Consider the following 72,089-nt stretch of genomic DNA (forward strand, 5'->3'; position numbering starts at 1 on the left):
AGATCCAAGAATTGGACTCTGACAGAAACATTGTTTGATGTCCCATTGGTGGAGTCTGTTTCATGGATTTTTCAAGGATTTTCCTCCTGTGAAATGTGACACCTAGAGTACGCATGCGCATAAAAAACGCATGCACGTTTTTCTTGCGTTTTTACTTGCGCTCGATGTGCTGCGCACAGATGCAAATGTGAAACTAGCCTTAGAGACCAAGCGCCCAAACTGCAACCCAAAACCCACTTGTTTATCGCACAGTGCCACCATGGCAAATTAACCTAAATATTCAAGCTTTTAGAAGAAACAACTAATACAGAGAGCAGGCTGGGGCAACAGAGAGCAGCCACAGACAGGAGAAAAGGGTACCAGACTGCAGATACTGTATAATAGTAAGGCCGGGGTTACACTTGCGAGTGCAATGTGAAAAACTCAAGCGAGTCTCTCGCATCAATACCCGGCACTGCCGCCGGCACTCGGGACCGGTGTGTGTGGCTACATGTATTTCTATGCAGCTGAACGCTCCGGTTCCGAGTGCTGGCGGCAGCGCCGGGTATTGATGCGCAAGTCTCTCACATTGCAGTTGCAAGTGTGACCCCGGCTTAATAAGTAATATGCTTCTTATCCTGGTATATGCTCTCCCCATCCTAGCAAGTGCACCCCCATCCTGGAATATGCTCCCACTGCCATCCTGGTATATGTTCCATCAATCCATGTATATGCCCCCATCCTAGTATATACTCTCCCAATCTATGTATATGACCCCCACCCATGTATATGTTACCCCAATTCATGTATATGCCACACATACATGTATATGCTCCCCCAATCCATGTATATGCACCATTCTTGTATATGCTCACCGATTTTTGTATAAGTCCCCAGTCCTGGTGTATGCCCTCATTCTTGCCATTCTTGTATATGCCCCCACCCTAGTATATGCCCCCCAATCCTTGTATATGCCCCCATCTTGGTGTGAGGGGAGCCAGGGAAGTAGTCGTGGCTGACATAGATTGCTCAAAGGCGCCCTGGTCTCCCGCCACATACTTACAATGTCCCCTTTGCAGCGTACCTTTTGTAACGCCTTCTGTATCATCCAGGTCCCATCTGGTCTGCTGTGGGTTCACTCCTACTGGTTTCACACAAAGAGAGTCAGAGTTCAGTTTCAACTTGTAACAGACAACTTGTATTCTTTCGCAGTACATCCAGTTCAGTTACAGCAACTTCACAGGGAACATCACAGTACACATCCTTGTCTATTCCTGTGCTTTTCCTTATTTCTTCTAGAATGCTCCCGGGTCGTACCGTTTCATCCGGTACTGCAGCATTCCTTCTGTCCAGGTTTACCACCTTCAGGAGTTCCCCTGTCCGTTTCACCCCAGACATAAGGACATCTGCCCACATAGTAAGCTGCCACATCTTGGTGCTGCCCTGCATTCTACTGTTGCTGTGTCCTTTAGTTCCCAAGCCCTGGACGACTGGGCTCCTAGCTTCAGACGTTAAGAGGTCCACTGCGTTGCCCTGGGATATAAAGCCCTACAGGACTGTCTGGGCTCCCTGGCCCTACTCACTATATTCAGGAAAAATACTCCTGTCTTACCCACAGTAGGCCCCTCCTATGTTAACTAGTTGTTGAACTAAACCCCTATTCCTATCCTACTAGTGGCTAACCCTATAACTGCACTTTTCCTATTTACGCAATATATATATATATATACACATACACATAGCAGCATCAGGTACATTATATATACAATGATACGAACAAGGTAATATCAACATGAGGAAAGGGAGTGGAGCATCACGTGGTCCCAGTATAACCCTTACATTGGTATATGCTTCCTCATCCTTGTATATGCCCTTCATCCTGGTATATATGCCCCCATCCTTGTAAATGTCAGTCCATCATTGTATAGGTCCCCATCCTGGAATATGTCCCCAATCATGGCATATGCTCCCCCATCCTTATATATGCTCTTAATCCTGGTATATGCTCCCACATCCTGTAAATGTCATCCCATCCTGTTATACATCCTCCATCATTGTATATGCACCCCGCCATCCTGCCAGCGTCGCTACTCAATGCATCAAAAGAAAAAAAAACACTGCTGCTCACCTTCCTTCCTCTCTCTTCCCCGCAACGTCGTCTTCTGAAGCCGGCTTACATATCAAAATGAGGAAATGGTTGCACTCAATTGCATTAAGGCATGTCAATGTGAAATACATGAAGTGTGAATAGTGTAATGGCTTTTGAAATTTAGGAAAAACACATGAGATGCTTAGCACAAAATTTGGCCAAAAAATGTGCGCCCATTCACCCACATCAAGGTGATCTCATCGAATGGGTCCCTAACCTAAATTTCAAAAGCCATTACGCTATTCACACTTCATGTATTTCACATTGACATGCCTTAATGCAACTGAGTGCAACCATTTCCTCATTTTGATATGTAAGCTGTTTTTTGGTATGCACTTATTCAGACTAGTTCTTGATGTGCTGTCAGTTTTCTGAAGTCGGCTGTCCCGGAGTGACTGACCAGTGTGACACGACCCAATGGTTGGTCGGTCACCAAACGGCACAACAACACAACGCCAATGGAATAGGGGAGAGAAAGGCCCTGACAATAGGGAATCAGAGACTGTCACCTACTGAGCCTGTGCCTGTTCTCACCTAACACCCTAAGCAGGTCCTTCCCCCTGCTGACATCAGGATACCTCGTCCCTATTTGTCACCTAGATCTGCCTTGACTAGTGCACTGGCCAGCAAAGAGCTCTAGCCTCACCTCTGCAGATAAAACACGCAGGGGGAAGTGTTATGAATGGTTCACTGAGGAGGAGCGCGCAATAGGCTATGCCACCAAGACACCAGAGAGGTTGGTCGCTCAGCGGATTGCAGACCCCTGATCTTAACAACACAACTAGCAGTAGCTGTGGAGCGTTCCTACGTTGCCCTAGACGCCTCGTCACAGCTGGAGGACTAACTAAGCCTAAAGACATAAAGCTGAAATCTAAACTGCCCCGGAGCAGATCCCCAAAGGAATAGACAGCCCCCAAACATATATTGTCGGTGAGACAAGATGAAGCACAAGCACAGACAGAAAATAGACTGAGCAAATGATGGGGTCCACACTGACTAGATAGGACAGGACAGAAAAGGCACTGTCTGCAATCACGCAAAAACCCTAATAATTCCAACACGACTGATGTACAAAAATACTGAGGTTTGAACAACCTCGCCCCCACTATATCAGCACTCAGGTGTGAACTGGTGGCTAGCAACACACTAATACAGCAGGGGAATGAGCAAACAAACACAAGATACAAAAACACAGGGCAGGAGCCAGCAGCCCCAGGGGGAGCAAGCTGACCCCTGACAGCAAGGCAAAAACAGATGCAAAGGGTTTAACAAATGACACTTAGCTGAAAAAATGCAGGATCAGGCAGCAGACAGAAATCTTCAGTAAGCAAAGAAAGGTGTATCACCGTCAGTCACTGAGAGAAGTCTGCTCGCTTATGTAGTCCCAGTCATTACCACCACTCCTCCAATTATCTTCTGCAGTTGTTGGGTTAACATCATGTTGACCAGCACCACTACCAGCAGTATCCACCAGAGGGAGCCTTGCCTCAAAAGTCAGATCAAGAGAGCTCACAACAGGGAAGTGACAGACACAAAAGGGACAAGGTAACAAAAATACAACACTTAGCTTGTGCGCACCGCTGCTTAACTCCACACCACAGATAGCAGAGCAACAGGACTCCAAACACCAGACTTGGCTGACACCAGTGAGCTGTTTCTGTAAAGGTTGGTCTCCAAAGAGGAACTGTATCACCAACAGTCATCTGATGCATCAGGTGACCTTTCAAAGGATGTGGGAGTGGTCACCAGCAACATCAGCTGACCCAGCAGCACTGCAGCAACACCAGCTAGCCAGCGGGGAAAAACTGCATTTAACCCCCGCTGGACTGAAAGGAAATAAGTTTTAATATGAGTGGAACCAGAGCTGCCACAAATCCAAAAATGGATCGTGACACCGGCAGCTGATTCCAGCGTCCCAGCAACGGGGGGCACATGATGCCACTGTCATGCGCCTAGTCGCATGCCGGTGTCGGCTGCTGACTTCTGAGTGGTGGTGCCCGGACCTTGTAAGTTCATGTACCGCAATACACTTCAGCTGGATGTGTGTCTGAGAACGCATGACAGCAAAATCACTAAAAGAGGACTGAAAATGCTCCAAAAATTCAAAAAAGACCAGAAAGAAGGTAGCGATGTTTACCTGCCCAGGCCTCCAGACATATGCACTATCAGGATGCAGCAGACCCATATAGTTAAGATGCCGGTAACACAGGTGCTGAAATACTGATGAGACAACCACTCACGGCCTACCAATCCCATGGAGGGGGTGGTTGCTTAGTATGTTATTGCGCAATAGAATCTTGTATGGGGTGCTGTTCACATACAGGTGATGCACAGCATCCAGGTTAACAGCCAATGACCGGGGTGACACTTGAGAGCGCAATGCGAGAAACTCGAGCCGCAATACCCATCACTGCCGCCAGTACTCAGGACAGGAGTGTGCGGCTGCATGCATTTCTATGCAGCTGAACGCTCCGGTCTGAGTGCCGGCGTCAGTGCTGGGTATTAAGGCGAGAGACTCACGCTGCACTCGCAATTGTGACCCCAGCCTATTAGTGACGCCCATACTATTCTTGGTCTTGTAAACTGTGGTGTCTGTTCACATGGGATGCATTTGGATAGCGCTGGGCAGCCCGCTTGATCAAATAGTATGGGGGTCACTAATAAGCTTTTAACCTGGATGCTGTGCATCACCTGTATGTGAACAGCGCCCCATGCAAGCCTCTATTGTGCAATAATATACCAAGCAACCATCCCCTCCATGGATTGGTAGGCCGTGAGTGGTTGTCTCATCGGTATTTTTGCACCTGTGTTACCGCCATCTTAACTACATGGATCTGCTGCATTCTAATAGTGCATAGGCCTGGGCAGGTAAACATCGCTGCCTTCTTTCTGCTGTTTTCTGAGGATGTGTGCCACAGGTTCGCCACCGCTGTCCTAGACTGATCTTTCACTCTCGATTCATGGATAAAATCTGTATTCAGTGAAGACGGATTTCACCATTACTGAGATAGATGGCAGTTGGTGCTTTTAAAATTCAATGGAGAAGGGGAAGCTATAGGCACACACAAATAAGTTCCCAGGATATGGCAGTTACATTTTTCCATAGAACTTTATGAGCATCAACTGCCATCTCCTATATCAGGAATGGGAAAATCTGTTTTCACTGAAGACAAATTTTACCTGTGAAAGATAAATTGGGATCATACAACTTGTCTTGAGGAACAAGACCACTGGGTAGAACTTGACAGAGGAGGACAAGAAGGATTTACATATTTTGTATTTATAGGGGAAAAGCTGTTTAAGGTCTAGAGTGAATGTGGCAAAGCCTTCACCTCTAGATTCCCATACTACAATCGTATCTCTATTGCGGCCAGCACCATACGAGTTCTGCAGCTTTGTTGGGAAACAGCAGGACCGGTCTGTCCACTTTGGCTATGGTTTGCCTCTTTCCTGCTGCAGGGATGAAGGAACTTAAACCTGTTGAACGAGTTTGTCAAAAAGAAAGGAAGAAAAAAAAAAAGAAAAAAAGACAAATTTATTTTATTTGTGTGTTTGGTGTCTGTGCGGTCGGACTGCTGGCTGATATCAGGCTGCGGAGACGCTTCCAAATTTACCAAATTTGAAGTCGGTGGACGCCAAGCCCTGGGGGACTGGAGGTGTCTGCAAGGGATATGTAAGTGACACGTGTGTTGTGCATTTACGGTTATGGTAGGCAGATATAGTGTGGCTGTAATGTAAGATACAGACGGCGGCAGGACTGCAGAGTATGGGAGGAACAGACCTGAGTGGTGGTCAGCCATCACTCATATCAGTCTGTGAGGGTCCTAGAGGAAGAGGAACATGTGGTCAGGGGTGCATGGTGTGACCTTCAAAATGATGCAAGAGCATGGTGGCTATCATTGATTTTGGTGGCCCAATGTATGCAGAGGAGTATATAGAATATATATGTATTATAACACTATACATTTTAAATATATATAATTTATATATAAATAATTAATAGCTATGAATATAGCTGCATTATATATTGATCAGGAATATATTAAAAAATGTATATTTCCAGAAACAGCACCACCCTTGTTTATTGGTTTATATCGGCTATTGCATGCTAGTGTCATTGAAGTGAATGAGTTTGAATGCAATACCACACAAAACCTGTAGACGGAGGTGGCGCTGTTTCAAAATTCTTAATATTATTATTATTATTATTATTATTATTATTATTATTATTATTATAATAATATGGTCAACCCTTTAATAAAGGCCCAATGTCTATCACTGCTGGTGCGGTGATGTATACTCATAGCACTATATGTAAGCAAGCTGGACAGAGCTGTCCATACATATCAGTGACCACGTGTATATAGATTTTACATTACATTGATATAGTGTCATGTGACACAATTATATAAAGATTATGTACTCGGACACAGGACATCCAACTAGACCTGATTTTAAGATAAAATGTATTTTATTTGCAATGGAAAAAATAGTCTCCCATGACAGAGGAGGGCATTTTAATCCAAGATTTAAAAAAAAAATAAATAAAACATAGCCGCTTTCTTCCAAAAACAGCAACACGCCTATCCAGAGGTTGTATTGGTATTCAAGGGAGCTGGCTGCAGTACCAGACACAACCCATAGATAGGTGTGGCACTATTTCTCATCCTTTATGTATAAAGGGTTAACAGTTAATGGCTGTAGAAGGCACATGACTCTACCGACTCTTGAGGTTGGCAGTGACTTCGCCAGTGTTACCCCACAGGAATGCAGGAGTAGAGGCCGCCACATAAGAGACGCTTTGTGCTCGCACACTAAACAGGTGGAATGTCTCTGAAGGAATGGCAGAGCCCTGCCGCCCCAGCAGCCAGAGAATAAACAGTCTTTGTCTGCAGGTCATTAAATATAATCAAAGAGACCTGACGAAATACTCCAGGAGCTAAAAAGAGCCCAAGACTCTGTCAGCCCGCCGTCCAGCGGACCAGTCATCTGTCATAGCCGCCCTTTAAGATGACCATAGATCCGTAACGATCAGGCCCATCCAATCGCAATCGGCTCCATTATGTTGGTCATTTACTGTACAGTTTCGCCAAGAGTTTTGGGCAACGTATAACGTTGTTGACTTCTACAATTTTTTTTCAATTAAAAAAAAAAAAGGGCCCGAAATGATAAAAATTTAAGAAAAAAATATTCGCTGATTTTCGATCGATTTTAGGCCGGGGACGGGGTCACACTTGTGAGAAACTTGCACGAGTCTCGCATCTCAATGCCCTGGCACTCGGGACCAGAGTGTGCGGCTGCATGTATTTCCATGCTGCTGAGCGCTCCGGTCCCGAGTGCCGGCTGCAGTGCCGGGTATTGAGACACAAGACTCTTGCGAGTTTCTCGCAAGTATGACCCCGGCCTTATTTTGAGGCCGAGCTCACACATGTGAGGAATACATCTGAGTCTCGCATGTTGGGTTGTTCAGGGTAATGCTGTAGATATAGAATATCTTCACTTCAGCAAAGCATTTGACAAAGTATCTCACACAATCCTTATTGAAAAAATGGCTAAGTATGGAATGGACAAGGCAACTGTTAGGTGGATTCATAACTGGCTTAGTGATCGGACCCAAAGAGTGGTCGTAAATGGCTGCACATGGAGATGGAGGATTGTCTCAAGTGAGGTACCACAGGGCTCTGTCCTGGGCCCTGTATTGTTCAACATCTTTATCAACGATAAACTGATTAAATTTGCTGATGACGCAAAGCTTGGAGGGATAGCTAATACAAGAGAAGAGAGAGAGAGGATCCAAAAAGATATAAATAAACTGGAGCAGTGGGCAGCAACTAACAGAATGGTTTTTAACAGGGAAAAATGCAAAGTACTACATCTGGGCAATAAAAATGAAAAAAGCATATACAGAATGGGAGGAATAGGGCTAAGCAACAGCACATGTGAAAAAGACTTGGGTATACTAATAGATCACAGACTGAATATGAGTCAACAGTGTGATGCAGCAGCAAAAAAGGCAAATGCAATTCTAGGATGTATTAACAGAAGCATACAGTCTAGATCACGTGAAGTCAGTTTTGGGTGCCACATTTTAAAAAAGACATCAACAAACTGGAGCAAGTTCAGAAAAGAGCAACCAGAATGGTGACCGGTCTGCAAACCCTGTCTTATGCGGAAAGGTTGCAGGATTTGGTAATGTTTAGCTTGCAGAAGAGAAGACTGAGAGGAGACTTAATAGCTGTCTACAAATATCTCAAGGGCTGTCACATTGTAGAAGGATCATCGTTATTCTCATTTGCACAAGGAAATACTAGAAGCAATGGGATGAAACTGAATGGGAGGAGACACAGATTAGATATTAGAAAAAAAATTTTGACAGTTAGAGTGATCAATGAGTGGAACAGGCTGCCATGAGAGGTGGTGAGTTCTCCTTCAATAAAAGTCTTCAAACAGAGGCTGGACAGACATCTGACTGGGATGATTTAGCGAATCCTGCTTTGAGCAGGGGGTTGGACCAGATGGCCCAGGAGGTCCCATCCAACTTTACGATTCTATGATTCTATGTTAATAACCGGCAATGCCGCCGGCACTCAGGAGCAGAGCGTGCGGCTGCATAGCAATACATGGAGCCGCACACTCCGCTCCTGAGTGCCGGCGGCAGTGCCGGGTATTAACATGCGAGACTTGGCCATATTCCTTGCATGTGTGATCCCGGCCTGATACTGCTTGATTCCTCCACCTGTTTCTACTTCTGCCTGCTGCAACAACTCTTCAACACAGACACAAGTAAACTGTGCAGCCAATAACTGACATCAGCAGTGATCAGTCTGTTAGTGATTGGCTGCAGCGGTCACATGTCTCTGTGTCGGGTCGTCATCTCTGTGCAAAGTAGAGAATGGCGGGGGTCAACCATCAGGAGTGGAATGATGGAAAGAAATGAGAATTGCTATTTTTATGATAAAATTCGAAATTGAAAAACCCTTTAAATAAATGCTCAGTGTAAAACAAATATATTAAGGTCCTGAGTGGCAAAGCATATCACCAAATTAGCTACAAGAAGTCAGTGAGGGGCTATAAAGAGCGCTTCTCAGCCTGGCAGGCCCAGCATGTCCGTGCATTACACAGAGAGCTGATTGATTTCAATAGGTACCATGTAATACTTCACTTCTCCAGTGGGGGTGCTGGAGGGAAATTGAAAACTTGCTCCTTAGCAAGCATGGCTGCTCTGTATCCAAACACGTACCACTTGTTTGTGGGGTGCTAAATATGATTAAATAGAGCTGAGCTGCAGTACCACACAAAACCACTGGACAAGATTGGCGCTGTATCTGGTAGAAACTAGTTATGTGACTTTAATAGAACCGCTTTAAACCTAGGCTACATTGTGTGGACCAATACATTAAAGTAAAACGTTCACATACCGCAGTACCCCTCATTCTCATAAATCGTTCCAGCGGTGAAAAATAATCCTCCCCCATTCAACAAAGGAAGGATCGTGTGTGCAAGATGGAGATTTTTTTGGGTGACTACAGATCTGCAATCTCCCAGGGTAGATAATAACATTCTGTTGGCCTAGTCACCATTAGGGGGAGTTTAGGAGTTTTTTGCATACAGTATTACTAATGAGTTTAATGTATGAACAGTATGCAGTAAACTCCTTGGCTCCCTCTAGTGGTGGCCAGAATGCCATTATTTATTGTCTCATCAAGGCAACAACTGCGGTCCATATACCCTATATATGAAGAATATATTCAGCTCAGAATGTAGAACCTGACACTATGGAGCCCCTTAAAGAGTTATTCTCATCTTTAAAAGTTATCACCTATCAGTGAGGCTCTGAAGGCTGTGACCCCAAAAGCTGGGACCCACCCAATGTAGAGAATGGGGGTCAAAAATTAACTGCCAAAATAGAGTGGAGGGTGAACAAGCGCACCACTATGGCATAGCCAAACACAGCGATTGGCTCTTTCCAGAAATCCAATAAATAAAACGGTGGTGTGTACAGTCATGGCCAAAAGTTTTGAGAATGACACAAATATTATATTTTCACATGATCTGCTGGCCTCTGGTTTTTATGTGTGTTTGTCAGATGTTTTTATCACATACAGAAATATAATTGCAATCATATTATGAGTAGCAAAAGGTTATATTGACAGTTAGAATGAGTTAATGCAGCAAGTCAATATTTGCAGTGTTGACCCTTCTTCTTCAGGACCTCAGCAATTCTCCCTGGCATGCTCTCAATCAACTTCTGGATCAAATCCTGACTGATAGCAGTCCATTCTTGCAAAATCAATGCTTTTATTTTGTCTGAATTTGAAGGTTTTTGTTTGTCCACCCGTCTCTTGATGATTGACCACAAGTTCTCAATGGGATTAAGATCTGGGGAGTTTCCAGGCCATGGTCCCAAAATCTCTATGTTTTGTTCCCTGAGCCATTTAGTTTCACCTTTGCTTTATGGCAAGGTGCTCCATCATGTTGAAAAAGGCATTGTTGATCGCCAAACTGCTCTTGGACGGTTGGGAGAAGTTGCTCTTGGAGGACATTCTGGTACCATTCTTTATTCATGGCTGTGTTTTTAGGCAAGACTGAGAGAGAGCCCATTCCCTTGGCTGAGAAGCAACCCCACACATGAATGGTTTCAGGATGCTTGACAGTTGGCATGAGACAAGACTGGTGGTAGCGCTCACTTGGTCTTCTCCGAATAAGCCGTTTTCCAGATGTCCCAAACAATCGAAAAGGGGATTCATCAGAGAAAATGACTTTACCCCAGTCCTCAGCAGTCCACTCCCTGTACTTCTTGCAGAATATCAGTCTGTCCATGATGTTTTTCCTGGAGAGAAGTGGCTTCTTTGCTGCCCTCCTTGAGACCAGGCCTTGCTCCAAGAGTCTCCGCCTCACAGTGCGTGCAGATGCACTCACACCTGCCTGCTGCCATTTCTGAGCAAGCTCTGCACTGCTCGTAGCCCGATCCCGCAGCTGAAACACTTTTAAGAGATGGTCCTGGCGCTTGCTGGTCTTTCTTGGGCGCCCTGGAGCCTTTTTGGCAACAAGGGAACCTCTCTCCTTGAAGTTCTTGATGATGCGATAGATTGTTGACTGAGGTGCAATCGTTCTAGCTGCGATACTCTTCCCTGTTAGGCCATTTTTGTGCAGTGCAATGACGACTGCACGTGTTTCTTTAGAGATAACCATGGTTAACAGAAGAGAAACAATGATGCCAAGCACCAGCCTCCTTTTAAAGTGTCCAGTGGTGTCATTCTTACTTAATCATGACAAATTGATCTCCAGCCCTGTCCTCATCAACACCCACACCTGTGTTAATGGAGCAATCACTGAAACGATGTTAGCTGGTCCTTTTAAGGCAGGGCTGCAATGATGTTGAAATGTGTTTTGGGGGATAAAGTTCATTTTCTAGGCAAATATTGACTTTGCAAGTAATTGCTGTTAAGCTGATCACTCTTTATAACATTCTGGAGTATATGCAAATTGCCATTAGAAAAAATGAAGCAGTAGACTTTGTAAAAATTAATATTTGTGTCATTCTCAAAACTTTTGGCCATGACTGTATGCCATGTCTCCACTCAGATGGCCCATTCTCAGGATCGCTGGGTTTCCAGCACAAGGGTATCCTAAATTATAAAACTGGGATTAACTCATTAAGACCCTTTTGCATGGGTCAATAATTGGCTGGACGATCATTCTTCTAAAGATGTTTTGCGTCATTCTGTTCAAATGATCGGGCGCAGAACGACTTGCTCATCTGTCTATGCGGTATGCAGCAGTGGTCAGATCACACCATTGTGGAGCAGTCGGGCACAGCTTGTATACACAACATTTATTCATGGGTTAATCAGGCCTGTTTTGTCAACCAGAATCTGTTTATTTTCTGGGCGGTAATACTGGCAGCTATTACAGGTGTATATGACGGCGAGACGTAGCGTATCAGGTGTAAAGCCAGCCATCCTATGGATGGTGGTGCTGGCTGCTATTACAGGTGTATATGACGGTGTGACATAGCATATCAGGTGTAGAGCCGGCTATCCTATGGATAGTGGTGCTGGCAGCTATTACAGGTGTATATGATGGCGCGACGTAGCGTATCAGATGTAGAGCCGGCCATCCTATGGATGGTGGTGCTGACAGCTATTACAGGTGTATATGACGGCGCGACGTAGCGTATCAGGTGTAGAGCCAGCCATCCTATGGATGGTGGTGCTGGCAGCTATTACAGGTGTATATGATGACATGACATAGCGTATCAGATGTAGAGCCGGCCATCCTATGGATGGTGGTGCTGACAGCTATTACAGGTGTATATGACGGCGCGACGTAGCGTATCAGGTGTAGAGCCAGCCATCCTATGGATGGTGGTGCTGGCAGCTATTACAGGTGTATATGATGACATGACATAGCGTATCAGATGTAGAGCCGGCCATCCTATGGATGGTGGTGCTGGCAGCTATTACTGATATATGATAGACGTCTCTACACCTGATACGCTACGTTGGATGGTCATGTAGGTCTGTAATAGCTGCCAGCACCACCACCCATAGGATGACCAGCTCTACATCTGATACAGATCTACAGGACCGCGCAACGTAGTGTATCAGGTGTAGAGCCGGTCATCATATGGGTGGTGGTGCTGGCAGTACAATGTTATCAGGTTGTACCTCATCAATATTACGGGACGTCTGTAATCATAGATTAATAAAGAAAACTTGGCACTCAACTTCTAGAATTTTTTTTTTTTTTTTTTTAATGCAGCCAAAAAATTATAGATGTTTCGGCCTCACTGGCCTTCATCAGTAACAGACTGCAGTATAGTAGTTAATCGCATTCAGTGTGATAATAGAAGTGACACCATAGTCACTTTAAATGTGCCTGGTCATGCACTAGGCGCTGGGCATGGAGCCTGAGTCAAATAGTACCTGGGTGGGTGGGGGTGTCGGGTGCAGATATCAGCGACACAGTATTCACTGAATGCGATTAACATAGATTGGCCAATGTATATGACCCCATTTGCAATGTCAATGCGTACCTTATAGATGGGTCCCTGTCCTGATAAGACACCTCTCCTGGACTAAAAAGCCTACAGTATATGGGGCAATAAGGAACCAGCTAGTTAAAACCACTTGAATCTGCTGGAATTGGGCGTGGGAGTGCATATGTCACATGTGTTTGCTACAAACAGAAAAGACTGGCCAGCACATCCCTACTAGTGTGAATAGGTGCCAGCTAACATAACAATGCAGTTCCAATTTTCTAGATGTACCACATTCTAAACAATTCAGAGTGCAGCTTTATATTTTCTTAGAATTTTTATGTTAGCTGGCAGCCAGCCTTTGTCCCGCTTTCCCTTTTTCAAAAGTTGGGAGGTATGGCCACGCCTGCACAGCCACCGCTTTATCTCTGACAGTGTGCATCAGGGATAGATGTATTTCCTATCCCTATAAATATCTGATATGGGAACACCCCTTTAATATATCTTTACTCAGATGAGAATTCTGCGGTAAAAGAAAATGTATATGTTATTTTCCATTTTACCACCACCCCAGACAAATTAGCACAGTGATGAAATGTAGTGGACGACTCCTTTAAATGATAATATTCTGATGTGTATATATTCATAAAAAATTAATTTGCCTTTAAGCCTCTACTAACTAACATTCATCACGTGCAGAATTAGAAGTACCAACAGTTCTGTGTCCTTTCCAGTAATACTCTGGTCACTTCTGGTGGCACGGTTCATGGCATTATTTGGGCACCATATGTCACCGATCTCTTAAGTTTTGTTCAGGGGTGTTCATAGGTCTGATAATAGACTGGGTATAAAACACCCCTTCCCTCCTGACCGGAGATGTAGCCTGACGTGGTGCACCGCATATCAGCATAATTTTTGATATATCATAAAAAAAAAATCAATAAATTGGGAGAAATTTTGTTTTAAAATCAATATCAGCCCTATTAGAAGTAAAGGGTTAATCAGAATAATGGCAGGCATTAGTGGGGATGTTGTAGAAAACAAATACTTTTTTTGGGGAGGGGGTCTTATGGTGAATTACAACTTTTTTTGGCATTACTCTAAATAAGAGGAGTGGATAACCTTTATTTCTCACAAGTTAAACCAGACAGTCAACATAAAGTGAAATAACAAGTTCTTCGCTATGTCATCTTTCTTTACAATGGGTCAAATGACACACAGGGTGTACAGGACAAATACTCACCTGCTCCACACAGCTTACAGTCATAACCCAGATAATATTTCAGCACGATAATCGGGAGTTTAGTTTCACTAAAGAAATAGGATTCTCCAAGACGTCTCAAAAATAGTCTCAAAAATAGTCCTTCTAATATCCTTAGTACAATAAATAAAAAAATAAAAAAACAGCTGCCATGAAATGTGTTGTGTTCGAATATGTAGTGTGTGTCTATACTTTACATAGATAAATATAATACTTACTTCAAAATGTCACAAGTAGTCTTTATGATTTACGTAGTACTGTAGAATATGGAGAAGAAAAGCTGGAGTGAAACGCGTTGTGCCCCAATATGTAATGTGTGTTTCTGGTTGATGTGAATCCCGTCCATATTTTTCAAGAATCTTGAACGTCCGTGTCTCCGGTTTGTGTGGTGACAGTTTTCACATGAACCGGAGACACGTACTCAAGCAGACCCACTCAAATGAATGGGTCTATGCACATGTCCGTGTACTTCCACGGACCATGTGTCCATGGGCAAAACACGCTGACATGTCCAATTTTTTCCGTAGCACGGGCGGCAAAACGTCCAGCACACATGCACACGGAGAACACACATTGATGTCCTCCGTGTGACATAATGAAGAAGCGCTACAGTAAGCGCTGTTCCCCGGCGGCTGGTGCTGAAGCCGGCTGTCATTCTCCCCTGCTCTACCAGCAAGCAGAGGAGAATGATGAGCATTATATTAAAGTCCGAATGACAGCAGGTGGTGGCTTTTGGGACTGTTACCCCTATCATCCAACACCTGCTGTCACTAATAACAGTGATAGAAGGTGCGGATGATCGGGGTATTCCACAGCCCCCACCTGCTGTCGTTCGGACTTTAATATAACGCTCATCATTCTCCTCTGCTTGCTGGTAGAGCAGGGGAGAATGATGAGAGCTGGCTTCAGCACCTGCCGCCGAGGAACAGCGCTTACTGTAGCGTTTCTTCCCCGGCGGCTGTCCGTGTGGTACTGATGTGGCACACGGTTGCCACACGTAGTACACACACGGTCACGGATATCTCCAGTACCAGTTTTTCCGGTACCGGGAATAAATGGACGTGTGAAAGAGGGCTTGCAAGCAGTGCTTCTGCTACTCTAAGTATTATAGTCGAAAGAGAGGAAAAACTAGATTGAAACATGTTGGGTTTTAATTTGCTATATGCAGATAACTGCTTGGTGTGAATTTGTACATAAAGAATTGACGTTTGAATATTCAGGGGTTTTTTTTACCATTGAACGTAAGAATAAGGAAGGAGGATGGAAAATGGTGGGAGTGAAACGCGTCGTATATTTATGTATAAAAGGTATGCGAATGCTTAGAGTAAATCCATGAGGCTGTATATTGACGCCATGTGTTGGCACCATCGCCAGCTTGTTCACAGACAAAATGCCTGACAGCACAGCAGGGTCTCCACCGAACGCATCCATTTCTGGACAGGATTGCCTCGAGCCATCGGTGAGTCACTAAACCACAAGGTATCAGGCTCAAAGTGGAGTTTACTAAATGACTGTTGGATTAATTATTTCAAAAGGCGTTAAGTAAGGTGCAAAATACCTAAGAGAATTGGTCACTGGGACAATCGCTCACTGTATGGCCCACCAATATGCTAAGGATAGGGGGCAATAAAGTGGGCCCTGTCTATCTGACCCCTATAAAACAATCTCAGCATGTCCCCCCTCTCCCCTCACAATGCTCTGAGGGAGAGATACTGCAGCTGCATACCCCTCTTACCCTTCACCTATGTCTTCTATTAATAATATATTGGAATGGCAGCAATGGTGTCATGTGTGAGGACATGAATAACATTAATTAATCTCTTTCTATTCTAAGGGCAACATTTAAATGGTTATAATCCAGAATCTGTGAACGAAAAGTGTGGCAATATGGCGAATGAAAGCTTTGCCGAAGCTCTGAACAGACTGAAGGAGATACATGACAAGGATGTAATCGGTGAGGCCAGAGATATATATACAGAACTCTTATCACAGCTCTTTTGTGATGAGCCATACCCCTACTGCATGTGAGCTGCACATACCTTGCATGTCCTACATGTAATCATTAGAGGGAATCGGTCACCAGGTTTTTGCTACCTAATCTGAGAGCAACATGATGTAGGGGCTGATACCTGGGTTCCAGCGACGTGTCACTTACTAGGCTGCTCACTGTTTTATCAGCAGGAGATTATCAATAGAGGACTAGTACACCTGCTGCCAGATAGTCCGGCCATGCCCCCACCACTGATTAACAGCTTTATGCCTATGCACAGTGTACACAGAAAGCTGCCAATCAGTGGTGTGGGTGGGGTTATACAGAACTCAATATTCTGAGAACTGCAATATCTGCAGCAGATACAAATTTTTAATTCAAAACTGCAGCAAGCAGCCCAGTAAGTGACATATTGCTGGAATGAGAGTCTCTGATCATACTTCTTTCACATGGTCTTGCCGTCAAATTTCTCTTCCTAAAATGCCCTCTTTTCTACTCTCCAAAGTAACACATGACGACATTATCATTTATCATGGAGACATACTGGTTTGCATTGTAGCTCTGTATAGACTAGGAGATGTTTTTTCTATTTTTCCTTGATTTTATTTTACATGCAATGTAGCAATAAAAACAATGGTTGCAAAAGTATTCAAATGTTTTAGAGCATATAGGTAGTCCCACATTATAAGATGAAGGATCGTTTATGATTAAGTTGCAGTCCAATCGCAGTGGTGCTCTCAGCAGGAAATTGCAGCCATCTTCTTTTCACTTGAAAAGAGCCATGCTACTGTTACCCTGTACAGTCAGTGGTAGGGCGGGAAAGCCATGCAGAAACTGCACCCACAAAAAAATCTCAGGTGGGAGAATCTGTCCACAGACCAACCATTAGTCTTTACTCCACAAATCTATCTTTATGTAAGAGTGGCAAGAAGAAAGCCAATATTGAAAGCAAGCAGTAAGAAGTCCCATCTGCAGTTTGCAAAAGTCATGTAGGTGTCATAGACAGCGTGTGGAAGATGGTGCTCTGTTCAGATGGGATCAAAGTAGAATTTTTTTACTAAATGCAAAACGCTATGTGGGAGGAAATTAGCATTGCCCATTATCCTGAAAACACCATACCCACCATCAATCATGGTGGCGACAGCAGACATACCCCAAAAGAATTGCAACTGTAATTGCAATGAAAGGTTATACTACAAAGTATTTACTCTGGGGTGCTGAATGCGAATGCACATCACATACATATTTTTAAAATATTTTGAAACTCATATATCATTGCCTTTACACTTCACAAATACTTGCTACTTTGTGTTGGTATATTGCATAAAATATATTTAAATTTTTGGGTGTAGTATGAATATATACTGTATTTTGTCTAAACTTTGTTAGCAGCATCTTCCATTAACCACTTCCACAATCATTTCAACAACAGACAGGATTAATAATTTGTCTTGTCTTTCAAGGACAGGATGAGGCACGTCTGAGAACCTTGAGAAAAATGTTCTGGGGAACACAGCGTGCACTGGGCTGTGTTGGTTAAACGAGTATGGCTGGTGGTGAGACCGCATTGTTTTCCTAGCGTTTAGACAGGTCGGAGGAGAACCGCTCATGAATAGACTTGTCTCACCAAACCCTCCTTTGGCTGTTTGGAGCATGGTGCTTCTGTGGCTTTAAGGGGACTCTCAGCAGCTATGACTGTACATGATAGGTAACCTGGAAAACTATTTAAACATATTTATGCAGATTTTGTTAATATCAGTAGAATCGAGGCAAATCCAGCACACCACTTTGCCAAATCTCCGCTGCTGCACTCCTTAACAGTGAAGTACCGTCGGCTCTACAGAATATTGCAAGCACTCCCCAACCCCTCTCATCTGCTCCTGAATGATGGCTGTATAGGCCCCTGAGTAAATGGGGTACTAGAAATGTAAAAAAAAAATAAATCTGTAATACTTACTGGTACAGACTTTTCCCTGGACTGAGAAGAGACAGGAAGCAGAGATATCACTGTTCAATTTGCTACCGCCAATGACTGGCTGCAGCAGTAAGGCGACTTCCAATGATGAGCTGCTGCTCATGGTTATCTGAGTGCTGCAGCAAATCATTATTTTACTCCAAAAACCCTTTTAGAGTGCAGAACAGAGAGGTTGGGTGCTGCATGACAGCAATTCTCTAACAAGCCGCACAACCCCAAAAATGTGAGCATAAAGCATCAAAATAAATAAATTGGACTTTAACACTAAAGGCTATCCTTCGGATAGGCCATCAATGTCTGATCGGTGGGGATTTGACACCTGGCACCCCCACCAATCAGCTGTTCTTGGTGTCAGCGGCAGACGGATCTGCTCAGTTAGGGCGCTGCTCAGCTCTGCCGGCAGAATAGTGGCAGCGACCGGGTACTGCACATCCACCTCACATTGATTTGAATTAGGGGCAGATGTGCAGTACCCGACCGTGGCCACTATGCGGTCATGAAGGAGCTATGGTGTGCAGCTCCGTAATGGAGCAGTTCTGGTCGACGTTGACACTGGGAACAGCTGATCAGCCGGGGTGCTGGGTGTGACACCCCCCACCAATCAGACATTGATGACTTAAGGATAGGCCATCAAAGTCAAAATCCCAGGCAACCCCTTTAATTAATCGGGAGAGTCTAACGAGTGGTGTGCGCCTCCATGAGCCACACCACAAATCTTACTCCAGTCCCCACAGTCTCCAGATTAAGAGTTCTGGCTTAAGGAAAAACACACGTCCTTATTAATTAGATGAGTTAGCGTGATCATGTCCCACAAAGCTCATCCCCGATGATGGAATAGTGGTCTCGGCCGGGTATTACACATCCACCCCCTCATTGATTCTAATAGGTGTCGGATGTGCAGTACCCTGTCGCGGCCACTATACCAGGATACGGTCATCAATGTTAAAGTCATGGCCAGCCCCTTTAATCAATAGGCAATTTTCTGATTACATTTCTGATTACATTACTTTTTAAATTACCTGATAATCAGTAGGGGCCCATATACAATTTCTTCACAGGGACCAGATACTGTCTATGTCTGCCCCTTAGTTACCGCCAGAAATGTTTGGCAGAGGTTTACTTTGTTCTCTCCGTTGATAACTCATGCATGTTAAGCCAAGCTGATCATATATGTGAAGGATGAGAAAAATAACTGTGGGCAGAACTGGCATGTATATGCAAGAGTTGCGCCAATACCTAGAATAAATCTATCATATTGTGGAAGCTCTGTTATTGAGAAACTAATGTGTAACATCGCAGCCAAATGTCTTTTCCTTATGCAATGATAAATAATAATAAATTAACACAATTGTAAAGGGCTGGTAACCTTATCTTACCAAATGTATTGGGGCCATGATTTTGTGGCACTTACTAATATACAAGTATTACAGGTTCTCCTCCTCCTTCTTCACAGACTGCACAGCTCTCTTGTCCATAGTAGTATGGCCGCTGATGGAGGTACATCTGACCAGACCTGTCCATCAAGATCCTCCAATGGAAAATCACAACACCTGGGAAAACTGGAAAAGCTGTTTTTCAATTTAAGGAGACTGACGGACAGGTCTGGTCAAGTGTTCCTCCATCAGTAGCCGTTGTATGGACGAGAGATCTGAGCAGTGTGTGAGGGAAGAAGTGCAGGAGGAGAACCTGTAAGGCAATACTTGTACATAAGTAAGGAACAGACAATCATGTCCTCAACACATTTGTTAAAATGTGGACAATACCTTTTAAGTAAAAAAAAAAACAAGCAAAAATTCCCATAGGCTTCATATACCAGGGCATACATGGATATGTAGTTTCAGAAGAGAAGGTGAACCACAGGTTGGAGATCATTGATGTAGAAATTTACAACTTTACTACATGTCTTTCTACTTTTGAACCTCCTAGAACATTATGGATCTTCTCAGCTAACACATTTCAGTCCATGTGGATCATCTAAAACTTTATGAATACAATTCCAGTCTAGGACCACAGAAATGTATTCAAGTTCGGTGATATAATTTAATAACTGGTCAATCGATGAGAGGTTGCCATTATGTGGTGGCACTTTCACCCACACGTCCATTTGTACAACCAGGATACCCATCTAGTCGGGCTCCAGACACGTTTATCAGGTCATACCATTCTCTACCGATGGCCGGCGTCCTGATAGACCAGTTTTAACATGACCTTAAGGTTTCTCATGCTACATGCCTGTCTATAGTTTGCTGGATTTGAGGGTAACACTGTCATTTAACCCCTTTTAACCCAATATCATCTGTGATGTTTGACCAGATGTTTCATCACCTCACATCAGATGGAGGTACATGGAATTTATCAAGTGGTTGGGACTTTTTTCAATGTCATATTTTCTTAGAACACTGGCAGAGTGTAAGTTGAAGTGCAAATAGCTGTTGGAGTTGTGTAAAAAGCCAGAAACCTGACAGACAGGTTTGTCACATGTCACGAGTCGTTAAGGGAAAGAATATTTTCTCATTATTGAGCAGATATGTAGCAATGTGTGTGGCAGAGACTCTCAGACAGCAGAGGTATAAAAGCTGTACTGTATAACACACAGCTGCCCTTATTATATACAGGGAAATTCAGTTCATCATTGCAGATGTTGGCAAGCTTTGTGAAGGGAACAGTTCTCTTCCTCAACCCACCCCAGAAACTGCTGTTGGCAAATCCTACAAACTTATTGGAGAACCAAATACAGTATGGAAATAAATGAAGGTCCCCAAACATATTTGACAAAAGTTGGCTAATCTCACTAGTTTTAACGGCATGTATACAGGCACCTTAACACTTCACACCATTGCCAGCCATCTTTCTTAGAAGCCAGTATAACTAAACACAATATGGGTCCCTAAGGTCTAACAGAAGACAACTCTATTTGGAGGCGACAATGGCGACATTCACTTGTCATTAGGGTCTATTCTTTTTAGGATAGTTCACACATAATCTATAAGACCTCAATGAGAACATGTTCATCATAGATGGAGAGTGGTCCTCGGAATAATTTCCCCAAGTTTTCTTATAATTTTCTCTATACAGTAGTAGCCAAAGAAGTCACCGTGAATCTCCATTAAACTATAAGTACATTTAAACTATAAGTACATTTATGACATACAAATATTTAACTTTTTTCTAACTTGTGTAGAATCATACTTAGGGGTACTTCACAGTAAGCAAGATCGCTAGCGAGATCGTTGATGCGTCACCGATTTTGTGACGCATCAGCGATCTCGCCAGCGATCTCGCTGTGTGTGGCACGCATCAGCGACCGGCCCCCCTGATCATGCAAGAATGTCCTGGGCCATTTTTTGATCGTTGGTCTCCCGCTGGCCAGCATGCATCGCTGCGTGTGGCAGCGTGAGACCAACGATCAGCGAGCTCCCAGCACTGTTAGCCACGCACGCTTAGTTACCCGCTGTTTACCCTGGATACCAGCTCCCAGCGCGAGCACGCTGGTATCCAGGGTACACAGCGGGTAACTATGCCATGCACACGCTTAGTTACCCGCTATTTACCTTGGATACCAGCGTGCTCGCTGGTCCTGATTGCTGGTGAGTCTGCCTGTTTGAGAGCTCTCCAGCGATCATGTAGCGACGCACCAGCGATCCTGACCAGGTCATATCGTTGTCGGGATCACTGGTGCGTCGTTTAGTGTAACGGGACCCTTAGTCTCCATTAAGACTTGGCTTACACTAGCTTCATGGCTTCTGTTCATAACAGATGAAGGAACTAGGACAGTTCTGACGGATCATTTTCTAAAAACATCCCAACAATCCTGATGGTTGATTAGCTTGATATGGTGCCCATTGCGGTTCCGGTATTTTTGACAATAAAGCTGCAGACTACATCAGCTTTGATGTCAGCAATATCAGGATCATTAAGACAAAGAGCATAGAACAGTGTGAACAGAGGTTTACTTTGTCTGATAATGTTTATCAAAAATAGTGTAAAGTGGAATTCAATGATCTACGTGTACTGCGTTCTTTAAAGGTTAATAACCTTTCTCACTTTTAGCAACATTTCTGGTACTCTAATTATTAACCACTCCTTTGATAAACAAGCAAGAAAATCTGCTACGGACTTCCGTCACAAAATTGTCTACATACCTGCCATATGATATGGCATCAAAAACAAGTCCTTTCTAGACCGGTCACTTTTGACTACGAAAACCCTAAAATGTTGGAAATTTGAACAATTACACAATTAACAATTTTAAGACTGATCATGGTAACTGCTGAGCATATGATATGACCATCAAAGCAGATGACTGAGGATAATCAAGAAATTGTACTTAAAAAAACTGCAACTAATTATTTGTAGCTATTGTAGTAGGACGTATTATTGTTGCAACCTGTGCAATTGCACAGGGCCTAAGAGGTTAGAGCTTACTTAAACCTCCAAAGCAGCAAGCAGTTTCTGTGACAGAGACATAAAGGGGTACATTATGATGTTAATGGACTGCAAAGAGCCCACATACTTGTCTTCTGTCTATGGCTACCGTTACACCTAGCGATGCACCAGCGATCCCGACTAGCGATATGACGCGGTCAGGATCGCTGGTGCATCGCTAGGTGGTCGCTAGTGAGCTGCCACACAGGCAGATCTCACCAGCGACATCGCTGGGGACGGGGATCGCTACTTACCTGTCAGACGCGGCAATCCTGCGTCCTCCCGCCCAGCTCCACGCGTCGCTCGTCGGTGCCACAGGAAGCCCAGCAGGAAGTGGCTGACGAGGAAAGGTCCAGGAGCTTCTCGCGCGATCAGCGATAACCAGCGGGGGAGCCGGTCGGAGGTAAGTATCACATGCAGCGATATCGCTAGTAATATCGCTGCAACGTCACAAAATCGGTGACTTTACAGCGATATTGCTAGCGATATCGCAGTGTGTAACGGGGGCTTAAGTCTGCCCTTGGGATGTATTATCTCATTACAATGGCACCTGATAAGAAATGTTAGACACCAAATGAACAGTTGGTTCTTGAAGTTAATGTTTTAGAAACAGGATAAATAAGTAAGGGCCCCGTCACACATAGCGACTCACCAGCGATCACGACAACGATATGAACTTGTTAGGATCGCTGGTGTGTCGCTACATGATCGCTGGTGAGCTGCCAAACAGGCAGCTTCACAGCGATCAGCACCAGCAACGGCGGGCGCGCACGTCGCTGTGTACCTTAGATACCAGCGCGCTGGTGCAGGGAGCTGGTAACCAAGGTAAACAGCGTGTTTCTAAGAGCCGCACGGCACTTAGAAACCCACTGTTTACCTTGGTTATCAGCTCCCTGCACCAGCACGCTGGTAACTAAGGTACACAGTGGGTTTCTAAGCGCTGCGCGGCGCTTAGAAACCCGCTGTTTACCTTGGTTACCAGCTCACTGATCGCTGGTCTCCCACCTGCCACACGCAGCGATGCGTGCTGGCCAGCGGGAGACCACCGACCAGAAAAATGTCCAGGGTTTCCACAACGATCAGCGATACCCGGCAGGGGGGGCGGTCGCTGATACCTGTCGCACACAGCGATCTCGCTGGTGAGATCGCTGTTGCGTCACAAAACTTGTGACTCGGCAGTGATCTCACTAGCGAGATAACTGTGTGTGACGGGGGCTTAAGAGTAAAAGGATCTCAGCAAGGGCCAAACTGTGATGTACTGATGACTGGTTCAAAACATCTCTAAAACAACAGGCCTTGTAGGGTTCCCCCAATATTCAGTGGCCAGTACTTACTAAAAGTGGTTCAAGTAAGGATGACCAGTGAATCAGTGGTATTTTTTTTAAGTCAAAATGTGTTATTGTGTTTTAAAAAATAAACACCTTTTGTGCTTTTTTTTACTTTAGCTAGAACAAATGTCTGGACTTTACACTTAGAAGTTAATAACTTGCTTTGTTTCAGGTATGCAAGCAAAACTCACAGAATTAACAATGGAGAAGTGTCGGTGAGTGAGGTTTTATTAGACTAATTTTCTCAGTTTTTATACATCACTGATTAGAGTTCCCACTGATTTTCCTATTTTTTTCACCATTACAATCTAATCAAAATGCATAAGAACAGAGACTCAATGCTGCACTCTTACTCCCTCTACCTGGAGAAAAGAGTATTGCAGGCATCTTTTTTGCTCCCATTACGGTTCCTAAAAGCCCAGTAATTGATACATTGCTGGAATCAGGGTCTCTGACCCTATATCATGCTGCTTTTAGGTGGGCAGCAAAAACAGAAGATTACTTTTTTTTTTTTTTTCCTGATAATGAAAGCCAATTGTTTAGTGTTATAAAAAAGAAAAAAAAAACAGTATTAATTATAAACTGATCTGGTGGGTAAATGCGTTATGTTATGCACAAGCGTGTGTACATATAACAGCACATTTACCCAGCAGCCTAGTTTATCATTAATGTTCCATCTTTTTTTAGAAAAAAAAATATATATATATACATACATACTGTGTGTGTGTGTATGTATGTATATAGGTGTGTGTATATATATTTATATTATAATCTCTACCTACCTGTATTCACTTTTTTCCTAAATTTTAGAGATGCACAAAGGATTGAGGAGTTATTTTCTAAGAACCATGTACTAAGAGAACAGCACAAAGTTCTGAATGAAAATATTAAGGTGCTTGAAAACAGGTGAGTTTGCTATTCATTCACACTCATCAGTTGGGCTTGCTTGCAGTTTAGGTTGCCTCTCCTCTACCCTCTTCGCATATATACCTTTATATAAATAATAAATAAATATACACCAGATTTCACATGTTCGTGTTTGGTTATTCAGACTGAGAGCTGGTTTGTGTGATCGGTGCACAGTGACACAAGAACTAGCAAAGAAGAAGCAACAAGAATACGAAAACTGTCACTTCCACAATCTTCAGCAGATCTCCTCTCTAAGTGAGTATATTGGGCACTGCAACACTTTGCTGGTTTAAAAGTAACGAAACTTTTCTAATTTTTTTGTTTTTTTGTCCAGCAATGAAAGTTATGAAACTTTGCCAATCATTTTATTAGGGGATTTGTCTTCATTCATGTAAAAAATTGCATGCATATGGCCTCCAAACCCCTGCTTTTCCCCCAGTCTATTTGCCTGCATTAATAGCAGAAAGTACTAATTTGGAGTATAGCTGATGGCAGTAAAAAGTGACCCTTTCACTGCCATCATCTGTACTCCAGATGTGTCTGGTAGCAGCTTACTTTGCTTTCCACACACAAAACACTTACATGACCAATGCAGATCTAATACTGCACAAGAAGCCATTGTCTGCATCTACGATGATGTTTCATTTAGTCAAAGGGGTCACGTAGGCTTCAGAGATAAGCATAGTCACTGCTCTCTCCTGTTTTCTTTGTTATAATACCTAGTGTGCATATGTAATATATGGATGTCTGAGGGAGAAAATAGCAGAAGTTCACGTTCAAACCATAGAGCTGAGATCTGCTTAAAATAATATGCATAGTTCTGGGATTAGTGCACTTTCGTGTGAATGTGCAATCACTGGATTTAGATTTAACCTTAACAAAGTCTTTTCCTTTTGCAGCCAATGAAATTAATCTGCTGAAGGAAGAGAACAAGACTCTGCTGGACGAGCTGAGGAAAGCCAAATGTGTGGAAATGAACTCCAGGTATAACATCATCTTACGGAGTGTTCATGGTCACTGTCATTTCAACAAACTGTGCATAAACATTGTACAAACGAATATAAGAAACTTATTAGAGAGAGATGCTTCTTTCTCCACTTATGAGCCACTTCTCCATCTCCAACTTCCTAGCTATTGAACTTCATGATTCACTCTGAAAAAGTGCTTAAATCTGTCAAAACAATACAGACGTCTAGTCTTAATGGGGGATAAGGTTATAGCTACCAATTGAAGTCTACCAAAGAGGCACTGACACATACATCATAGCAGCTGGTCTCCACACACTCGCGCAAGCACAGGTCAAAATAAGAGAGAGAACTTGCACAGGGGAAAACAAAAAAAAAATGCAAAAAATATAATGGCTTGAATTAGTGTTATTCCTCATATATTACATGGGTTTATTTCAAAAAGTCATCTAAATGGCAGGTGAGCTTTAAATGCATGCTCTGTCTGTTGCAAATCAACAATTCCCAGGTGGCGCTGCAAAGTCCAAAAGGACACATTAGCATCAGCTGCAACGGTACATGTCATAGCACTACATTCCTTCTTTTTTTGTTATTTATTCCACTCTATGGACTATCTTTTGTGAATGGGATCTAGGGGCCAATTACTGGACAGGTCGTATTGAAGGGATCAGCGAGTGTCATCTGCTCTGCGCTGCAGTTCTTTACGCATCCGTCTCCACACAACAGCGCTAGCTGCTCTGCACATAGCTCCACCTTTGTGGGAAATTCCCTGGACTACATCCATATGTTAGCATATAATAAGACGCAAGGGTGTGTACTGGTTATGTAGAACAGGTTCCACCAGTCTGTAATGGGTCAATGTTTGTTTCCAGTGTAATCACTTTGTTTTTAGCAACAAATACATTCACTATAATATCTAGGTATATGGTCACCATTTTTTGGTAGGGACTACCCCAATGTCACTATATGTTCAAGTAACTGTCTTTCCACTATAGTTTTTTTTCTATCTGTATAGTTAAATGCATGCCTACAGTACTAACTACTGCCACTAGAGGCTGCTGTAACTAGAGTCTATAAGAGCTGTAATAGAGAACCTATCACGTTCCCCATGCCCTCCAGCCCAGCAGCACTCACCTATGTATGATTAAACTCCCTGCCTAATCAGCCCTGTATAATGTAATTCAGATAAATATTATACTCTCCCCGTCTGCTATGCCAATGAGGGCTTTGACTAGTCAATGGGGCGTTAGTTGCCCCAGATTAGTTCGCCCTCTTTCCATGTTATCACGCCCCTGTGGGCTTATTAACATAATTTGCTCGAGTTGGCGTCATGGCCACTCATGCAAATCTAGCGCATGTGTACCGCTCGTATCGGCATCGTCAAAGCGTCTCTGAAGCCAGGTGTACCCTTCCCAGCTTCAGAGGCGTGCACTGCACATGACTGGAAGCCATCTTCTGAACATGCACAGAGAGTCTCTAAAGTCGGGAAGCGTACACCTGTCTTGGCCCTTTACCTCCCGGAGTTATAAACTCTAGGAGTCCTTTCCTAAGACCCGTCTCAGTTTGATCACTCTGTCCTCCTGTCGGTTTTACTTTTCTCTCTATCCCGGTTCACGCTAAGCACCTTCTTGGTGTCTCCTCACTTCAGGGACACCCACGTCATGCGGTGCTGCTTACTGTCTAGACCTGAGGTCTACTTAACACGCACACTGGGCACTATCTGATATGCTGACAGGAAACAGTCTCTGTCCCTTCATCTTAGCTCTTCCCACTCTGGGCTAATCCCAACCATTAACCCTCCATGCTATCGGGCAGAACATCATACCAACACTATTAACGCTTATCACAGTTCACATTATACAATACAACAACGTGTGTTCTTCAAGGGGGAACGTGGCAAGTATGTCTCTCCTTACAGTAGTTCGCAGCCTCCTTTATACTGTTAGTTCAGTTACAAGATGTCTGTCATCTTGAACACAAGACCCATGTATTACATTTGTGTTGTGGCACACCGTCTTCTGGCCACCTGCATGGGGCTGTAGAAAGTTCTACAATTGATCATCCATTTGAGTGTGAAGTTAACACTAACTGTGCTTAAAATATAACACAACTGCCAAGCCTGTAGTGCCTCTACGTGAAAAATAAAAACTTTTGAAAAGTGTCCGATATACCAATGGGGGTGCCACCTCCTTACAATAAATAATTGGGGTATTACAGTATGGCAGATCCACAGCATATATGTCATGTAGGTGGCGCCCAACTTACCGTAGTCCCTAAGTGTAACCTTGCCCAATATAATATTTGTACAAGCGCACACACACCCCAGCTGTCTGTCATTTATGCTGCTGGTGTCTTTTTATTTGACCTAAGGGACACTGTTTTTTTTTAGGTGCCAGGTGCTACTGCCACCCCTTCACTCTATGTATTTACACCCCCCCACTTGTAGTATATCTTAAGCAAGGGCTCCATGGCGTTGCTGCAAGTTACAGAAATTTTTATAGCAATAACACAACGACAGGATTTACTTATATGGGAGAAAAAGTTGTGAACTATCTTCAAAAGGCTATGAAAATCCAACACAGAGCGGCAACGAAGTCCCAGCTCAGATTATAACGTTTCTGTGATGCCATTATTTGCAATCAACTATAATTTTTGACAATATAACAATGAAACATACAAAATTACAATACAACCTACATAAAATATGTCCTACAAAAAAAAATAATTCAATATTGTATTGTTCTAATATTTCTAGTGACAGGAACAGGTCCAGGAGTCAAACCCCTGAAAAGAGTGTCACCCCCGAGGCCCAGCAGCCCGGGCTCTCCACCGCAAATCAGAAACACAGCAGTGAAAAGACAATCAAAGACAGGGAGATGCCAGAAATGATCCCTGAATGCCCAGCGCCTGAAGGTCAGACACCACACTTGTGATATTTATCTGCTACGGTATGGAGATAAGTGGCTGCCAGACAACTCTGCCACTGCTTATCTTCTCGGGGACAAGGATCGAGCCTGTTAAAATCCAACATGCCTGGTCCTTCCATCTCTTGTCTTGTCACCAACATAACAAAGGACATTTGTGTGAATGGGAACCTGATTTGATGCCGGCATAATACTTTGATTCTCTATTGCTATGTTAGAAACGTGTGCCGCTGTCCTAAGACTGTCGCCAGCAGTGAAGCAGGGGCTGGATAACGACGCTCACCAGGCTGACATGGTACGATATGTCTGACCACTATTAATCAGTAGTAATACTTTTTTTTTATATACATTAACATTTCCTCTTTGGCCAGGAGGAACAAGTGCCATTGCCCAAAAAACTCTGTCCAGTCTATGAACCAGCGTGCCCAGCCATCGGGGTCAGCGGTGCCCTCTTCAGTTGTGATAGGTTATGCGCTACATATTAGATGGTGCCCTTTCGAAAACCTTATCTGACATCACCATAACTTGCATGCTCCACTCAGTCAAGCATGCATGTGTGCTTGATGGGTATAGGGGAGTAAGCCGTTGCCAAACAACTCTGGCAGTGGCTTATTGTCAAAATTCAACTTTCATGATCCTTCTTGTCCCTCCGCTAGTCCTAGTGATAAGTTGGGCCAAGTTTGCTCTTTTGTATTTGGATTTCTGTCCGGAATATCTGTGTATGTAAGAAATTGTGAATTGCAAAAAAATTTTTTTTAATTGGATTATCAGGTCTCGGTTGTGACACCCATTTACTTTCACTGTATGTTATTCTCTAGAATATATCCGGGGTGCAGAAACTTTTCCTGAGCACACAGAGCCAGCAAAGAATATCCAACCAGCTCCACGGGACCATTGCTGTAATGAGACCAGGAGCCAAGAGCGGACCCAATGTGCCACAATCACACATCCATAAACGCAGCCCAAATCATGAATTGTGAGTCACCTGCTTTATATACTGGCATGTGTGAATATATATAGGATGGCATTACATGGCTATGTGGGGGTGTTAAAGTGGTTGTCCAGTCACTCTATGTGATTATTCTATTCCCCAATGCCAGGAGCTAGTGGTCATGTGACCAGAAGTAAGCAATTTGCATACTTCCAACTAGACATGTCTGGCCTTGCTCAGTACACTTTTATTAAGCGAGGCCGCGCACGTCTAGTAGGCATGTGACCGTATGTATGCTAATCACATACTTGCGTTCAGTCCGTCCTTGCCTGCCGCTCTCAGCACCAGCAGCAAAGAATCCTCACAGCGTGCAGTGCATGCGATGCAAGAACTGCAGACTTACACCCTAAGGCCGGACAGCCCCATTATGTATATAGCTGCTGAGTCACACACTTGGTGAAGTGCGAGAGAAATTTATATTTATGGACACCTTTCACTCTACCATATAGTGTACTGTCGGGGTAGCTATTTTGGGAGGGCTAAATTAACCCTTCACGGTTGAGCCAGTGATTTCCAAATTATTCCAGTGTTGCTAGCAACTCAAATGACCACACGGAGACTGGGGTCTCTGTACGGGAGGATCGAGGCAGATCACTAAGCCCCTTTATTTTAGTCACATCTTTTATAATCTTTTGCTTAATTATGCAAGGTTCTCAAGTACCAGTAGCATCATTTCACTTTATAAGCCAATAATATTGCAAGAAAACCGGAAACTACATATATGTCCGTACCTAGATAGCGTAGAAAGTAGTATAATGGCATATTCTTCAGAGTTTTACACCCCGCCTCCTTTATCTTATACAGATGGGAACAGTCTGGTTTCATGACAGCCCATGCCAATTATAAAAATTTATCTTGCAACAACAAAAACGGAGAAACGAAACCTTACAGAGAATGGATAAAACGAAACTTCAGCTCTGATTTTAGTATTAACCCTTCACATTCCCCCCTAGATAAATTTTTTTTAACACATATGCAGCATCAGAGGTGCTATCCCAAGCTAACAGCTTGAGGGGTACTGGTCTTCACATGACTGGTGCTGTGTTGCCAGTCATGGCTGTCGCGGCGCACCCGTCCCCCCTCTATACTGCAGTTCACGAATAACAATTTTTGATGACGGTGGTGGGGAACTTTTGTAGGTAGCCATGTGCTTGGCTTCAACATCTTCATCAAGTAGCCTTTTGAGATCGGTGTAGAGAAAAGCAGAGGCAACGACACCTTTGGTATCATCATTAGCTGTTTTGGTGCAGAATTACTTAATACATACAGAAATACACCAAAGAACAAGTTTTAGTATCACATATACAACAAGGATACAGGCAGCAGTGTGTAACAAGCTTTGTAAGATCCCAGCTATCCAGCCCCCAATTCCCTTAAACCAATTGGCTGGATTGAGAAAGGAGAAAGTGTCTGACCACTAACTGTCCTTAGTACGATCATTGTCTTTATCGTATTGATCTTTGAGTCTTAGAATATCTTCTAACTTTAACTTCTACCAATAATAATAATATGGAAAATGCGAAAAACCAAAACATTATGTCCCCTTCATTTGCTATTGGCTTGTTGGGTGATGGGGAAGACTTGATAGGGACCGTCATACAAGGGTTCTAGTCCGTGCTTCCTGACATGCCTCTTCACGACTACCAAATCACCAGGCTTCAGGTTATGACAAGTGCCGGTTTCTGCTGAATCTGGAAAAGAAAAGGAAACTAGAACATAGGTGTTAGCAAGATTTTTACTAAGCAGAATAACATATTGAACAACACGGTCAGTTTCTTCTGATAACTGCTGAGACTGGAAATTTGCAACTGGGGGCCTAGTACCAAACAATATCTCATATGGGGACAGGCCATATTTTGCAATAAGGGTAGTACGGATGTGGTATAGTACAGTGGGTAGGAGCTCTGGCCATGGAGCCGTAGTCTCCTACATCATTTTGGTCAATTGTCCCTTCAGTGTGCCATTCAACCTCTCAACTTTCCCACTGGATTGTGGGTGGTACGGAGTATGGAGGGCTACAGTGGATCCAAGCATTGTCAGAACTTCTTAGTACACATGAGAAGAAAAGGCCAGGCCTTGATCACTTTCAACATCTTCTAGAACCCCATATCTGCATATAACTTCCATCACCAGTTTCTTCGCTGTGGTCTTTGCAGTCATGTTGGTAATAGGGAATGCTTCCGGCCAACTGGAGAACAGGGGCCCAGGAGAATTTTTGCACCAGTGCGAGGGCCTGATTTTTTTCCTCGATGTGTAGGCTCATGTGGCAATAGCAGGGTACATCCGCTTAGGGAGACACACAAGTCGCTCCTTTTTCCAGAGACCATTATCCATACGTGCCCCATCAGTCTTCCATTGCTTCACCTCTTCCTTTGGAGACATTCTCTGCGTTGTCATTAAGGGGTCTCGCGGGGTCCGACAGAAAACTTCAGTCTGTTGTAGATCATCAGGTTCTTGTAGGGTCAATGCTTCTTGTAACTGTTTACGCTGAGAGCGTGTGGTCACCATAGTTGGTATGGTTGGTTCAACGGGTAAAAGAGCGGCGGCTTTTGCTTGCACTTCCGCAAATGTGTTGCCAACAGTCTGTGGACTGTTCCTAGGACTGTGCGCCTTAACTCTGATAATAGCCACCTGAGTAGGTAATTTGATCGAGTCCATGAGGGTTTTAACAGCTTCAGCATTCTTCACTGGGGTTCCGGCAGTAGTAATAAACCCTCGATTGGCCCATAGAGCCCCAAAATTGTGAGCAATACCAAATGCATACCGTGAGTCCGTGTATATATTAGCCCATCTGTTCTTGGCCAAAGTACATGCAGTAGACAGAGCCCGGAGTTCTGCTTCTTGTGCGGACTGTGAGGGCGGGAGCACAGCTGCGTGCACTACAGTGTCCTCTGTGGTAACAGCGTATCCCGAGTGGAATCTACCAAACTCGTCAGCATATCTTGAACCATCCGTGTACAACACCAGATCGGGATTTGGGAGTGGATTCTCACTGACATTTGGTGGAGTAGCTGTTTCTTCTATCAGAAATTAGGAACAATCATGCTGGAGATAATCCTCATCACTGCCATCTTCCCTTATAGTTCATTATACCGTCTTTCTAGGCGTTGTAAAGGGGTTGCATTATGCGGGATGCATCCGGTATCCACTGACGACAATAAGTGCATAGTCCAAGAAAACGCTGGAGTTCAGCTTCATCTTTTGGGAAAGGAAGGGAGCTGAAAGCTATTTTTCTTTCTTCTGCGAGGTGTCTGGCACCCTGAAGGAGACAGTGACCCAAGGCAGAACTGAAGTCTCGAGGCCGAAACCCGACAGTTCAGTGCTGCCAGATGCTTTAAGAGGCTAACAGTGGCAGAAATGGCAAAAGACACCTGCTCATTTTTTTTTTTTTGCAAACTGGTTGGGACTGTTTTGGGCCCCTTGTGACATAACTGTCCATATTAACTGTCGTTCCTGCTAAGTGAATGCAAATAGAAACTGGCAGTCTGGGCGTAACGGAATGCTAAAGAAGGCATTGGTAAGATCAATAACTGTAAACCAAGCAGCATCCTGGGGTATTTGGGACAAAGAAGTATGTGGATTAGGCACCAGGTTTGAGAAACAATTACTGGTTCTACTGGCATTTTCCCTATATCATTTCGCCCTTTTGACCAGAATTTAGATGGTATCTCTGAGAGGTATGGGGTGAGTCATTGATCCTCAGGCAATATTGGGGGTGGATCTGAGCCTATCAGGGCCATCATAACTGTGAGAAGGGCATGCAAAATACAGATTTCCTCACTGTCTTCATCTACATAGGGATTATATAACAAAAAAAAACCATCTGACCATCATCTTGGAATTGTATTCAGGAGCGGAACTGTGATAATAAATCTACACCTAGTAAATTTACTGGACATATGAGAGAGATTACAAACTGAGCAGTAAAGAGAATTAGCAGGGAGGGGCTGAGGAGCAGGGCTCCCACTAGCTGAAGTCGAGGAAGGGGGGGCGAGAGTTTGCTGTGTGGGCTGAAGGGCACACTGTGTGCTCGCAGCTGCGGTGGGGGCTAGAGGCTGCTGTTTGCTCTTTTTTTTTTTTCTCTCTCTCTCTCCTGAACAGAGCAGGTTAAAGTCTGAAAACTTTTTTTTTTCCTCTGGAGCTGGTAAATGGAAGGGGTGGCTATTCATAACCACTAGCAATAACGGGGACTAAGGCTAGCGGTGGATGATAATAGGTGCCGTTAGCAGAGGTGGGGGCTGCAACTCTCGGTCTTCTTGTGCCACAATTATAACGGACCTCTCCACTGAGGATTAGTAACTCCACATACAGCACAGATCCACCCGGCAGGATCATAGGGTGGGGGCATACTGAGTTTTGGTAGTCCAGGATACATCGGTGCCTTAGGGTTAAGGGGCACAGAGCTTACAGTCGGGAGGAGGCTTGATTTCCTGGGGAGGGACCTTATCATCTAGCAGGGAAACTTCTTGTTTCAAATCATCACTTTTAACTATCCGACTGCCTGACACATTGTCTGGATCTTAGTTCCTTCTTTAATCAATCACATTCTCATACCACAGTCACTTTCTTGAACCACAAATCATCCCGTCCCTGTCATAATAGCCAATTTTTCCTTCTTCAACATAACAGTAACAGAAACAATCAGAATTCACTTGCTGTTCAATGTCCACATAACCTTCATTATACAATTCATGTGCCAAGCCACGGAATTCCTCTGCGCCTTCAAGTAATCCATCATCAGTCAATCTCCCTTTATTTATTTATTTTTTTTTTAACTCCTTCATTCCATAGCGTAGGCTACAACCCTTAGGAAATCCCAGAATCGAAAATATTTTTCCTGCATTCCTGACAGATTTCTTTCCTCATCTTTGAATCATAAGACTAACAGTATCTGATCCTTCACACAATTCCAAACTTTTCTTTTTCTTCCACAGAAACATAATTCTCTCCTTTAGAGCTAAATATCCTGACAAATTGTGCACAATACTGGAGCAGCCGTCTCCGTTTGTTCCACAGGGTCAACCCCCTCTGGGAAGCCCAAAATTCGCGGTACTCAGTGAAAGGAGGAGGGCGTCTCAGACTATCCCTCCGGACACCTCTGGTTATATATATCTTTCTATATATACCTGAGTTACGTATCCTACCCAGTCTTCGATCACATGACCACGCCTGATAACTAACAATGACAGGAATTCAGGATATTTTGACTATAAAGAGAGTCACAATTACTGGTCAATCCGGGGTGTCTGTCCCTTATGAGGTACGGTTCAAGCACTGGACCCCCAACGGGATTACACCTCTATATGATTCGACCCATGAATCACCCCACCAGGGGACAAACCTCAGATCCTCTTTGCAGCAACAAGCACAGGAAAACCACACCAACGGTCAGTCTGAACAGTATAACTGCCAACTTACCGTGGTCGTGGGGGGGTGATCAGTCCCAATTTTCCAACACCTGTGTCCGCTCCGAGGGTCCTTTGTCTTGTTGTCCTCCGGGGGCAGAGGCGTCCCTGTCCGGGGGCCCCACGTTGCGCGCCACTGTCGGGGTAGCTATTTTGGGAGGGCTAAATTAACCCTTCACGGTTGAGCCAGTGATTTCCAAATTATTCCAGTGTTGCTAGCAACTCAAATGACCACACGGAGACTGGGGTCTCTGTACGGGAGGATCGAGGCAGATCACTAAGCCCCTTTATTTTAGTCACATCTTTTTTAATCTTTTGCTTAATTATGCAAGGTTCTCAAGTACCAGTAGCATCATTTCACTTTATAAGCCAATAATATTGCAAGAAAACCGGAAACTACATATATGTCCGTACCTAGATAGCGTAGAAAGTAGTATAATGGCATATTCTTCAGAGTTTTACACCCCCGCCTCCTTTATCTTATACAGATGGGAACAGTCTGGTTTCATGACAGCCCATGCCAATTATAAAAATTTATCTTGCAACAACAAAAACGGAGAAACGAAACCTTACAGAGAATGGATAAAACGAAACTTCAGCTCTGATTTTAGTATTAACCCTTCACAGTACTAAAAATCTGAAGAAAAAAAAAATCTAAGTGGGATAAAAAGAAAATGTAATTCTGTACAGGTTTTTTAAGTTCCTTTTCCATGGAGTTCATTGAGCATTAAAAGTTAGTGATGATGATTTATTATGATTCTTTAGATCAGCATGATTATAATGATGCCAAACTCTTATTTTTTATTTTATTTTTTAGTGGCTTTAAAAAATTCTGAACTGTGTAAAAATAAAATTGGAAAATTGGTTTGTGTCCCAATATCCAGAGATTTATAACTTTTTTATTTCTTCATTGATGGAGCTGTGAAGTTTGTTTTTTGCGTGTTGAGCTGCAGTTTTTAATAACACAATTTTATTGTACATGCTGTACATGATTGTTTGTTTCGTGTGAAAACACGCTTACATCTGCATAGACCCATTCATTTGAATGGGTCTACGTGTGTCAGTGTCTCCAGTACGTGAGAAAACTGTCACTACACGTACCGGAGACACTGATGTGTGAAAGAGGCCTAATGCTCGATCCCATGCAATAAGATTTTTTATAGATTCATTCATGATGACTGCATCTTGTTTATCCCATCGTAGACCCACCAAGGAGCCCCCGATTGAACCGTGTGGACCCCATTTCCCGTTTGAACCTTTAAAACATGTTCTGTCAGAAGAACAATTCGCCCTCTTAAAACAACACTATATCCAGAAGCATCTGGCAGAACGTAGCCCCGGGTTGCAGAATGAAGGGGCCGCTTATATATTCTCAGACAAACATCGGGAGACTCCTTTAGAGAGGAGACGACCTGAGGATAATTGGGAAGAAAAGATGGCAATGGCGGAGCTACAAGGAGCCATGTTATATGTCAGAGAGCAAGGACTGAAGAACAGAATAAACCAAGCAACCCAAAGAGAGAAACTTCACTACTTATTAACCAAGCAAAGCCAAGGGCTTAGGATACCGAATTCAAGAGGAGACGTCCCAAAATGTCTACGAAGGGAAATTCAAGAAGACAAGGAGATGTCCCTGATACAGGTTTTAAGTGCGCACTTGAGAAACAGCAAGCATATAAATAGCCAAGAGGGGGCACAAGATTGGGAAGAGAAAGAGTCCAAGTGGGCCGAAGTCGAGATGAGAGCCGAGGAACAAGAAGAAGCTCCAGACAAACCACTTGACCTCTCAGACACCAAAAAAATTCAACAAACCCATCGAAATGTCATCAAGAAAGAGCAACGGCATAGCTATGGAGGGCATACGCCGAGCCCAACGGCCAGACAGAATGCCTCCCCTCCCATCAGGGCATCGTGTTCTGACCGCATACATGGAACTGGGCTGGAAGATACCGCATCGCAGGCAAAGGGGGAACATGATACGGATGAAGACACAAAAGATAAAGTGATTGTAAGTTAACACATATCGAGTATTTCCACCTAGAGAGAAGGCCCATATGCATTCTCATGAAACCAAAATTTGAGGCCTACTGTTTTCCCCAAAACAGCACCACTCTTGACTATGGTTGCATCTGGTATAGCAGATCGTGCAATAGGAAACATAGCCGATAGATAAAAGTGGCGTGGTTTTACAGATCACCTTACCGGAAAAATAATGGTGTGGCAGGCACACATCCAAATATGAGAAAAGCCTGTTCAGCTCTAACATATATTTTGGCAAATCAAACTGTGTCTATCGAGGCTGGCGGTCTGATGTCATAGGATGTAAATGGGTGGAGCTGGAGGTGAATGTGCCTTTAAACGGCTACTCTCTTCCTTTCTCCTTCCTCCAAAGAGCTAAAATGCCTGTTCAGATTAGCCTAATAGTTGTATAGCCACAGGGTGCGTAGAGGCAGTAACCACAGCCTAGGGTTCATAGTCTTCCCCTCATTGCCCCTGGGACCACATCACTTATATTGCAGTATTCGTGAATGGGGCTGAACTGCAATACCTGACTTGACCACGGGCAAAAGTGGCGCTGTTCATGAAAAGTAAAAAAAAAAGCAGATATTTATATGGCCTTTTTGTGCTTCTCTTTAGGACTGTAATCTAGTCTCAAAAGAAGATAGAGAATTATCTACTGCAAAGAGAGTAACAAAGGGGCATAAAAGACCCCGAGACTCAGGTGAGTGCAGTGAAGGGGAAAGCAGCTAATGGAAACCAAAAAAGCAATTGGTGGAGGACCTTGCTGTACTGTCCACACAACGCTTGGTTCCTGTTTCTCTGTAAATCTCTGCAGACTGTATTGTATATGCATTATGTAACGTTACTGTAATGTCTCGTTAGATGAGGATGAAGAACCAAGGAGCGACAGGGGCTCCCCACAACAAGACCAGGATGGAGAATCTGACACATCAGACAGTGAGGTCTGGGCGCAAGACATAAAATGTGGTCTATGTAATGTGTGTATACTTCCCACCTAAATGCCTGTAACCTGCCCCCCATATACAGTGCAGCACATGTATCAACATAAAAAGTACCTGCAGCATGCCCCATTATAGAGTGAACCCACATAGATCACCATATGTACCTGCAACATGGCAACCATGTACAGTATGGTCACATGCATCACCCAAGTTGTCTGCCAAATGCCCCCATATGTGGTGCAGCCACATGCATCGCTATACAAAATGCCTGTCACATGGATCACTTACACAGTTAAGACACATGCATCAAAGTAGTTGCAAAATGTCTTCATATACAGTGCAGCGACATGCATCGCCAGAGTGCCCATCTTATGTCCCCATATACAGGGCAGCAAAATGTATCACATTGTCAAGTGCCTTCAACATGCCCCATATACAGTGCAGCCACATGCATCACCAGACAAACCTGCCACATTCTCCTATATACAGTCCCTCCATAAGGGTAAACCACAACTATCCTCACCTGTGCAATATTCTCACCTTTCTGCTAGGATTTCCTCACTATGTCCATAGATTTGACAATCAGCACTGATTATGTCTCCTCTCAAACATGAGGCATATAATTATTGCAGTTCGTCTAGTCCCCGTATGTCTCCAGCTCTAGAGACTTCTCGGGACTCATTGGGATCGGGAGGGACTGTCTCATTAAGTCTGGGATACTTGGGGGGGTTATGTATGTCTATTGTGACAGTCACTGGTGAAGTGATGGAGGGAGATGTGTGATGTAAAACCAGAGTAGTTTCCTCCAGCACACTACGTGTTGAGAGTATGAATGAGAGTTATGTTATGGGCTGGTTTTAGTGGACCTCCATAGAGCAGGTATCTCCACCTGAAGAGTCCTAACAAGACCTGTGTGATGAGAGGATCATGTGATCAGTCACAGGATAGAGGAGTCACATGGTCTGGGCTTAAAGGGAATCTGTCACCTACTTTTGGTGGGCTATTTAAATGAGGTCGGTCCGGTCCGATGGGCGGTGTTTCCGATCTTTGCCGCCTCCCCATCCTTGGCCGCCGGCCGCAATTTTTTCATGAATAGGAGAAGGTGTCTGCCATTTTTCGCGCGTGCGCTAAGCATTCTTGGCTCGCCCACGCGCAGTATGCTTTGCCCAACTGCAGGCAAAGCCGAAAAGCCTTACTGCGCATGCGCCGGTTAACTAGGCCCTGGAACACAGCAAAATACTTCCGGGGCTTAGTTAACCGGCGCATGCGCAGTCAGGCTTTGCCCGCAGTTGGGCAAAGCATACTGCGCGTGCACGAGCCAAGAATGCTTAGCGCACGCCCAAAAAATGGCGGACACCTACTCCTATTCATGAAAAAACTGCGGATGGCAGCCAAGGTGGGGAGGCGGCAAAGATCGGAAACACCGCCCATCGTACCGGACCGACCTCATTTAAATAGCCCGCCAAAAGTAGGTGAGATTCCCTTTAAATGGCTGAAGGCAAGGGCTTTGGGTGTTCAGTGTGGGCCTGGAGAGACACCACTCCAGGAAAGTGTGTGCACATAGTGCTTGTGCAAAGACCTTGAGTGGGATGACCCTCATTAGTGCAAAGACTGCACAAAGTGCTACCGTTTTGTTTTGCCCAGAGAGCCGTGTTTATTTTTTGTGCTTAAAACCTTGGTTTCTGCTGTACTAAATAAACCAAGAGCACCCTTAAAGGTGCAGTGTTTCATGGACTACCTCCGTGTGCATCCGAGTGACCACGCTATGCATAAACTATATATGTAGTGTGTGATTATGGGCATGTGCGGTGTCTGTGTGTGTGCGATCATGCAGGTAAATCTCAAATATGTCTCTCTAACAGGGAGAAGTGGAAAGGCCAGAACAAACCCTAGGAGATGGGCTGAGAAAGAGTAACGCCAATGAGAGAAACCCAGATAAAGCCCGGTGGAAGAAGAGACTGCCTCCAGGTAACAGTTTAGAAACATGAGATTACACAAAAATCAAACACCATATTTTCATACAGTATCATGACCAAAAAAACTGTAATATAAAAATATTGCATGTAAAACCATTTTCGATTTTCGAACGGGTCGTCTGATGTACAAAATCAATATTCCTTGTAGGACTTTCTGGGTAAATTATGAAAAGTCACATATTTGGGGGATCCAGCAAGTGGCTGGAGTGAAGAGTGAGTGTTTCTAACTCTAGAGAACTTGGCATATTCATGGGCAGCAGCCAATGATTTAAAGGGAACCTGTCACCCACGGGCACCATAAATCAGAGCCTGGCTGCACAAATGCTGCTAGTTATGTTTTTCTCTGAAAAGCTTCAGAATTTCAGAGAAACCATAGTTTGAAAGGTCATTTCCGATGTCGCACCATTTTTAACTGTGATTCAAGTTCCCAATGTGACCATTAATGCACGTCTCAGCAGTGGGACTCCTGTGCGCATTTTGCATTGTTTCTATTTGGCCTATTTAGGCTTTTATGTTTTGCTCCATATTGTTAAAATTAAGGAAGTGCAGCTGATCTTTAGTACTCTTTTTTCCTCCTTTTGGAATTACTGTGTTCAGGATTTGCCATCAATATCAGCTGCTCCAGGGGTCTGCACCACCATGTTTTCCTTATTATCAAGTACAGCACCATAGGTTTGACAGTGGCTGTGCCTGGTATTGCAGGACAGTACAGGACTGAGCTGCTCCTAGTTGTAATACCAGGCACAACCATTATCAAATGTATGGCGCTGTGCCTGGCAAACAATGCTCTAGGGAACCCCAGTGGACAGAATAGGTATTGCAGTGAGTAGAAAACAATGTACATTTCAACTGAATGAAAACAGTGATTTATGGTGACACCGCAATGTTTTTCTTGTCAGCCTCCAAGAAATCTCTCAGTAAGAACAAAAAAGTCAGAAACCAGTCTCCAGAAAGCGACACCTCAGAAGAAAACGACCAATCGGAGTGACAGGACAGAGACTATAATGACATTACCTATAAGGTCTCGTCTCTCACATGGTGAAGAAGGAGAGGACATGAGGCTGGTGGTCTCATAACAAAATCCCCCGTTATCTGTATATAATTCACACGTTTATGAGGAATAATGAGACATAAATTCAGCATTAGCACAATGTGATTGTGACACTGTATATAACTTTTATTTATTTTTTTGAGGTCTCAGACACAGAATTGACTTGATGTGTAATTAGGTCCAGCATAAGATGGCCCAATGACTTGTGGTGGTGACAACATGGGGTTAATATGCTGCTCTTACACTAGGCAGCAAACACAGAGCTACTAAAAGCACCAATTTTCATGGGGCAGACCTTGATGTGTAGCAGAAAGGGGTGTCGGCTGGCAGAACAAGATCCTGGAATTGTTGTAGTCCCACTGATACTAAAGAAGGCCTGTGACATGCTAAAGAGAATTGAGTTCCATTTACTTCTCTGATTCTACTGCTCTTTTCCGTTTTGCGCTGCGTCGTTCCATTGCAAAGATATACACATTTATTTCTTCTGAGCGCACTATGTGAAATCTCTGTTTTAAGGACCAACTGGGTGTCTCTCCAGAGTCTTCCACGGGAATTTGTGCTTTCATCCATCTGTATCTCAAATGCTGTAGCAGCGTCCAAGACAGAAACACTACCGAGCTGTGATTGGCAGAGTATGGTGGAGAAAATGCACGCCCTCAAAGAAGACTAGAAAGAAATAGTCTAAAAGCAGAAATATCTCATACCGTGCTCCAGAAGAAACAAACGTGAATATCCCTGCAGTGGAGTGACACAAAACAAAACAGAAAAAGTGAGCTGATGAGTCCTAGGGTAATAATATAGAATTTGGCCTCTAGGGATTTTCTGCGCCTGCTGCAGGTGGCAGCAGATCCCAGTTCAGCAAAAGAGGTCAGCAATGCAAGAGTTACAGCCCTTCTGTCCCTCCAACTGATCCTACCTATATGACATATCTTGGACTATCCCTTCAAGATAATGTGTAATTCAGCCCAATCATATATTGGTCTAGACGCCCCTTTCGTCCTAATCTCACCCTGTTAGCTAAACATAGGAAAGGGCACCACCCCAAATGTCAAGGATCACTTGGAGTATGCTTTGACCAGAGACCACAAACCTAAGAAAAGATGCATACTAATCCCAAGGATCACTCACACAATAAAAAGCCACAAATCTTTATTGATATACAAAGACAATCTCACCCTGTTAGGACCACAATCCCAATATTGCTGCTGTACAGCTAAATTTGTGTTCTGGTTGAATCATCCTCCGACCGGGTAATCGACGTGACCGGGATTCTGTAATATGTTGTGATTTCATGTATGAAAATAAAATTGTATAAATGACAAGTAGAGCGGCTACAATGTGGATAAGAAGAGCTGACCTCACATACTGTATATCTCAATACTGTGCAGGGCCTGGACAAAGGGGTATTGGGCAGCTGATACTGCAGGTGCGTCCCTGCTGGGGGGGGGCATTACCGGGGGCCGGGACTGAGTGCTCACACGTTACAGCGGCAAATCACATAGAAAGATAGTGCTGCAAAAATATTCACATTATTCTGACACAAAGAACAAAGCACTGGACAATAACTCCCATTCTCCTTCCTGCACAGATCAGTCCATGTTAGTGCTGCATACATACAGCACCCCATTATTCAGTGACTGAACACTACGAGAGCATGTTAGGCTGGTTTCACACTTGCGTTGGGCAGAGCTGCGGAGGGCTGCATACTTCCTCCGTTAAGCCCCACCCACTGCCGCTCCTCTTCCATTCAGCTCCACCTAAGTCTGCCTGCGTACCTATCTTTAACATTGGGTACGCAGACCATGCTGATGTATACGGATGCCTTCGCTTGCGTCGTTTTGATGCTGCGCCGACCGCAACAAAATGCAACATGTTGCGTTCGACGCAGCGTCGAAACTGCACCAGCAGAATAGTGGGTGCAGCTCTACAGTGTAATACAGGATGTAACTCAGTACAGGACAAGTAATGTAATGTTCAGTAGGTACGGAAAGTATTCAGACCCCTTTAAATTTTTCACTTTATTTCATTGCAGCCATTTGGTAAATTCAAAAAAGTTCATTTTTTTCTCATTACTGTACACTCTGCACCCCATCTTGACTGAAAAAAAACAGAAAAGTAGAAATTTTTGCAAATTTATGAAAAAAGAAAAACTGAAATATCACATGTTCATAAGTATTCAGACACTCATATTTAACCCCTTCATGACCAAGCCTATTTTGACCTTAATGACCAGGCCATTTTTTGCAATTCTGACCAGTGTCCCTTTATGAGGTAATAACTCAGGAACTCTTCAACGGATCCTAGCGATTCTGAGATTTTTTTTTCGTGACATATTGGGCTTCATGTTAGTGGTAAATTTAGGTCGATAATTTTTGTGTTTATTTGTGAAAAAATCAGAAATTTGGCAAAAAATTTAGAATATTTCGCAATTTTCAAATTTTGAATTTTTATTCTGTTAAACCAGAGAGTTATGTGAAACAAAGTGGTTACTAAATAACATTTCCCACATGTCTACTTTTCATCAGCACAATTTTGGAAACAAATTTTATTTTTGTTAGGAAGTTATAAGGGTTAAAAGTTGACCAGTGATTTCTCATTTTTACAACAAATTTTACAAAACCATTTTTTTTACCTCACATTTGAAGTCACTTTGAGGGGTCTATATGGCAGAAAATACCCAAAAGTGACACCATTCTAAAAACTGCACCCATCAAGCTACTCAAAACTACATTCAAGAAGATTATTAACCCTTCAGATGTTTCACAGGAACTAAAGCAACGTGGAAAGAAAAAATGGACATTTTAATTTTTCCAACAAAAATTTTCTTTTAGCATCAATTTTTTTCATTTTCACATGGGCAACAGGATAAAATGGATCCTAAAATTTGTTGGGCAATTTCTCCTGAGTACATCGATACCTCATATGTGGTCATAAACCACTGTTTGGGTGCACGGCAGGGCTCAGAAGGGAAGGAGCGCCATTTGACTTTTTGAATGGAAAACATGCTGGAATAATTAGCAGTTGCCATGTCGCATTTGGAGAGCCCCTGTGCGCCTAAACATTGGAGCTCCCCCACAAGTAACCCCATTTTGGAAACTAGACCCCCCAAGGAACTTATCTACATGCAAAGTGATCACTTTGAACCCCCAGGTGCTTTACAAATTGATCGGTAAAAGAAAAAGTACTTTTTTTTCACAAATATTCAGGATTGAGAGTCCTCAGTAGTTGATACCTTTTAATGGCTAACTGAAAAGATGGTAATACATTGCAAGCTTTCGAGACTACTCAGGTCTCTTCATCAGGCTAGACTAATACAAAATCTGAAGTCACATATTTATGCACAATACAGCCTAGAAAAAATGCAATAGATAAGACAAGTGACGTGAAGCAGAACTATCAATATGGGAGAGGGAGAAACATAAATATAAACATTGGACCAGTTCATAGATAAGGAGTCTGGATGTTTTATGGTCCTCTGATTGGGGTCTAGTTCTGTGTTGCCCCGCAAGGTTTTAAAAGGAAATTCCTTAATTGATGTAAAAAGACATAAATCCATGCGACACATTCATTCCAGCACTGAGAGTGTCAAAGTTCGTCATAAATTTGTACTCCCAAACTCGTCTCTCTCTCTGAGATGTGAAGTTACCTTTCAATACCAGTAATTTCATATCCATGCTGCTGTGATCAGGGATACAGAAATGTTTTGCCACAGGTAGATCCATTCTTTTTTCTCTTATTGTGTGACGATGAGCATTCATCATTTTTTTTCACAAAAATTTTCTTTTAGCCTCAGTTTTCACATGGGCAACAGGATAAAATGGATGCTAAAATTTGTTGGCCAATTTCTCCTGAGTGCGCAGATACCTCATATGTGGTCATAAACCACTGTTTGGGCGCACGGCAGGGTCCGGAAGGGAAGGAGCGCTATTTGACTTTTTGAATGGAAAATTAGCTCCAATCGTTATCGGACACCATGTCGCGTTTGGAGAGCCCCTGTGTGCCTAAACAGTGAAAAACCCCCACAAGTGATACCATTTTGGAAACTAGACCCCTTATGGAACTTATGTAGATGTGTAGTGAGCACTTTGAACCCCCAGGTGCTTCACAGAAGTTTATAACGCAGAGCAGTGAAAATAAAAAATCATTTTTTTTCCTCAAAAATGATTTTTTAGCACGCTATTTTTTATTTTCACAAGGGTAACAGGAGAAATTGGACCACAAAAGTTGTTGTCCAGTTTGTCCTGAGTACACCGACACCCCATAAGTGGGGGGAAACCACTGTTTGGGCGCATGGCAGGGCTCAGAAGGGAAGGAGAACCATTTGACTTTTTGAAATGAAAATTACCTCTAATGGTTAGCTGACACCATGTCGTGTTTGGAGAGCCCCTGTGTGCCTAAACATTGGAGCACCCCCACAAATGACCCCATTTTGGAAACTAGACCCCCTAAGGAACTTAGCTAGATGCATAGTGAGCACTTTGAATCCCCAAGTGCTTCACAAAAGTTAATAACGCAGTGCCGTGAAAATAAAAAATATTTTTTTTCCTCAAAAAATTATTTTTTTGTGCACAATATTTTATTTTCACAAGGGTACCAGGAGAAACTGGACCCCAAAAGTTGTCCAGTTTGTCCTGAGTATGCTGGTACCCCATATGTGGGGGGACCACTGTTTGGGCACACGTCGGGGCTCGGAAGAGAAGTAGTGACATTTTGAAATGCTGACTTTGATGGAATGGTCTGCGGGCATCATGTTACATTTGCAGAGCCCCTGATGTACCTAAACTGTGGAAACCCCCCACAAATGACCCCATATTGGAAACTAGATCCCCCAAGGAACTTATCTAGATGTGTGGTGAGCATCTTGAACCCCCAAGTGCTTCACAGAAGTTTATAACGCAGAGCTGTGAAAATAAAAAAATCATTTTTTTCCTCAAAAAAAATGATTTTTAGCCAGCAATTTTTTTTCCACAAGGGTAACAGGATAAATTGGACCCCAAAAGTTGTTGTCCAGTTTGTCCTGAGTACGCTGGTACCCCATATGTGGGTGGGGACCACTGTTTAGTCACACATCAGGGCTCGGAAGGGAAGTAGTGACATTATGAAATGCTGACTTTGATGGAATGGTCTGCGGGCGTCATGTTACATTTGCAGAGCCCCTGATGTACCTAAACTGTGGAAACCCCCCACAAGTGACCCCATTTTGGAAACTAGACCCCCAAAGGAACTTATCTAGATGTGTGGTGAGCACTTTGAACCCCCAAGTGCTAAACAGAAGTTTATAATGCAAAGCTGTGAAAATAAAAAATGATTTTTTTTCCTCAAAAAATTATTTTTTAGCTCGCAAATTTTTATTTTCACAAGGGTACCAGGAGAAATTGGACCCCAAAAGTTGTTGTCCAGTTTGTCCTGAGTACGCTGATACCCCATATGTGGGGGGAAACCATTGTTTGGGTGCACGTAAGGGCTCAAAATGGAAGTAGTGAAGTTTTGAAATGCAGACTTTGATGGAAAGGTTTGCGGTCGTCGTTACATTTGCAGAGCCCCTGATGTGCCTAAACAGTAGAAACCCCCCACAAGTGACCCCATTTTGGAAACTAGACCTTCCAAGGAACTTATCTAGATGTCTGGTGAGCACTTTGAACCCTCAAGTGCTTCACAGAAGTTTATAATGCAGGGACGTGAAAATAAAAAAATCATTTTTTTCCCACAAAAATAATTTTTTAGCCCCCAATTTTTTATTTTCCCAAGGGTAACAGGAGAAATTAGACCACCAAAGTTGTTCTGCAATTTTTCCTGAGTACGCTGATACCCCATATGTTGGGGTAAACCACTGTTTGGGCACACGTCGGGGCTTGGAAGGGAGGGAGCACCGTTTGACTTTTTGAACGCAAAATTGGCTGGAATCAATGGTTGCACCATGTCGCGTTTGGAGACCCCCTGATGTGCCTAAACAGTGGAAACCCCTCAGTTCTAACTCCAACCCTAACCCCAACACACCCCTAACCCCAACACACCCCTAACCCTAATCCAAACCCTAACCATAACCCTAACTGCAACACACCCCTAACCCTATCCCTAATTCCAACCCTAACCCTATTTCCAACCCTAAACCTAGTTCTAACCCTAACCCTAATTCTAACCCTAACCCTAATTCCAACCCTAACCCTAATTCCAACCCTAACTGTTATGATGAGTCACCGAAGGAGGAAAAAACAAAATACCAGCTAAGTCCAGAAAAACCAGAGAGGTTGGCAGCTATCGGATTGCAGACCCCTGAACCTATCCACAACAACTAGCAGTAGCCGTGGGGGTTCCTACGGTGCCCTAGACCCCTCGATCACAGCCGGAGAGCTACATAGCCTAAAGACAGAAAGGGGGAAAAACTAAACTGCCCCAGAGCAGACCCCAAAGCAATAGGCAGCCCCCAACATATAATGACGGTGAAGCAAGATGAAAACACTAACACAGATAGAAAGATAGGTTGAGCAAATGATGGGGCCCAAGCTAACTACATAGGACAGGATAGGAAAGCTGCTGTCTGCCATCCGCAAAAACCCTATCAAAATGAGCCAACCGACTGATAGGAAAAACAGGCCCTGAAGTCGCTAGGCTTCAAAAGACTATATCAGCACTCAGGTATATTCTGAAGACAGAGCAAAAGATCAACAGATCAGAGACAAAAATGGAATTCAGCTCACCCCCGGCCGGGGATGGCAGAGCTCCCAAAAAACAAGGCAAAACAAAAACAAAACTGAAGAGTACAAAGCAGAGCAGAAAAACTTAGCTTTGAGACGCAGGAATCAGACTGGTCTCCAAGAATCCAGCAGGAAAATCACCAGCCAGGAAGAAGGGCGTCGGCAGCCTTATATCCAGTCCTCAATTCCAGCCACCCAGTTATCATCTAGCTGCCCAGGTGTTTGGTAATCAGTCTCACTACCTTCCTTCACCAGAGGAGGGAGTTCACCAGACCTCAATGGTGAAGGGAAAAATGAACTCACAACAGTACCTCCCCCTTGAGGAGGGGTCACCGAACCCTCATCCATGCCACCAGGGCGATCCGGGTGAGCCCGATGAAAGGCACGCACCAATCTTTCGGCATGAATATCAGAGGCAGAGACCCAGGAATTATCCTCCTGACCATAACCCTTCCACTTAACCAAATACTGGAGTCTCCGTCTAGCCAGACGGGAATCCAGTATCTTCTCTACCTCATATTCCATGTTACCTTCAACTAATATAGGGTCAGGAGGTGCCACCACAGGAACTACTGGTTCAACAAACCTCTTCAACAAGGACTTATGAAACACATTATGAATTTTAAATGTGACAGGAAGAGCCAACCGAAAAGAGACCGGATTAATAATCTCCAAAATCTTGTAAGGTCCAATAAATCTAGGCTTAAACTTAGGAGAAGCCACCTTCATAGCGATATTTTTTGATGACAACCAAACCATATCACCCACCTTAAACTGGGGACCAACGGTCCTACGCCGGTTGGAAAACCGCTGGGCCTTTTCCTGGGAGAGAGACAACTTATCCACTATTTGGTCCCAGATCTGGTGCATTCTCTCCACCACAGTGTCAACACCTGGGCAGGCAGAAGGCTCCACCTGCCCTGAAGAAAATCAAGGGTGAAAACCAAAGTTACAAAAAAAAAGGTGACATCAAAGTGGCAGAACTAGCTCTATTATTTAAAGCAAATTCGGCCAAGGGCAAAAATGAAACCCAATCATCCTGATCGGCAGAAATAAAACATCTCAAATACGACTCCAAAGTCTGGTTTGTTCTCTCCGTCTGCCCATTGGTCTGAGGGTGAAACGCAGAGGAGAAGGACAGCTGAATTCCCAGCTTGGAACAGAAAGTCCTCCAAAATCTAGACACAAACTGAACTCCTCTGTCAGATACAATGTTCTCAGGAATCCCGTGCAAGCGAACCACCTGTTGCAAAAACAAGGGCACCAACTCAGAGGAAGATGGCAACTTAGGGAGTGGTACAAGATGGACCATCTTAGAGAATCTATCACAAATCACCCAAATAACAGTCATTCTCTGAGAGACAGGCATATCAGAGATAAAATCCGTTGAAATATGGGTCCATGGCCTCCTGGGCACCGGCAAAGGCATCAACAAGCCACTAGAGCGAGAACAAGGTTTAGACCGGGAGCAAGTTCCACAGGACTGCACAAAATTCCTGACATCACAAGACAAGGCGGGCCACCAAAAAGACCGACTCACCAGATCTCTAGTACCAAAAATACCTGGATGACCAGCCAATGCAGAGCAATGAACTTCAGACATCACTCTCTTCCTCCACTGGTCAGGAACATACAACTTTCCACTGGGACAACGCTCAGGTTTGTCCTCCTGAAACTCTTCCAGAGCAAGTCTCAAATCGGGCGAGATGGCAGAAAGAACTACCCCTTCACCTAAGATGGTAGCAGGCTTAGTCACAACAGGAGAATCAGCAAGGAAACTCCTAGAGAGGGCGTCTGCCTTGACATTCTTAGTGCCCGGAAGAAAAGAGACCGCAAAATCAAAACGTGTGAAAAACAAGGCCCACCTAGCCTGTCTAGGATTCAAGCGCTTGGCCGACTCCAGGTAAATCAAATTCTTGTGGTCAGTAAGGACCACGACTTGGTGTTTGGCTCCCTCCAACCAATGTCTCCACTCCTCAAATGCCCATTTCATGGCCAACAGTTCCCGATTCCCCACATCATAGTTACGTTCGGATGGGGAGAACTTTCGGGAAAAGAAAGCACAAGGATTCATTTTAGATGTCACAGGATCTTTTTGGGACAACACCGCTCCTGCACCAATCTCATAAGCGTCCACCTCCACCTGAAACGGGAGTGAGACATCAGGTTGCCGCAAAACCGGAGCAGAAGTGAACCTTCGCTTCAGCTTCTGAAAGGAAGAAACAGCCTCCGGAGACCAATTCAGCACATCAGCACCCTTCCTAGTCAAATCCGTCAATGGCTTGGCAATACCAGAAAAATTAGCTATAAATTTCCGATAAAAATTAGCAAAACCCAAAAACTTCTGGAGGGCCTTCAAAGAAGTGGGCTGAACCCAATCATAAATGGCCTGTACCTTGGCCGGGTCCATTTCAATAGTTGACGGAGACAAAATAAATCCCAAAAATGAAACCCTCTGTACCCCAAAAAGGCATTTTGATCCCTTGACATACAGGGAATTCTCCCTCAAAATCCGGAACACAGTCCGAACATGTTCCACATGAGAGTCCCAATTCTTGGAGAAGATCAAAATATCATCCATATAGATATTCAAAAATTTATCCACAAAGTCTCGGAATATATCGTTCATGAAGCACTGGAAGACAGAAGGGGCATTAGTGAGCCCAAAAGGCATCACCAGGTACTCAAAATGTCCCTCCGGAGTATTAAACGCCGTCTTCCATTCATCCCCATGCTTAATGCGAATAACATTATACGCCCCTCTGAGGTCAAGCTTGGTAAACCAGCAAGCACCTTTAACTCTGGAGAATAGATCCGAAATCAGGGGTAACGGATACTGATATTTAACAGTAATTTTGTTGAGGGCACGATAGTCAATACAAGGCCTTAATGAACGATCCTTTTTAGCCACAAAAAAAAACCAGCACCTAAGGGTGAAGAGGATGGTCTAATATGACCCTTCTCCAATGCCTCCTTAATATAGGATCGCATAGCCTCGTGCTTGGGTACAGATAAATTGAAAAGCCGACCCTTGGGGAATTTACACCCCAGGTTCAGCTCAATTGCACAGTCATAACTCCTATGAGGAGGCAAAAACGCAGACTCATTCTCACTAAATACATCATAAAAGTCAGCCAAATACTCAGGAACATCATGCGACTGGGGAGAGGTGGAGAAAACAGGAGCATCACTAAGGGCACACCGACAACCCCAACTCACCACAGACAAAGATTTCCAATCCAGAACTGGATTATGGATTTGCAACCAGGGAAACCCCAGAACAATGGTATCATGCAAATTATGCAACACCAAAAATCTGCAATTTTCTTGATGGTCCGGGGCAACCCGCATTACCACCTGGGTCCAAAACTGAGGTTTATTCTTCGCCAAAGGAGTAGCATCAATACCCCTCAAAGGGATAGGCGTCCGCAGCGGTGTCATAGGAAATCCACAACGTTTAGCAAAATCCAAGTCCATCAGGTTCAGAGCGGCTCCTGAATCCACAAAAGCCTTGGCGGAAAATGTGGACAGGGAGCAGATCAGAGTGATTGCCAGAAGAAACTTAGGTTGAACACCACCCACAGAAAACGTGTGTGCACAACGTTTCTCTCGTTTAGGGCAGACAGAAATAATATGCGAGGCATCTCCACAAAAAAAACACAGCTTATTACGCCTTCTGAACTCCAGACGTTGCACCCTAGACAAAACTCTATCACATTGCATAGGTTCAGACATTTGTTCAACAGGTGGCAACATCTCTCGTGTAGTTTTGCGTTCACGTAAACGCAGATCCACCTGAATGGCTAATGACATAGAATGTCAAGACCAGAGGGAACAGGAAATCCCACCATAGTATCTTTTACAGTTTCTGACAAATCCTTCCGAAAGAGGGCTGCCAAGGCACCATCATTCCAGGTAGTAAGGACCGCCCACTTTCGGAATTTTTGACAGTACAACTCTGCCGAATCCCGACCCTGGCTTAATGCCAACAGGGTCTTTTCAGCCTGATCAATAGCATTAGGTTCATCATACAACAACCCCAAGGCTTGAAAAAATGCGTTCACATTATTCAGAATAGGATCATCAGGTTTCAAAGAAAACGCCCAATCCTGGGGATCGCCGCGCAGCAAAGAGATGACAATTTTAACCTGCTGCATGGAGTTCCCCGACGAGTTAGGCTTCAAGGCAAAATATAATTTACAATTATTCTTGAAATTCAAGAATTTAGACCGATCCCCAAAAAACACATCAGGAGTAGGAATCTTTGGTTCAGCAGCATGTGAATGAGCAAGATAGGCGGAAATTCCCCGCACTTCAGCAGCGAGCTGCTCCACACGATCAGACAATTGCTTCATCTCCATTGAGAGAAAAATTTCCCCTACGGCCTCAGAGATATAGAGGAAAAAATATGCCCAAAAAAAAAAAAATTCTGACACTTTTTTTTTTTTTTTTTTACAATTCTCTCCTGCTATTGAGTACCCTAGGATCTGCGGTATGGCTGGTGATTCTGTTATGATGAGTCACCGAAGGAGGAAAAAACAAAATACCAGCTAAGTCCAGAAAAACCAGAGAGGTTGGCAGCTATCGGATTGCAGACCCCTGAACCTATCCACAACAACTAGCAGTAGCCGTGGGGGTTCCTACAGTGCCCTAGACCCCTCGATCGCAGCCGGAGAGCTACATAGCCTAAAGACAGAAAGGGGGAAAAACTAAACTGCCCCAGAGCAGACCCCAAAGCAATAGGCAGCCCCCAACATATAATGACGGTGAAGCAAGATGAAAACACTAACACAGATAGAAAGATAGGTTGAGCAAATGATGGGGCCCAAGCTAACTACATAGGACAGGATAGGAAAGCTGCTGTCTGCCATCCGCAAAAACCCTATCAAAATGAGCCAACCGACTGATAGGAAAAACAGGCCCTGAAGTCGCTAGGCTTCAAAAGACTATATCAGCACTCAGGTATATTCTGAAGACAGAGCAAAAGATCAACAGATCAGAGACAAAAATGGAATTCAGCTCACCCCCGGCCGGGGATGGCAGAACTCCCAAAAAACAAGGCAAAACAAAAACAAAACTGAAGAGTACAAAGCAGAGCAGAAAAACTTAGCTTTGAGACGCAGGAATCAGACTGGTCTCCAAGAATCCAGCAGGAAAATCACCAGCCAGGAAGAAGGGCATCGGCAGCCTAATATCCAGTCCTCAATTCCAGCCACCCAGTTATCATCTAGCTGCCCAGGTGTTTGGTAATCAGTCTCACTACCTTCCTTCACCAGAGGAGGGAGTTCACCAGAGCTCAACGGTGAAGGGAAAAATGAACTCACAACACCTAACCCTAATTCCAACCCTAACCCTAATTCCACTCTAACCCTAATTCCACCCTAACCCTAATTCCAACCCTAACCCTAATTCCAACCCTAACCCTATTTCTAACCCTAACCCTATTTCTAACCCTAACCTTATTTCCAACCCTAACCCTAATGGAAAAATAAAAATAATTTCTTTATTTTATTAGTTGTTCCTGCCTATGGGGGTGATAAACGGGGAGTTTATTTACTTTTCATTCATATTTTGATCACTGTGAGAGTTTATCACAGTGATCAAAATGAATGAATGAATCTGCAGCCTGTGGGCGCGCTGCGCATGCGCCCGCCATTTTCCAAGATGGCGGCGCCCATGAAGCAGGATTGCGGGACACCGGCAGCCGGAGAGGGACATCGGAGGTACCGGGGGGGGGTCGGAAGGTGGGGGGAGCCTAGAGAAGGGGGAGGAGAGCAGATGATGACGGCGGCGGCACATTGCCGCCGTCAGTCGGTATCGGGGGCCAATCGGCCCCGTAATTCGTGGGGAGGTCGGATCTCAGTCTCCAGCCATGTCCGATGCTACTGCAGCATCGGCCATGGCTGGATTGTAATATTTTATCATTTTTCATTGATGAAATATTACTATCGCTGATTGGCTGTTTTACTTTTAACAGCCAATCAGAGCGATCATAGCTACTTGGGGGCGAAGCCACGCCCACTGTAGTGAAGAACAAAGCCCCCTGTATCTGCGGGTCGGGTGACCTTTTAGTGACCCCGGTCACCCCACCCGCAGGTTTTAAAGTCATGACACCACATAAGCGTCACTGGTCATAATGGCACAGGTTTTCATGACACCTATGTGGCGTCATTGGTCGGGAAGGGGTTAAGTCACATGCTGTCCATTTCCTTGTGATCCTCCTTGAGATCGTTCTACTGATAAGACTTGATATGTAAAGGCCCACATCTGTCTATATAAGACCTCACAGCTCACAGTGCATGTCAGACCAAATGAGAATCATGAGGTCAAAGAAATTGGCCAAGGAGCTCAGAGAAAGAATTGTGGCAAGGCACAGATCTGGCCAAGGTTACAAAAGACTTTCTGCAGTGCTCAAAGTGCAGTGGCCTCCATAATTCTTAAATGGAAGAAGTTTGGGACCACCAGAAGTCTTCCTAGACCTGGCTGTCCAGCCAAACTGAGCAATCGTCGGAGAAGAGCCTTGGTGAGAGATTTAAAGAAGAACCCCAAGAGCACTATGGCTGAGCTCCACACATGCAATAGGGAGATGGGAAAAAATCCCACAAAATCAACTGCAGCCCTCCACCAGTCGGGCCTTTATGGCAGAGTGGCCTGACGGAAGCCTCTCCTCAGTGCCAGACATATGAAAACCCGCATAGAGTTTTCTAAAAAACACATGAAGGACTCCCAGACTATGAGAAATAAGATTCTCTGGTCTGATGAGTCGAAGATAGAACTTTTTGTTGATAATTCTAAGCGGTATGTGTGGCGAAAACCAGGCACTGCTCTTCACCTGCCCATTACAATCCCAACAGTGAAACATGGTGGTGGCAGCATCATGCTATGGGGGTGTTTTTCAGCTGCAGGGACTGGACGACTGGTTGCCATGGAAGGAAACATGAATGCAGCCAAGTACAGAGATATCCTGGATGAAAATCTCTTCCAGAGTGCTCTGGACCTCAGACTTGGCTGAATAGAGCAGAGCAGAATAGTGAGTGCAGCTCTGGAGTATAATACAGGATGTAACTCAGGATTAATACAGGATAAGTAATGTAATGTATGTACACAGTGACTGCACCAGCAGAATAGTGAGTGCGGCTCTGCAGTATAATACAGGATGTAACTCAGGATCAGTACAGGGTAAGTTGTTATGAATGAGTCACCGTAGGAGGCAAAAACAGAAATGATAGCTAAGTCCAGAAAACCAGAGAAGTTGGCAGCTATCGGATTGCAGACCCCTGAACCTATCTACACAACTAGCAGTAGCCGTGGGGGGTTCCTACGATGCCCTAGACCCCTCGATCACAGCCGGAGGACTATATAGCCTAAAGACAGAAAGGGAAATCTAAACTGCCCCAGAGCAGACCCCAAAGCAAAAGGCAGCCCCCAACATATGACGGTGAAGCAAGAAGAAAGAACACTAACACAGACAGAAAGATAGACTGAGCAAAGACGGGGCCCAAGCTAACTAGATAGGAAAGGACAGGAAGGCTGCTGTCTGCAATCTGTCAAAAACCCTATGAAAATAAACTGACAGTGAAAAAGGCCCTGAAGACGCAAGGCTTCAAAAAGGCTATGTCAGTACTCAGGAATATTCTGAAGACAGAGCAACTGGCAAAAGGAGATTCAGCTCACCCCAGCAGGGAAAGGCAGAATCCAGAAAAGCAAGGCAAACAAAAACAAAACACAAATGCTAACAGGCAAAGCAGAACACAGCTTTAGAGGAGCAGGAATCAGACTGGTCTCCTAGAAGTCCACAGAGAAATCACCCGCAGGGCAGAAGGGCGTCGGCAGCCTTATATCCAGTCCGTGACTCCACTCAGCCAGTCATCATCATTAGGCTCAGGTGCCTGATAATCAGGCTCATTACCTTCCTTTACCAGAATAGGGAGTTCACCAGACCTCAGTGACGAAGGGGAAAATGAACTCACAACAGTAAGTAATTTAATGTATGTACACAGTGACTCCACCAACAGAATAGTGAGTGCAGCTCTGGAGTATATATCAGAATGTAACTCAGGATCAGTACAGGATAAGTAATGTAATGTATGTACACAGTGACTCCACCAGCAGAATAGTGAGTGAAGCTCTGGAGTATAATACAGGATGTAACTCAGGGTAAGTAATGTATGTACACAGTGACTCCACCAGCAGAATAGTGAGTGCAGCTCTGGAGTACACTCCCTGACAGAAGTTATGTTACTTATCCATGTTATGTAAATAAAAGCTTATAACCTGACGTTAAATTCATCCATTGGTTGTATAAATTACTCTTTTGAAAGCTGAAACCCTCCGAAATGTGGTTTAGGTTAAGGAAATAAATTGGCATCAATGCAGAAATTATAAATATATAAATATTTGCGCTAAAAATGGGTCCTAAAATCCAAAGACAAACACCCTAAAATTTAACATAAAATACCCATGACCCCTCAGACGTATGAGCTAGTTGACCATGACACCTCAGACTATTACATCTTGGAAATGGGTGAACTTTTGGAAAGGGGGTATGAAAAAGGTTTTCTAAATAAACAGGAGATTTCATTTGCACCCAACATCCACGTATACCTTATTTTTACTATCTACCAAAGGTGCATAAGAATTTAGTTAACCCACCAGGAAGACCCATTATATCGGCCATAGAGGGTTTAACATCTAATTTATCAAAATAGGTAGACTGTCATCTACAAAGATTGATCCCCTTCCAGCTTATTTAAAGGACAGCACCCATATACTAAGACTCCTAAAGGAGGTGGGATGGCAAGAACATTATAATATGGCAACTCTTGATATCACTTCATTGTTTACTATCATTCAGGATAAAAAAGGATGTGAGGCGATTCAGCACTTCATATCTAAAAATGATATGGTTCCAAAGGACCAGATTGCGTTTATCCTAGATTGTATTGAATTTATATTGACTCATAATTATTTTAGGTTCGGGATGAACTACTACTCCCAGAAGTGGGGTACAGTCATGGGCATCAGGTTCGCCCCCAGTTACGCGAATCTCTACGTGGGAAAATGGGAACATGAGACCATCTACCCGGGTGGAGATCCGCGGGCGAACCTGGTGCTATGGCGTCGTTTCATTGATGATATATTTTTCATTTGGTCTGGTGGTGACGTTTTATTAAATGAATTTTTAAGTGAGTTAAATGAAAATCATTATTTTTTAAATTTTACCGCCACCACCAGTTACAAGGAGGTCAATTTTTTAGACTTGAGAATTTTTATTGAAAATAACACTATTCAGACTCAACGGTACCATAAACCCACGGACTCAAATAATTTTATTGCTTTAGATAGTTGCCACCTTCCGAATTGGCTCCTTAATGTTCCTAAGAGTAAGCTCATAAGAGCTTATAGAAATTGTTCTAGAGAACAGGATTTTATTAAAGAGGCTCAATCTCTTAACATCAGGTTTCAACATAAGGGCTATGATATGGACTCCCTGATAAGAACTACAGAATTGGTGGGTAAAATGCAAAGGGAAGCACTTTTGAACCCTAAAGAAAAGGATAAGGATGATTTTTACTCTATAGAGGAAATTCCGATTATCCTTCAATATAATTCCAATGTCAAAATAATTAAAAATATTGTCAGGAAACAATATGCATAAGGATTTCTGAACATCTTATAAATATTACTAAGAAGTTCACTGGTCACTCTTTGTCTAACCACTTTTTTATACATCATGGAGGTTCTATTAGAGACATTAAGGTAACCGGGATCAAAATTGTTAAAAAAAAAAGTTGGAGAAAGGGTAACTATATCAACCAGATGTCCAAAGAAGAAAGTGAGTGGATATTTAAAATGAATACTTTAATGCCAAATGGACTAAATAGCGAAATAGAATTATTTGCTTTTAATGTTTAGCATTCCTCTGCATGTGGGGCAGGTATTTAAGCGCTATCTTTGTAACAAGGACCATCCCTGACAAAGGAGCTGTAGTCTTCTGAAACGCGTAGGAAATTTGGTCCTTCTAGCGCTCCTTAGCCGATCACGTGACCTATCACGTGATTGTGACGTCATGCAAGGTCCTGTTCCTTGCCGGCTTTCAGCCTTCACACAGCGTGTCTGTTGCTGTGCTGCGGTGTGATTTTGCTAACAGGGTGGACGATTGTCACCGGTCGGGGCATCGTCATTCACCTGCCATCACATTAGGGGCACTCTATCATTTAACCCTTGACACCAATTTTGGATGTTTTTCACTTGGATTACAACGGGACATTTCTTCAGCACAAGGACCTTCGGCTTCCAGTGGGAGCAGTCACTCTGTGTATTCAGCCTTGCATTGGGATTACAGAGTACCGTCTGAACATGTTTTTTTCTGGTGTTGAAAGGTATTTGTCTGGTTAACATAATTGTGTTTTATCTTAAAACCTCACTGAGCTCATTTTTCTAGGCATATTAGGCTAGTTTCACACTAGCGTTTATTCCGCCACTAAGCCCCGCCCCCTGCCCGCCCCTTCTGGTCATCGCCGCCTACTATCGCACATGGACGCATGCGATCTGCGCACCCTATCTTTAGCCTAGGGTGCGCAGATCGTGCGCTAGTAGGATTTTGGCGTGCGCTGCGCAACTTTTGAATGTGCACCCGTGTGCGCCGAACGCAGCATGTTGCATTTCGGCGCACCTTCAAAAGTGCGCAGCACACGCCAAAATCCTACTAGCGCACGGCCAACGCACGGCCAGAGCACCTTGATCTTTTTTGCCTGGAGTAACTTTGTCGTAGAGATGGCTGTATGAGATGGAGCACCATCCTGCTGCAGAATTTGACCCCTTTTATGATTTGGAATATAAGAAGTAGCTAATACTTCTTGATATTTTAGGCTATTGATCAGAGGCGTATCTAGGCTTTCTGGCACCCGGGGCAAGAATTCGGTTCGGCGCCCCCCCGCCCAAGTACATATGCGACTTGCACAATTACCCATGTACCTGCGAGCTGCTCTTCCTAATGCTCTCAATGTTCAGTAAAAAACTGAAAGCAGGAAGAGAAGCTTGTTGTCACAGGACCATACCTATGAAAATCGCATATGAGTGAAGTGTCCATGTGATGACTACTGCAACCTGCAGAGCTGAATCCTGACATTGCAGCTTCTGAATTCTCACAAAGAATGCACTGCACACTTTTAGGATTCTCCCTTGCCGATGTACAGTCATGTCAGCACAAGCATGTGATTTATATACTTCTGGCCACATTCCGACTAGACGTGCCCGGCCTCGCTCCGTTCATTTTCATTGAGTGAGGCCACACATGTCTAGTCAGCATGTGACCGCATGTATGTAAATTACCGGCACGAGAGAATCCTAACAGCGTTCAGTGAGCACTGTGAGAATTCAGAAGTCTGCAGTCACATAGAATGACAGCAGACTCAGCACAAACCTGGACAACCCCTGTAATGTTCCTAACAAATAAAAACATGAGAATAAGTCAGTAGCACAAATAACATTTACATCCAGGTACCTTATAGATGACGTCGTCTCTGCAGTCAGTCACCTTTTCTTCTAGACCCCATGATGAGTTTTCTCATCCACATCTCGTCTCTGTAGACGTCCATCTTCTCCGGTCTTCTGCAGCAAATCTCCACACGACGCCCTTAAAGATAGAAGTGTCATTATAGTGTCAAAACCAGGGGAAGAGTCTTGAGGAGATCATTTGCATATTCCCAGTGCCTTCTGGGATAAGTGAAGAGTCTCCGCGAGCTCAACGATCACTGGGTTTTGGCCGTTGCAGCTGAAAAGAGGAAATCGGAAAACCAGGGGAAGAGTCTTGAGGAGATCATTTGCATATTCCCAGTGCCTTCTGGGATAAGTGAAGAGTCTCCGCGAGCTCAACGATCACTGGGTTTTGGCCGTTGCAGCTGAAAAGAGGAAATCGGAAAACCAGGGGAAGAGTCTTGAGGAGATCATTTGCATATTCCCAGTGCCTTCTGGGATAAGTGAAGAGTCTCCGCGAGCTCAACGATCACTGGGTTTTGGCCGTTGCAGCTGAAAAGAGGAAATCGGAAAACCAGGGGAAGAGTCTTGAGGAGATCATTTGCATATTCCCAGTGCCTTCTGGGATAAGTGAAGAGTCTCCGCGAGCTCAACGATCACTGGGTTTTGGCCGTTGCAGCTGAAAAGAGGAAATCGGAAAACCAGGGGAAGAGTCTTGAGGAGATCATTTGCATATTCCCAGTGCCTTCTGGGATAAGTGAAGAGTCTCCGCGAGCTCAACGATCACTGGGTTTTGGCCGTTGCAGCTGAAAATAGGAAATCGGAAAACCAGGGGAAGAGTCTTGAGGAGATCATTTGCATATTCCCAGTGCCTTCTGGGATAAGTGAAGAGTCTCCGCGAGCTCAACGATCACTGGGTTTTGGCCGTTGCAGCTGAAAATAGGAAATCGGAAAACCAGGGGAAGAGTCTTGAGGAGATCATTTGCATATTCCCAGTGCCTTCTGGGATAAGTGAAGAGTCTCCGCGAGCTCAACGATCACTGGGTTTTGGCCGTTGCAGCTGAAAAGAGGAAATCGGAAAACCAGGGGAAGAGTCTTGAGGAGATCATTTGCATATTCCCAGTGCCTTCTGGGATAAGTGAAGAGTCTCCGCGAGCTCAACGATCACTGGGTTTTGGCCGTTGCAGCTGAAAAGAGGAAATCGGAAAACCAGGGGAAGAGTCTTGAGGAGATCATTTGCATATTCCCAGTGCCTTCTGGGATAAGTGAAGAGTCTCCGCGAGCTCAACGATCACTGGGTTTTGGCCGTTGCAGCTGAAAAGAGGAAATCGGAAAACCAGGGGAAGAGTCTTGAGGAGATCATTTGCATATTCCCAGTGCCTTCTGGGATAAGTGAAGAGTCTCCGCGAGCTCAACGATCACTGGGTTTTGGCCGTTGCAGCTGAAAAGAGGAAATCGGAAAACCAGGGGAAGAGTCTTGAGGAGATCATTTGCATATTCCCAGTGCCTTCTGGGATAAGTGAAGAGTCTCCGCGAGCTCAACGATCACTGGGTTTTGGCCGTTGCAGCTGAAAAGAGGAAATCGGAAAACCAGGGGAAGAGTCTTGAGGAGATCATTTGCATATTCCCAGTGCCTTCTGGGATAAGTGAAGAGTCTCCGCGAGCTCAACGATCACTGGGTTTTGGCCGTTGCAGCTGAAAAGAGGAAATCGGAAAAACCGCGCGCCTGTCGGCGCGCGAAATTTGGCTCATCTTTCATCGTTTTTAAGAAATCTCAAGATGGAAGAGGCCAGGAGCCATTTGGTGAGCTGCATTTCTTGCTACATGTTCACAGATTTACCAGTGGAAAAGCCAAACTTCACATGCCACAAATGCAAGCTTGTGTCCCTGTTGGAGGAAAAGTTGCAAAATCTCGAAGAGAGGTTAGCTACGTTGAAGATCATTAAGGAAGGTGAAGAGTTCTTGGACAGAGCACAATTATCTCTTCATGTTACAGAAAGAGAAGAAATTCGAAGTGCACCTGAAGAAACAGAGGAATGGAGACATGTGACCCAGAGAAGCAGGAGGATCAGGAGGCAGTCAGCACCCATACTGCTCAGGAACCAGTACCAGGCTCTCACGCAGGAAAACGATGAAGAAATACATCAGGATAAGACTTTGCCAACAAACAGCAACCTTGTACGCCCTCAGAGTCCTCCTGGATGGAGAAAGAAAAATGTTGTGAAGAAGAAACGGAGAGTGGTGGTCATGGGGGATTCCCTGCTGAGAGGAACAGAGGCCGCTATCTGCAGACCGGATATAACTACAAGAGAAATGTGCTGTCTTCCAGGTGCAAAAATTAAAGATGTGTCTGACAGGATATCAGGACTCTTCAGACCTACAGATGACTACCCATTCCTGCTACTACATGTGGGGACAAATGACACCGCAAGAAACGACCTGGAAACCATCTGCAGAGACTTTGAAGACTTAGGCAAGAAAGTGAAAGAACTGGGAGCGCAGGTGGTCTTCTCTTCCATCCTCCCAGTGGATGGCCATGGAACAAGGAGGTGGAATAAGATTCTGCAGGTGAACAACTGGCTACGTCGATGGTGCCGTCAGCAACGATTTGGATTTCTGGATCACGGAGTGAACTACTTATACGATGGACTACTTGCTAGAGATGGGGTGCACCTTACGAAGACTGGAAAGCATGTATTTGGAAGTCGCCTTGCTACACTTGTAAGGAGAGCTTTAAACTAGAACAACATGGGAAGGGAAGCAAAAGACCAGAAAAAGCCATACACCTGACAAATGCTATTGAGAACTCTGCTATTAGAAGTGGAAAGGAAGAACAAAGACGAAAGAATCTAATTAATAAAAATATTGGAGAAAGAGAAACCAATCACAAACTAAAATGTTTCTATACTAATGCACAAAGCATGGGCAACAAACAAGGAGAATTGGAACTACTAACACAGGAACAGAAATATGATGTAATTGGAATCACTGAAACTTGGTGGGACAATACACATGATTGGAAAACAAGACTAGAAGGATACAACTTATTTGCAAGAAACAGACTTGATAAACGAGGAGGGGGTGTTGCATTGTATGTTCGAAACGCGTATATCTGCACAGAGATTGAAGCTTCAGAGACTGGGAGTTCTGTGGAAACTGTTTGGGTAAGAATACAAGGACAGAACAATGGAAAGGACACCATTGTAGGCATTTACTACAGGCCGCCTGTGCAAGCCGAAGATATAGATGAACTCTTTATGCATCAGATGGCCAAGTTCTCCAAAAAATATGACATAGTTGTCATGGGAGATTTCAACTATCCAGACATTTGTTGGGAAGCTCTCTCAGGCAAAACTAACAGGTCAAGGAAATTCTTATCCTCTCTTGCTGACAACTTTATCTTCCAAAAGGTAAGGGAGAAAACAAGGGGAACTGCTACCTTGGATCTAATCCTTATAAACAGGGAGGAAATGGTTGAGGAGGTAAAAGTGGCTGGGACCCTAGGAGGTAGCGACCATGCTATTTTAGAATTTTGGATTACTAGAGGTGGAAGACCTGTGAAGACTCAGACGTCAAGGTTAGATTTCAGAAAGGCAGATTTTAAGGGATTCAGAAAGAGAATTGGAGGGATCCAATGGCTGGATATCCTTAAAGACAAAAATGTCCAGGAAGGATGGGAAATCTTGAAAAAATGAAATTCTCAAAGCACAGTTGTTAACAATTCCGAAAAGAGGGAAGAATAGGAAGCATTTAAGGAAACCAGGATGGATGAACACAGAACTTAAGCACATGCTAAAAAGGAAGAAAAAAATGTTTATAAAATGGAAAGAGGGAGGCATATCTAAAGAAGAATATAATGCTGTCTGCAGTACCTGCAGGGCACAAATCAGATTAGCTAAAGCTGAAAATGAATTGAGGCTTGCAAGAGATGTCAAAAGCAATAATAAAGGATTTTGGGGATATGTCAAAAGTAAAAGAAAAGTCAAAGATGCTATAGGATTTTTACAGGATGAAAATGATGAAATGGTAAGACAGGATGTTGAGAAGGCTGAACTTTTAAATTCCTATTTTGCATCTGTTTTCTCTCAGAAAGGAAATGCAACATCAACTGTTATTCACTGTCCTATTAAGGGAATAGAAGAATCCAGGATATCTATAAACAGAAAGATAGTGAGGAAACACTTAGCTAACCTAAATGAATTCAAGTCTCCAGGTCCAGATAAATTACACCCCAGAGTACTGAAGGAGATAGCAGAAGAAATTTTTGAACCCCTCTCCATAATCTTTGAAAATTCTTGGAGAACAGGAGAAGTGCCAGAAGACTGGAGAAGAGCAAATGTTGTTCCTATCTTCAAAAAGGGGAAGAAGGTGGACCCAGGCAACTATAGGCCGGTGAGTCTGACTTCTATACCAGGAAAGATCTTTGAACAAATTATTAAACAACATGTATGTCAATACCTGGATAAGAATGAAGTGATTAAACAGAGTCAGCATGGGTTTCTAACTAATAAGTCATGTCAGACTAACTTAATTTCCTTCTATGACGGTATCACTGATTGGGTGGATCAAGGAAATGCTGTAGATATAGTATATCTTGACTTCAGCAAAGCATTTGACAAAGTCTCTCATACAATCCTTATTGAAAAAATGACTAAGTATGGAATGGACAAGGCAACTGTTAGGTGGATTCATAACTGGCTTAGTGATCGGACCCAAAGAGTGGTCGTAAATGGCTGCACATCCAGTTGGAAGAATGTCTCAAGTGGGGTACCACAGGGCTCTGTCCTGGGCCCTGTATTGTTCAACATCTTTATCAACGATTTAGATGAAGGAATTGAGGGTAAACTGATTAAATTTGCTGATGACACAAAGCTAGGAGGGATAGCTAATACTAGAGAAGAGAGAGAGAGGATTCAAAAAGATTTAAATAAACTGGAGAAGTGGGCAGCAACTAACAGAATGGTTTTTAACAGGGAGAAATGCAAAGTACTACATCTGGGCAATAAAAATGAAAAAAGCATATATAGAATGGGAGGAATAGGGCTAAGTGACAGCACATGTGAAAAAGACTTGGGTATACTAATAGATCACAGACTGAATATGAGTCAGTGTGATGCAGCAGCAAAAAAGGCAAATGCAATTCTAGGATGTATTAACAGAAGCATACAGTCTAGATCACGTGAAGTCATTATTTCCCTCTACTCCTTTTTGGTCAGACCTCATCTGGAATATTGTGTCCAGTTTTGGGCACCACATTTTAAAAAAGACATCAACAAACTGGAGCAAGTTCAGAAAAGAGCGACCAGAATGGTGACCGGTCTGCAAACCCTGTCTTATGAGGAAAGGTTGCAGGATTTGGGAATGTTTAGTTTGCAAAAGAGAAGACTGAGAGGAGACTTAATAGCTGTCTACAAATATCTAAAGGGCTGTCACATTGTAGAAGGATCAACTTTATTCTCATTTGCACAAGGAAAGACTAGAAGCAATGGGATGAAACTGAATGGGAAGAGACACAGATTAGATATTAGAAAAAACTTTTTGACAGTTAGAGTGATCAATGAGTGGAACAGGCTGCCACGAGAAGTGGTGAGTTCTCCTTCAATGGAAGTCTTCAAACAGAGGCTGGACAGACATCTGACTGGGATGATTTAGAGAATCCTGCTTTGAGCAGGGGGTTGGACCAGATGGCCCAGGAGGTCCCTTCCAACTCTACGATTCTATGATTCTAATGCCCCTAAATAAAAATATCTGCAATATACTGTCGCCTCACACTATTCCCCTCTAGCATCCCACCTGTTCACCATACTGTCTCCTCATATATTTACTCCCTCACTCTCTATACTGTCTGCTCACACATATCCCTGACTCCCCATACTGTGTCCACATACATTAACCCATTCGCTCCCCATACTGTCTGCACCAATCCCCCATACTGTTTCCTCATACATACTCTTTATTTTGTGTCCTCAAATCTCCCCACACATTAAATCCCCCCATCCCCAATCCCCCACACACATTAAGTACCCCCATCCCCACTCCAAATCCCCCCACACATTAAATAACCCCCATCCCCACTCCAAATCTCCCCACACATTAACCCAATCCCCACTCATTAACCCCATCAGCACTCCAAATCCCCCCACCCCCACTCCAAATACCCCCACACATTAACCCCAACCCCACTCATTAACGCCCCCACACATTAACCCCCATCCCCATTCATTAACCCCCGCACACATTAACCCAATCCCCACTCATTAACCCCATCACCACTCCAAATCCCCCCACACATTAAATAACCATCTCCACTCCAAATACCCCCACACATTAACCCCCATCCCCATTCATTAACCCCCACACACATTAACCCCCATCCCCACTCATTAACCCCCGCATACATTAACCCAATCCCCACTCATTAACCCCCATCCCCACTCATTAACCCCCATCCCCACATTAACCCCCATCCCCACTCATTAACCCCTGCACACATTAACCCCCATCCCCACTCATTAACCCCCATCACATTAAATAACCCCCATCTCCACTCCAAATCCCCCCACACATTAACCCCATGGCATCCCCACTCATTAACCCCCGCATACATTAACCCAATCCCCACTCATTAACCCCCATCCCCACTCATTAACCCCCATCCCCACATTAACCCCCATCCCCACTCATTAACCCCTGCACACATTAACCCCCATCCCCACTCATTAACCCCCACACACATTAACCCCCATCCCCACTCATTAACCCCCATCCCCACTCTAAATACCCCCACACATTAACCGCCATCCCCTCTACAAATCCCCATCTCCACTCATTAACTCCCCCTCATCTCCCATCTTCGGTGGTTCTTCAGCTCCACAGAGGAGCACACTTACCACCAGCGTTTGCTTTGGGCGCCGGGGAGTGACGTCAGCAGCGTGATCACATGACCTGATCACGATGCTGACGTCGCTCTGACCCGGCGGTCAGAGCTTCATTTGTACTGGCGTCTGTATAGACGCCAGTACAATTGTTCCCTGGGAGCCGGCACGCGCTCCTTCTCTGCGCCGGCTGTCAGCTTGACAGCTGACACAGAGACCCGCCGACTCTCAGGCCGGGGGGCGGCAGAACGCAGCCACCAAGGAGGACACTGCGGACCGCTGCATTAGGCGGCCCGACTGCGCCCCCCTGCTGGCTGCGCCCGGGGCAACTGCCCCGGCTGCCCCCCCCTAGATACGCCCCTGCTATTGATATTGCCTTCCACCTTGCAAATGTTTTGCACACCCCCATACTGAATGTAACCCCAGTCCATGATCTTTTCACCACCAAATGTAACTGTTTTCTGGGTGTATTTTGGATCCATACGGGCTCCCGTAGGTCTCCTGCAGTATTTGCGGCGGCTGTGTCGTAAGTCTACTGAATATTCAGCAGAGAAATCCACCTTCTGCCACTTTTCCAGCGTCCATCTGTTTAGCAGGCTGTGGTACTTGGCAAATGCCACACGTTTTTTTATTTGCCTTTTGTTTAGAGCTGGCTCCTGGGCACTGATTCGACCATGGAGGTCATTTCGAGACAGAATCCTACAAACTGTTCTAGCTGACACAGGGACTTGAGGTGACCAGGCCTGTTGGAGCTCTGCTGCAGTGGAAGAGAGGCTTGCTTTGGATTTTCTAACCAACAAACGTTCCTCCTGACCAGTTGTCCTGCGGGGTCTTCTGGACCTGGGCTTGTCAAACACATCTCCAGTCTCTTCAAATATTTTTTTAATTCTTTGTACTTGACGCTGAGACACATTAAAGGTGCCAGCCACCTCTGCAGTGGATCTGGTCTTCAGCCTCTTGATAATCCAGGCTTTGGTCGCAGGGTGGATTTTTGGCATGTTGTCAGAGCTCTAGTTGCAGCTCAAATGAAGGTCTGGGGTGCTGGGTTTCTTTTTATACACACCCACTAATTAACCGATCATTTACTGAGCACAGGTGAGGATGTAAACTAGGATTGGGTGCATTATATGACCAGGTGACAAAACTTTTGTCTTGCCAAAATCTGACCATTCTGTGTCAATTAAATGATCAATATTTCTGCATTGATGCCAATTTATTTCCTTAACCTAAACCACATTTCGGATGGTTTCAGCTTTCAAAAGAATAACAACCAATGGATGAATTTAACGTCAGGTTATAAGCTTTTATTTACATAACATGGATAAGCGACATAACTTCTGTCAGGGAGTGTATAATACAGGATGTAACTCAGGATCAGTAATGTAATGTATGTACACAGAGACTCCACAAGCAGAATAGTGAGTGCAGCTCTGAAGTATAATACAGGATGTAACTCAGGATCAGTACAGGATAAGTAATGTAATGTATGTACACAGTGACTGCACCAGCAGAATAGTGAGTGCAGCTCTGGAGTATAATACAGGATGTAACTCAGGATTCTCTCTCTCTCTTTGACTGACCTTGAAAGACGGAAATGTGAAACAGGCCTAAAATGCTAACAAAATAAATTAGCGTTTTAAAAATGGTGCTCATGTAAAGCAGGCATGAGGGAAATGTTATTTATTAATGTTTTTCTGTGGTATTACTATCTGGATTAAAGGGATAATCATTCAAAGTTTGAAAATTGCAAATTTTTTTTACATTTTTGTCAAGTTTCTGATATTTTTTAATAAATAAACACAAAATACATCAATCTAAATTTACCACTATCATAAATTATAATGTGCCACGAAAAAAACAGTCTAAAAATCACTGGGATTTGTTGAAGCATTCCAGAGTTATGACCACATAAAGTGACATTGGTCATAATTTTAAAAATTGGCACGGTCACGAAGGGGTTAAAAAAAAAATTCACAAATTATGAATTAGGCCCTAATTTTTTTTGTTCTGATGCTGAAAAAATGAAAGCAATTGGAAAGAAGGCAACCGGACGGTGATCAGATCTCACTTCTGTTCCCTTTCAAAAGAATGGGCCCTGTCTTGGAATGTATTATTTCCATTTTTATGATCTGAAAACATATACAGGACATGTGAACAGAGCCTTAGAGAGTGCAGCAGGGAGGTGAATGGACTGTATTGAACTAGGCCCTCTCCTCAAAGTTATTATTCTCTTAATATATTGCATTCATCATATTATATAGCACTGTGCACTTACAATTGCTCATTTTGCCTTTCTACCAGCTAATTCTTCTCTTTTCTCTCCTCTATGTAGAAACTGGAAATCTCTTTTCTTTGCTTTTATCATTCCCCTCTTCTACTCCTGACCCAGCTGCTCCCTCCTCCCCTTGCCAGAGACTTTTGTAGTAATGACTCATGGAAGGAAACTGTACCTCCTGTTTCTACATAGAGCTTAGCAGGATTCAGCTAGTCCGTTTTTAATCAGGTAAACTCATAGACCTAATGGAAAAGATATAAATTAACTGGGTATAAAGGCAAAATGAGTAATTGTAAGTACATAGAGCTAAATAATATGCTGACTGCAATATATTAGGATAAAATCTTTGATGGGAGTGCTTTGTTAGTCGATGTGGAGAGGAGAGGAAGTACATATGGTTTCAGGGAGGGCATTGAAAACAGGCTAAAGAAAACAAGGAAAGCACATGAAGAAGAAATAGGTGCATAAAAACGCTGTGCTTATACAGTGGGGAAAAAAAGTATTTAGTCAGTCAGCAATAGTGCAAGTTCCACCACTTAAAAAGATGAGAGGCGTCTGTAATTTACATCATAGGTAGACCTCAACTATGGGAGACAAACTGAGAAAAAAAATCCAGAAAATCACATTGTCTGTTTTTTTTTCATTTTATTTGCATATTATGGTGGAAAATAAGTATTTGGTCAGAAACAAGCAATCAAGATTTCTGGCTCTCACAGACCTGTAACTTCTTCTTTAAGAGTCTCCTCTTCCCTCCACTCATTACCTGTAGTAATGGCACCTGTTTAAACTTGTTATCAGTATAAAAAGACACCTGTGCACACCCTCAAACAGTCTGACTCCAAACTCCACTATGGTGAAGACCAAAGAGCTGTCAAAGGACACCAGAAACAAAATTGTAGCCCTGCACCAGGCTGGGAAGACTGAATCTGCAATAGCCAACCAGCTTGGAGTGAAGAAATCAACTGTGGGAGCAATAATTAGAAAATGGAAGACATACAAGACCACTGATAATCTCCCTCGATCTGGTGCTCCACGCAAAATCCCACCCTGTGGGGTCAGAATGATCACAAGAACGGTGAGCAAAAATCCCAGAACCACGCGGGGGGGACCTAGTGAATGAACTGCAGAGAGCTGGGACCAATGTAACAAGGCCTACCATAAGTAACACACTACGCCACCATGGACTCAGATCCTGCAGTGCCAGACGTGTCCCACTGCTTAAGCCTGTACATGTCCGGGCCCGTCTGAAGTTTGCTAGAGAGCATTTGGATGATACAGAGGAGTTTTGGGAGAATGTCCTATGGTCTGATGAAACCAAACTGGAACTGTTTGGTAGAAACACAACTTGTCGTGTTTGGAGGAAAAAGAATACTGAGTTGCATCCATCAAACACCATACCTACTGTAAAGCATGGTGGTGGAAACATCATGCTTTGGGGCTGTTTCTCTGCAAAGGGGCCAGGACGACTGATCCGGGTACATGAAAGAATGAATGGGGCCATGTATCGTGAGATTTTGAGTGCAAACCTCCTTCCATCAGTAAGGGCATTGAAGATGAAACGTGGCTGGGTCTTTCAACATGACAATGATCCAAAGCACACCGCCAGGGCAACGAAGGAGTGGCTTCGTAAGAAGCATTTCAAGGTCCTGGAGTGGCCTAGCCAGTCTCCAGATCTCAACCCTATAGAAAACCTTTGGAGGGAGTTGAAAGTCCGTGTTGCCCAGCGAAAAGCCATAAACATCACTGCTCTAGAGGAGATCTGCATGGAGGAATGGGCCAACATACCAACAACAGTGTGTGGCAACCTTGTGAAGACTTACAGAAAACGTTTGACCTCTGTCATTGCCAACAAAGGATATATCACAAAGTATTGAGATGAAATTTTGTTTCTGACCAAATACTTATTTTCCACCATAATATGCAAATAAAATGAAAAAAAAAAAAACACAGACAATGTGATTTTCTGGATTTTTTTTTCTCAGTTTGTCTCCCATAGTTGAGGTCTACCTATGATGTAAATTACAGACGCCTCTCATCTTTTTAAGTGGTGGAACTTGCACTATTGCTGACTGACTAAATACTTTTTTTCCCCACTGTACATGAGTTAATGAAGACAGCATAACTGTGTATACATACAGACCTTATATTCAACCTATATTACTGGGAGGGTCAGTCCTACAAGAGAAAAATCGGAAACTTGGATCTCTAAGTAACCACTAACGTGTAAAAGTCATTCTAGGTGGCCATAGCCTAGAAGTCCTGGAACTTTCTGCATCATCACGGGTTAAGGATAATTATTTACTTCTCACCAAACTGGCTCTTCAAAAACCTGAGCAGGTCACCTTGACTCTGCTTACGTGCAGCACAGAAGAGCGCTACTTGCTTTATTCTATATGAGGGAAGGTGAGGACTGAAATAAATAGCATCCATTTACCCATTGATAAAAAAAATAGTTTTCTCTGATCTGGGTTTCTAGCTCTATAGTGGAAACAATAATGTGTGCCTGAGAAAGCATCTGTTTTGGCCCCCAGTCTACCACAGACCTCTGATCCGAAGACCAGCGGTGGGCTAGGAGACAGACTACTACTTCAGGAGCCCCCCGCTCTGCCTGTCATGAGAGGGCAGGTAAGCATGTATTCCCCAGAAATACAAAGCTTTTTTGTTAGAACACAACCTTTCGTTTCCCTCTATTGCTCCTCCTGGAAATGTGTGGCGAAACTGACAGCTGGGTGTTACTAGTCCCATTCTCAATAGGGGAGATTGGAAACATTGATCACATAGTTTGCACAACTATGTATGTAAAAAAATTTTTTTTACATTTAATTACCATATGAAACAAATGAAGAAAACTCAACAAGATTAAGATTGGCAGGAGATGGGGTTGTCATAGGAGAATATCAGAAATCTATCAAAATTCTCAGTGATTGCTAGTAAATAACAATTGATTTGTTCCATACACAACGTGCGTTTCGCAGAAGCTTCTACAAGGGAACCAAGCTCATGCAAAAAAGCATGGAAAAGCTCAGATCACAGACAACCGCTCACCAACAAGGCAGCGCGCGGTACTAATAGTGCAGATAGTACACACGCGATTTGACAAAATTTAGTCCAGGGCTGAAAAATCCCTTTAGGCTGTTTGCCCACGTTGCGTTTTTGTAAGCGTTTCCGCAGCGTTTGTGCCGGATCAGACTCTGCAGAAATGCTTACAAGATGCTTCCAATTAATTTGCATTTTTTTTGGCTATTTGTGCCAATGCATGCGTTTTTAACCGCTCAGGAATTGCTTAGCGGCTAAAAACACAGCATGCTCATTAATTCCTGCATAGCTGAGCGTTTTTAGCATTCCCCGAAATGTTCCCAGAAAACCCCTGTCAAAAACCGCGGCAAAAACCGCGCAAGAATCGCGTGGAAAAAGACGCGCATTTTCTGAGAAAGGGGATGCGATTCCTGAGCGTTTAAAAACGCTAGCGTGGGCACATAGCCTGAAGGTCAACA

At 43.9% G+C, this 72,089-nt stretch overlaps 1 protein-coding gene across 3 annotated transcripts; it reads left to right on the top strand.

The window, feature by feature from the left end:
• The first annotated feature begins 5,664 nt into the window (after window positions 1-5,664).
• RBBP8NL (RBBP8 N-terminal like) lies at window positions 5,665-42,594 on the top strand. Of its 3 annotated transcripts, XM_073580939.1 has the most exons (15): window positions 5,665-5,801; window positions 15,745-15,829; window positions 16,205-16,324; window positions 24,261-24,303; window positions 24,899-24,994; window positions 25,140-25,252; window positions 25,897-25,981; window positions 28,718-28,875; window positions 29,105-29,181; window positions 29,705-29,862; window positions 36,486-37,290; window positions 37,920-38,004; window positions 38,166-38,245; window positions 40,108-40,213; window positions 41,121-42,594. In XM_073580939.1, exons 3-15 carry the CDS (start codon window positions 16,258-16,260, stop codon window positions 41,207-41,209), a joined length of 1,962 nt encoding a protein of 653 aa, XP_073437040.1. In that variant the 5' UTR covers window positions 5,665-5,801; window positions 15,745-15,829; window positions 16,205-16,257; the 3' UTR covers window positions 41,210-42,594. The 3 variants fall into 3 exon arrangements, with proteins under 3 accessions (XP_073437040.1, XP_073437039.1, XP_073437041.1); XM_073580938.1 differs by lacking the exon at window positions 15,745-15,829 and having other exon boundaries at window positions 5,666-5,801; XM_073580940.1 differs by lacking the exons at window positions 15,745-15,829; window positions 28,718-28,875; window positions 29,105-29,181; window positions 29,705-29,862 and having other exon boundaries at window positions 5,666-5,801.
• Window positions 42,595-72,089: the final 29,495 nt, after the last annotated feature.

The sequence above is a fragment of the Dendrobates tinctorius genome, unplaced genomic scaffold (assembly GCF_039654945.1).
Source record: "Dendrobates tinctorius isolate UK_male_01 unplaced genomic scaffold, ASM3965494v1 ptg000065l, whole genome shotgun sequence".
In the NCBI taxonomy this organism is placed as follows: Eukaryota; Metazoa; Chordata; class Amphibia; order Anura; family Dendrobatidae; genus Dendrobates; species Dendrobates tinctorius.

Coding starts and splice junctions, on each gene's coding strand:
- RBBP8NL (XM_073580939.1), top strand. CDS start 16,258: ATGGCGAATGAAAGCTTTGCCGAAGCTCTGAACAGACTGAAGGAGATA. Junction 24,304..24,898: donor TTAACAATGGAGAAGTGTCG/GTGAGTGAGGTT, acceptor CCTAAATTTTAG/AGATGCACAAAGGATTGAGG. Junction 25,982..28,717: donor TGTGTGGAAATGAACTCCAG/GTATAACATCAT, acceptor TAATATTTCTAG/TGACAGGAACAGGTCCAGGA.